This window comes from Lytechinus pictus, chromosome 7 (genome assembly GCF_037042905.1).
Source record: "Lytechinus pictus isolate F3 Inbred chromosome 7, Lp3.0, whole genome shotgun sequence".
In the NCBI taxonomy this organism is placed as follows: Eukaryota; Metazoa; Echinodermata; class Echinoidea; order Temnopleuroida; family Toxopneustidae; genus Lytechinus; species Lytechinus pictus.
Window position 1 is genome coordinate 48755265 of NC_087251.1, and position 58767 is coordinate 48814031.

The window sequence follows — 58767 nt, forward strand, 5'->3', positions numbered from 1 at the left end:
AAAAAATAATCTTGCATGTCTTTACCCAGGGATGAATATTCGTGCAACTTTTAATTAGTGATATACTTATATTCTCTCCATGAATTCCAACAAACACTCCTTATAAAAAAAAAATAGTTTTTTAAACTCAAATGTCATAACTTTTCATCTATAGCTACGAGTTTGCATTATTTTTATACCTTTCTTTTCATTAATTCTTGCAAACAGTTCGAAAATATAATTTTCTGGTTTGTCAAAGCTTCTCACCACGCTCTGATTTTGATGAGGGAGATAAAAACTCTCCATTAGACATTTTTAGGTGAGGATATACAAAATATCATCTCGCGCTTCGCGCTCACATTAGGGCCTACCCCGATGAGATACGTATCCTTTTCATGAATTCCTACAAAAAGCCCCTAAAATTATCCATGCTTTGATTTCCTCCCGATTAGATTTTTCAAACTCATTGTTCTTTAACCTCCCACAAAAAGATTGGACAAAACTTCAACGTCTACAAAACTCTGCTGCCCGTCTCCTAACATACACTAAAAAGTATGACTCCATCTCGCCAATCCTCCAGTCCTTACATTGGCTGCCTGTTGATAAAAGAATCTCCTTCAAAATTATTTTACTATTATTCAATTTATTCTCTCTTCCCCCACATATCTCCGCAGCTCTATCTCAAAATATCAGCCTTCACGCAGTCTCCGCTCATCATTCTGATGCTCTATTGCTCCAGACACCCAGAACCAAACACAAATGGGGGGATGCATTCTCTGTTATACCCTTTTTACACACGCTAAAATTTCCTTAACCCCGTACTATAGGTGGGGCTAAATTGCCATTTAGCCCCACCTATAGTACGGGGTTAAGCTTAGCCCACTTTCTTTTTACACAGCATTTTTGCAAAGTGGGCTAACCCCACCTTTAGTACGGGATTATTTGGCCCTGCAAAAAAGCAGGGTTATCCCAGCAATTGCGGTGCTAAGAGCGATAGTACGGGGTTAAGATCGCTAGTGTAAAACGAAAGTGGGCTAAGCTTAACCCCGTACTGTAGGTGGGGCTAAATGGCAATTTAGCCCCACCTATATTACGGGGTTAAGGAAATTTTAGCGTGTGTAAAAAGGTACGAGTGAAGTACTTGTACTACGAATGATCGACAAAAACCACTAGTCCGGGGTTAGCGAGTTTCGTGTGTGAAAAGCAAGCATTCCTTATCCGGGGTTAGCGATAACAATTTGGCATGTGTGAAAAGGAAAAAAAAATAGTACGGGGTTAAGGATAGTACGGGGTTAGCGATAGTCCGGGGTTAAGAAAATCCTGTGTAAAAAGGGTATTATAGGACCAAAGCTATGGAATCGATTGCCTATCCAATTACGCCAAATTTTCATCAACAGAAACATTCAAGTCCCAGTGAAAACTAAATTTTGATCTCCCATTAACATTCAGGAGAATTCAAATTCTATTCTTTTTCGTTTTCTATTGTTGTTGGGTGTTGTGTTTATTTTTCTACAAGCGCCATGAGCACCGAAAGGTGGACGCGTGCGCTATATAAGAAGCCACCAATATTATTATTATTATTGTTATTATTATTATTATAATTATTATCATTATCATCATTATTATTAAGATTTCCCCTCAATATTAATTTTTCAGCTCGCCCCTCGTGCTTGCATGAAATGCTTAATTAGATCGGACAAGCATCGATATGTCCCGATTGTAGGTCTCAATATCAATAATTTTCGGCTCGCGCTTCGCGAATGCGTTCATTGTCTGGATATGCATCATGTTAATTATTACAAAAAGTGCTTAGAATATTCCTTTTTAAGATCTTAATACTGAAAATAATAGGCACGTGCTTAGCGCTCGCATACGTTGTTTTCGTTAGATACGCATCATTTTCATGATAAAAAAACCCCGGACTAGAATATTATGTTTTATTTTGACTGGTCGAGTGCAGAGTATATACACAATAGACCTATATTTTGAAAGGGGTGCGATTTTAGCACTTGCCCGGGCCTCGTTTGTTCTAGATACGCCACTGTGGACATGGTGGACATTAAATTAAACAATGCGAGCGAATAGCGCGAGCTGAATATTATTATGGCCCGACAACTGGACATTCTAAGCAGGTTTTTTTAATGTAAATATCAAATTATATGTACCTCAGTAAACAATAATTGCAAGCGCGAAGCACAATAAGCTATTTTTTACATGTAGACATAAAAACTAGACATTCCTTTTGCACTTCTTGTAATAATGAATACGAAGGGTATATCATGCTCAACAATATATTTTTTTTTAATATATAATTGATCATGACTGGACGTTGTAAAACAATAAAGAACAAGCTGTTTGTAGCGCGAACTAAATTTACTGACATAAAAGTGAATATTTTAAAAGTGCTGCCCAACACGTAAGAAACTTGTGAAGATGATAATGGAACAGTCTGAATGATGCGAGCGCGAAGCGCGAGCTAACAATAATATTTTGGCGACTGGGACATATGGCCGGGCAATTTTAATCACTGTACGTAAAAAATAATGGGCTTGATTGTAAGGCGATTTAGACCTAAAACCTATATACATTCAAATCTCTCTCGGAACATGAAGCAATTAATTAGAACCGCCCTGTGTGACAGTATATTCTAATCACTGTCGGTATAGCATATATATACACGGAGTAATGGAACATTCCTTCGTGACCCAACAGTTATATCATTTTTCCGGTAGGCGTCAGTCCGACAGCCTCTTTTCTTTTCATTTTTTTTCTTTCCTTCTTCCACTTTTCTTCTTTCTCTTCTTCCCCATCCTCACTTCTATTTTCCCCCTCTCCCCCTTACCCCGACATGGGAAGGGGGGGGGTCATACCCTGTTAGAGACGGCCTTTCAATATCGACGGAAATACAATTATGCTCATTCACAAGAATTTGTTTTACAATACACGAATTTAAGTGTATTGTTATGTGATAGTTGTGGTGATGATGTATGACTAATTGTTCCATGGAATTTGAATGTTTCAGTGATTGGATCGAGCAGAAAAGGGAACTTTTGTGATTGATAACGTTTGACTAATTACACTATTTCATTTTTCATTATTTTCCCCAAATGAATGATATCATGAGGATATATTATTTTACATTTGTTTTATATTGATTTGTTATACTCGTATTTATTAGAAATTTTCATATTGTAATGCTAATTTAATTAATTTATTTTTAGGGACCCCGGGGAAGAACAGGTTGGCTATTAATAGCCAATATGAAACGGGTCTATCCCTACGATTCTGTATTACATGCATTGTAAGCTTCATTACTGTTATATTGTTAATTTGTTATATTGTTTTTTTTTTATTATTTGATTATGTAATGTTATTTTGTTTATATTTATGCATTTTTTTTATCGTGAATAAAACCATGCAACCAACCAACCAATATAAACAATACCAGATCGAAGGTAAAGGATGCTTCATATACGCTGAGGTTTCATATAAATTGTATGAAGAAAATCAATAACCAATTTACAGGTTTTCAGGTAAACGAGCTAGAAAAGAACACAAAACACTATTTTCACGTAAGGTTCATATAGTAATCAGGGATGTGTAAAAAAAATCAGACTTCTTTTTTACTGTAAAGAATTTACGGAAGGAGGATCGAGAGAGGGGAAGCAGAAGAAAAGAAAAGAGCGGCCGAAAGAAATGGAAAATGTAAAAGAAAAGTGATATGATTTGAAAGATGTCATGAGCGGATTATATGGCGGAGAAACTGAAAGAATTATTGACCCCAATCATGGATAAAATTAAATACGATTCCTACCCCTTACAAAAAAACCATTCAAAAAAAAAAAAAAAAAAAAAAAAAGTTTATGGATAATAATTTGTAGGTCTAATAGTCATTATAGTCCGGGGTCTAGGAGTTGAGATGTCTTGGGTTTGCAACTACCCTATCTACCACGTTCCATATAGTTTCTCCCCCGGAGTTTCTCATAAGCATCTTACGTGAAGATAGGCCTACCGAAGATTTTGATGGGATGGGAAATCCGGGATGGGAATATCTTTGTTTGGGGGAGCTCGTGGAGAACGTAAAAAAAAAAACACACACACACACAAAAAAAAAAAAAAAAACACGATGGTGGATGTTTCCATGCCAGGGGGGGGGGGGGAAGGAGAGGTCACTGCCTTTATTCCGAGTTCCTATCCAGCTATGCCCCGTGCATGTAAACATGCACATGATGACACACGAAGGCCTGTGACTACGTGGACGTAACATGACCAGAGTGGAGTTCGGATACATATTACAGCTCCATGATATTGCATTACATGGAGCTATATTGCATTCTCTTCTCGAACCAGTCGACGGACGTTTGCTATATCGTGACCAGGTAAAAGAGAATTATCAACAACCACAAGGATATCTTGTAGTGCATGCAAAGGTAAACTAAAGAAAAGAACAGAGGGGATTTTTTTTTTTGGGGGGGGGCACAATATAGCTTCTGGAAAATCACGCTCCATCCCCGGCCCCCATGATCCACAAAAAAAAACTACTACTACTCTACACTGTAGATCCGAGATTGTATTTGTAGCCCCGGTTTGTCGCGTTCTTTTCTGTTGTTGTCGTTTTATTTGCTACTAATTTACGTCGCCAAAATATAAATTCATCAAAATCCCATGGTCTGTAACTAGTCTACAAAGTTCATTATGAGGCATACATGTAGCATATTCAAATGTACAGACCACAGACGGAATGGACATTCACGAGTTCGACACAGTTTGACAGTATGATCATGGACCTATGATATTCCCCCAATCGACACACACAGCTACACCCTTTCACACAGGCAATAAGCAACGCACATGCATCGATCGCTTATCGCACACACCGAGCGGAGACATAGAAAAAAACCCAAAACAAACTAACTTCGCCCACAGATCACGCAAGAAGCGAAATTCCCCGTGGTAAGCTCCGCCTACTTTCTTGCATACATCACAAGGTGGCGCTATATAATATCGATTTAAATTGGAAACGGAATCCTGAATCAACCGTCGAGAAGTGCATTTTTCTCTTCAAACATTGCCTCAGATTTTCAGTTTTTAAAAACACTTCCCGAACATGTTATGATCCCAAACTTTCACATGGGTATTTTTGAGCTGTTAGTCAAATGTTCATACCATTTTCAAAAAGCAATATGATAATTTTTTAAATTGCTCACAAAGTGAAACAATCCCTTTAATAGTTTCACTGTGGGTACCATGATTTTTTTTACCCGTTTTGAGAGTTTCTTTACTCTCCTGTCGCATTTCGTTCGCCCGCAGCTTTGTAGAAATTATGCCCTATAGGGCCTATAGGCCTATATGCCATATCTGGTCCCCTAAAACTTGTTGACTCGTTGTGCTACTGGCATGATGACATCACTTAAAATAAGTTTGCTTAATGTTTAAAACGTTTGTAGTTCGATTTAAATCGTGTTTCGGTTTTTTTTTAATGTAGGCCCCTAAGCATTTCTATTGAATTTTACAGAATGTTGCACTTTATTCAATGCAGTGGCCGCGGAATCAGGAGAGGAAGTTTTTAGCCGCCGCACTTTTCAATAAACAAATGCAGAAATGTAAAAAATTAGAGTGGGCTACGTAACGCAAAGATTAGCGATCAATCGCTAAATGAACTGACCAATCAATATCAATGTTACAAAAGTACTGGCCAGGAACCAATCAGTGCGGTTCTTTTATATTTGCATTCCATCGCAAACCTTTGTGTTACGGAGCCCTGATTGTGATTTTCTGAATTGTCAGCAGCCCCTCCCATTTTTCAAAACCGTCGACGGCGCAATGACCTTTTATTCAACAAGTGTTAAAACTTGGGTGTTAAAACCGACATCAGTTTGCTTCCCTATAGAGAACCCTGATTGAGGTGTTGAAATTACACTCTACATTGCGTATCAAAAAAGTTTACACTTCGAAAAAGCCCTGGAATTAAAAAATATACAACATGTGGGTAATTTGTCCACATACAGTGCGTCCCAGAAAACGAAACCGAGATTAAGCAATGATTTATCATAACTTAATCACAAATACAATAGACAAATGACCTACCAAAAAAGTACCAATGTAAAGCTTAGAATCTCTTCTTTCATTTGATATTACTTAGATTATTCCTCATTCACGCATGAGTGAGCAAAAACAATTTGAAGAAAGGATACCAAAAACTCATTTGGCGGGGGTATATGAATTTCAAAAAGAAAATCACATGCCTAAAAAGTTCAATATCTGCTCTTTTATTTGATACCTTAATCACAAAAATGGTCAAGAAGTAAAAAAGTTATATTCCCTCGAAACAATGCTTGTATTTCCATAATTTCATTAAATAAACGTGTTTTCACCGGTTTCTCACAGAAGCTATCGCATGGTAAACAAAAGGCTTAATGCATGGCTGATTGTCAACAAAACGGAGTGTCGAGTGAGTTTGAACCCTAGCCTGTAAAACCTCTTCATTTTATGAAATTATTGAAATTCAAGCCTTATTTCAAATAACCAGAACTTTGCTATTTCGTGACCAATTTCTGTAATTGAGGTATCAAATTAAAGAGCAGATATTGAACTTTTTAAAAATGTGGTTTTCTTTTTGAAACCCAGATACAGCTCGCCAAATGACTTTTTGGTATCTTCAAATTGTTTTTGCTCACTCATGCGTGAATGAAAAATAATCTAAGTAATTTCAGATGAAAGAGGAGATTCTAAGCTTTACAATGGTAGGTCATTTGTCTATTGTATTTATGATAAATCTCGGTTTCGCTTTTTGTGGGACGCACTGTATAATCTTAGGTTTGGGTCTCATCTATCCAATGAAAGTAAAAGTTTTGACACTTGAGTGAGCACTGTCCATTTTTGTAAAGCTCGCAGAAATCTGTTTGCGCAGAAATGCTCGTTTTCACGCTGTGTCGAGGGGAAAGGGCGAAATCAAATTTACACTTCGAAACATTTCTCATTCCTTTCCCTTGCACTTTTAGTCAATTGACATAAAACAGATACATTCAAGCATTTTGTAACAATACACTTAGTAAGCACAACCTTTACCCTTTTTGTGCCAGCTGGATCTGAGGACATAACTAAATCTGAACAAAAGTTTATATCAGACATCTCCAGCATATTTTCATTTCTTTATCATTTAAAGTGGGTTTACATTTCATTTTTTATTTAATACTTGTTTCTCCACACCTTTTCCAAGCTTGACAATGATTAACAAAATGAAAATCAAGCCTAAGCCATTTCATGTAAATCACAGCTCAGTGTAAAGCAAATATCGTCACAGCACCCCCAGTAACAATAGATAATCCTCCGTGGCCAGGTCCATGCCTATCTGGTGTAATAGTCCAAAATCAAACTGGTGTTGTTTAACACTTCTTTGATATGGACTAATAGATTCTGGGCTGGTGTGGTAAATCAAGTTTTTGCAGTGTGCATCGCTGTACATTTAACACCGATGTAAAATGAGTGTGTGTGTGTGTGTATTATCAATCAGATATGATTATTTACGTCTGGGACCGATCTTTAACGTCGCCATCCGAAAGACGTGACCAGGGCTCGAACCTCGAACCTCTGCATCAATAATACCTTGATCCCCACATAGCTTGGATTACAGGCACACCTGTTTTTGCTATGAAGATAGCAGTCACAACTTTTTTTATCATTAATTTCGGTGCTTACATTTGTTCACCCATTATGTCACATGTGTCTAGCGTCAATTATCCAATGATGACTCTATTAGTGATGAAGACTGTGAATCGGGAGGACTGAACACATAAACGCCATATTGTGATTGATGGCAAAATACACAATTGATTCACTTGTTTCTAATTGTACGTCAAGGTTGTTGAAAATTTTGTGGAAAATTGAAAAAAAGATGAAATAAAAATATGCTGGTATGATTTGTTTACCATATCAGGGGGCCGTTCCATAAAGCTGTTCGTAAGTTAAGAGCGACTTAAAGAGCGACTGGTGAACATTTCTTACGCGCTTAACCATCGTCAATGAATATACCATTTCCCCCCGCATTTTCCACAAGACAGGAAAACCAGTCGTTCTTAAAGTCGCTCTTAACTTACGAACAGCTTTATGAAACACCCATCTGACAGCGTACAGTTTAGATAACTGTCCTATAGTAAGTGTGTGGGCTGCAAAATATAAAGAGGGAAGCGACAAGTTTTACCTAGTACTGCATCTTTCCTACTGGAAAGAACACAGTGTCTCACGTTATGTCTACAGTGTGGATAAGTGTGAACTAGTGTGTCATCATTCACAGTGTGGAGCCTAATGTGAAATAACCTTTACAATACTCAATTTATAGCTTTTCTTCACAATGTTAAATTTGCGCAATTTGCACATTGTCTCACATTGAGTTTACGTAACATTGATTTTGTGTGAGATTGAGTTTGGGTGACATTGAGTTTGTGTGCTGTTGGATTTGGTCAACATTGAGTTTGTGTGACATTGAGTTTGTGTGACATTTGATTTGGGTGACACTGAGTTTGTGTGACATTGAGTTTGTGTGACATTGAGTGTGTGTGACATTGAGTTTGTGTGACATTGGGTTTGTGTGACATTGAGTTTGGGTGACATTGAGTTTGTGTGACATTGAGTTTGTGTGACATTGAGTTGTGTGACATTGGGTTTGGGTGACATTGAGTTTGTGTGACATTGAGTTTGGGTGACATTGAGTTTGTGTGACAATGGGTTTGGGTGACATTGAGTTTGTGTGATATTGAGTTTGGGTGACATTGAGTTTGTGTGACATTGAGTTTGGGTGGTCCTTTTCAGGACCAACAATTGCCCACAAAGGCTGCATAGACCGTGAAACCCACATTTTCTTCGCTATTCAGAAGTTACAACATTGTGTGACACTTCAGTCTTTCCAACAGGATCGCTCTTCGTTCGTTTCTTTTTTTTTGTTGGTGTAAGGTTGATGTAAGCGAAAGCATCATAATTGATATATTTCAAAGCGATGGTATATTTTTCAGGAATAAAAGAGGAAATATTATTCCGAAAAAATTTCTTCCTAAGAAAACATACAATTATATATTGATGGAATTCGGAGGGCATTTGGTATTTATATAACTCAAATTAAATAATAGTATTCTCTTTTGGTGTATGTTCTTTTTACAAAAAAAAATGGGCTGAAAAATATCCCAAAATGCACCTCCTGCTATTTGTAACCAGGAATAAATTATAATTACCATTACAGTTTATACTACGTTTTGTATACACCACCAGCAATAATTACATCATCCCTTTAGCAGATTATATTTAGAAGATTGAATTTTCCATTATAAGCACAGGAGCACAGAAACGGCGCAATATATTAAGTAGTAACGATAATGATATGGCCTTGCAGAAAAGCAGCATCGATATTTTTACGTGTAATAACCACGATGAATGAAGTGCATTTATTATCATTATAATTACCATATTTACGTACCCTGCAATTTCATGAACTGTCCGGTTTTTAACATTTTACTTTTTTTTCAATTTTAGTCTTTTGTTTGAACATTTTTTTTTGTATAAGTCTATCAAAGGAGAATGAAACCCTTGAAACCAGCTGAATCCATATCAAAGAGAAAAATCAACGAAACATATTGTTGAAAGTTTGAGGAAGATTGAATGAATAATAAGAAAGTTATGAGCATTTGAATATTGAGATCACTAATGCCATGTAGTTCCTCCCATTGGCAATGCGACCAAGATATGTGATGTCACACACGTACAACTCCCTCATTACTTTAGTACTTATTTCACTTATATTCTCACTTTTATAGAGTCTATCACAAGGTGAGGTGTTCTCTTTATGAGAGGACAAGTACAGAGGTTTCACAACATTATATCATTGATTAATCGTATGTCATATGATTAGAATGAGCAAAAAGAGATGTTTTGGGGTATATTTTCAGTGTCCAAAAGGGGATAGTTGTTCATCTGTGACATCATAGCACTGATAGATCTTGGTCGCATTGCCAATGGGAGGATCTCCATAGCATTAGTGATCTCGACATTCAAATGCTCATAACTCTTCTATTGCTAGTCCTATTTTACTCAAACTTTTGTTGATCTTATTCTTTGATTTTTCTGCTTTTACAAAAGCTAACTTGCTCCAAGAGTTTCATTCTCCTTTAACTATTGCTCATCGCGTTTGGTTGCTTCGTAATAAAAGTGGAAATAAGAACAAATTGAAATAAATCCGTCTGGCACTCGGACTCGGCGTGCTTGAAAAGGCTTTGAACTGAGGCCACTGCACTTTTGCGTCTTATCTTTTATTTTCAATGCCATTCGACAAAGTGACACAAAGTCCAACAGGTAGAAAAACAAACATTACACATGCTCAGTATCATAAGGAATTATTACAACATGATTAAACATGTTAAAGCTTTATCAATAGATTGATCGAACAGTAATTGATCATGAAAGCAAGCCGTGAGAGATAATTTTATTTACATAACTGAAATATTTTTCAGGGTTATGGGACTCTAATTATATATAAGCGAAATTTATTCGCAATCATTGAGGATTGAATATTAAAGTTGATTTCAAGCTGTCAAAGACATTTGATATTGTTTTGCCATTTTTAAAAGTTTGACGAATAGCCATTAAAGAATAGAAAGATGTATTATTTATTTGAATTCATGAAATCTGTTGTCCATAATTATAGCATAATATGATTGCCTAGATTTCCATTTGTTTTAAAGGTTCATGACGACTGAAACTGTGTTCTTATAGAATAAGGATATGAATAGATATATCTGATGATATAACAAATAATACATTAATACATTTTCTGGAATTTATATATCACATGACACTACAGTGCGTATAAAAAAAACGGGACAGATTTGAAAAGTCTATAACATTTTTGTTTCAAATTATGATGTCTATATTTTGGTATTAATAGGTGTCCTAAGGTCTTATCTTTCAAATGTCTGGGGTTAAAAAGGAGGCTTGCGCCAAAATGGCATAAAATTATAAATATGATTAGACTTCTTGCTAATTAGCAGACTTCCTCTTAACCTTTTCATTATCTTTGCCATAATTTTCAAATGATGCGGTCAAAATTTATTTTCAGATCTATTTATTTGCTTGAATTGTTATGTTGTTTATTTTTAATATGCTCTCTGTTAGCTTTGCATATTCCTTCTTCAAGCTAAAACAATTTTGTTTCAACCGAAGTATGGGAGAGCGTGGATTTTTTTTCAAATCCTTTCATTGTGTGCTACAAAGGTTATGGTGCCTTTTGAACAGTGCCACACATATTGGTGGGGGCTCGGGATGCCCCCTCCCCCTCAATTAAAAAAAATAATGACCAAGAAAAAAAAGTGGACAGGAAATAAAAGGAAAGATAGAAAGTAAAATATGATATTATTTTCTGAATATCATGTCAAAATCTATCACAAAATTTGATATTGTAATAAAAAAGTGGGAATATTTGCGTGCTCACTTCGCTCGCTCACAACTTTTTAATACATTTTACCCGATCTGCCATATCTAACTCCTTCAAAATTGACTCAATACACCATTGTCATTGAAAGACATGAATCCCTTCCTGTTTGTCCTGTTAAGCATATGATTAAACTTGGTCAAGGAATCAATGACCCCTTGAAAAATAGATGCATGTCTTTTAAAGGTACATAACATAATTTGTTTCACATAATAAAAGGATTTGAATAATCACAAGTTTTCCCACTTAATAATGCAAATCTTTTTGCTTGGGTTGACAAAAAATCTTCTTTTCTCAGTTACTTATGAAGGAAAATTAAAAGGTAAAAGAAGTTTAAATGAAAAAACAAAATGATTCAAGTAAATAAATAAATTTGTGAATAAACTTTGACAGCATAATTCGAAAATTGTGGCACAGATAATGAAAAGGTCAAGAGGTAGTCTCCTGATTAGCGAGTAGTCTGATCATCATATTACTCATATTCTGCAATTCTGGCGCAAGCCTCTTTTTAAACCCCCAACAAAAACGTCCCGTGTTCGCTCAAGAATGAACAAAATTTATTTTTTTAATTGCATTTCAAAGATAAGACCTCAGAGCACCTATTAACACCAAAATATAGACATCATAATTTGAAACAAAAATTTAATAGACTATTCAAATCTGTCCCGTTTTTTTATACGCACTGTATAGGTGGGCTGCTTGTATGTTCCCTCATAAAGTTAAAACTTTAAAAAAAATCCATAAATCCGTTAACATGTGCGATGGATTTTCGCCACATCTTTAGCAAAATCTTTTTTATATAGTTTTATTGGATTTTATCAAAATTATCAACATCGATCTGAGTGAACTTCATTTCCCATTTAAAGTTACATTATCAATATTCACCCCCCCCCCCCCCCGGTATTATAGGCTACGACATCCATGATGGCCTCTTTCAAATATGTGAAATACAAATGTAATTACATCAGCATTGCAATGCAGGGTCAAATCTTACTTTTCAAAATAATTTTTGTTCTAGACATGTTCACTTCTTCAACTTAATCTGTAATTCAATTTTTCATTGTTTAACTTCATCATGTATGTTTTATTATGAATTGTAAAAGAAAACAAAAGCGGAGAAAATAAATTCAAATCAAATGAAATCATTTTTATTCATATAATATAAAATCAATATGATATAATTTAATATGACCTGCGCTATGTACAGATGTATTTATGTTCGTTTCCGAGTTTCCGCCACCTCAACGCATGACGGATTCAAGAACACATTAAATGTATTGAAAATGTCCGTCAAATGACGAAGAACGACTCGGAGGTCTTTGTCGAAAATTCGTGAACCGGAACAGAATTTTTGTCCTACGTTTCGGAGCTGACGAAAAATTGCAGATATGTCGTTTGTCCAGAGTCAAGGATGAAACTGCTTTTCTATGTTCTTGAATCCGTTGTGTGATGTGGAGCGAAAATTCCTAAATTGATGATGATACTCATAACATTCGATTTCCATGTGTTTATCCGTATTGCTAGGATGTTCTCGGGATATTTTTTGCCTTCAGTGTTTTTTTTTTTTTAGGTTTGCATTTTAATTTAGAAGAACAAAATTTGATTTAACCCGGTTAAGCATAACAATTTTAAACCTGGAATGATACAGGCAATTCACTTTTGGTGAAATAGAAATCAAGAAATATTCATGTAATCATTTTATTCAAGTTCCTAAATACGTCATTGGAATAATTACTTGATATTAATTTCTTAGAGGAAACGTATATTTGATATGAAATGCACGCAACAATAACTATATAATCTTCTTTAAAAAAAATACACTTTACATCATTTGTACAGGCTTTACTTGGATAGTCAGAATGGTTAATTCTCTTAATCGAGTCCCGTTTATTTCAAGATTATCAATTTGATCTATATTGCTATTATTTGTATCATCAATGAATCGTATAATTTGTATACATTGAATAAAAATGAAACGAAATCAAACATTTTTTACATATCTTAACACGATATGCCAATAATGTAACGTAATACAAAATCATATTTGATAAAGTTTACTTTTATGCCAATTCGTTCGTAGGGGTAAAGTGATGTATTAGATATATCAAATTGAATACTAAATAGTGATATATTAAATATATTACGCTAGACAGCAATATTATCAAATCTGTGTCAATCCACACATGAGTCCAAATCCTGCCAGAAGACATAAGTATTTCAGAAGCCTATCATTTTTCCCTGCAAGTTCCACCGGGAGAAGTTCCACAAACGTCACAAACATGAATGTCCCGGTGGCCAAACCCTGGAGAATTCCATTGACCAGTAGAGCATCAGCGTTGACCGACGGATCAGCGAGTGGAATGCCGATAGCGATCCCGAGTGGAGAAGCAAGAGAAAAGATCACGAGACTGCTCCACTTGAGAACAGTCCTCCCGGGTAACTGGGCGAACCGAAGCAGGACAGTGAAACTCTCGATGCCTTTATGTATGGAGATGGCAATCAGTAAGTCTACCGTGTCACTTTTATCAAGCTGAAGGCCGAGAGCTAGTCCTTCGAAGATACTGTGTAAGGTAAGTGAGACAAGGAGGATGATAGCTCGGAAAGAAGAGATTGGTTGGAGGTCGTCAAGGCCTTGTCGAATCGTAATCGAGGATGTGACGGAAGCTGCTTCTGAGGCTTCGCTCTTGCAATCCGAAGGTGATCGTTGACGGAGCGTCCCGTAGTCGCTGTGAACACCAGTGTCCGAATCGCTGGCCGTAGACTTCACCAAGTTAGTTCGGTCAATCGAGGTGTTGTCAGAGTCAGATGCCTCTGAACGCTCAAGACACAACATCATCACCTGCTCCACGAAGACAACAAGCAGGAAGCCCATACCAGCGGTGAATCCCGCCCAGTCGAAACCATGGCTATGTCCATGTCCCCCTTCATCGTGGTCATGATCATGATGAGTAATGTTCAGCGACGTGTCGAAGATTATTCGAACCTCTGGGAGCAGATGAACAAGAGCGATGCTCAGGAATATTCCCGCTGCGGCAGAGTTCAGGAGACTAACAACACGTCTTGTAATGGCGCTTCCAGCCACCCCGTGCGAATGGGATCCGATACATAACAGGGGTATCAATCCTCCTACAAATGACAAGGCAAATAGCAATCCAATGCCAAGACCTTTCAAAGCAACGGTTTCCATCCTAATCCTATTTTATATAATATTGCTCAGTTTCTAATAGAATTATTTCCAGGACCTCGCCAGGTTACACTTTAGGGGGCTTCAGCTTCTAGCAATCATATACACTGCATTGTCCTACACGAAGCGTTAGGTCCAGAGCGAGTGGAACCTCGTTACGGTTAAAGTTGACGCTTGTGAGCTCGACGAGAGAATATTCCAAAGAATGAAATAATACTGTAGTTCTTATTTTATAATACAGCTATGCTCCAGGGCCATGGTCGATTTCCAGATTGCGGGTCGATATACGCAACACAACACAGTTTAGCCGTGTGATTTTACAACATGTGGTAATTTTTTGTTGTTCTCGAATCTAGTAGACAGAGAGCAGGCAGAAATAATAGGAAAAGCACTAGAGCATGTTTGTCGGATCCCAAACACGAATGTTGGTAACTCGGCTTTGAAGGCATAAGCATGATAAGTGTACCAAAGGTATTAAACTACAACATGTACAATAGCTTTTAACAATATAGCAACGTAGGCCTAGTCTGCAGACTCAGACCCTGACGGTTTCCACTGTAGGGCCTTCAGTATACACAAGTCATCGTAGGCTGCGTATATATTCAGACGCCATAAATCGAGTTAAGGGTTTGCACAATAGACTAACGTAGGCCTATAGGTTCCCTTCGATATCATGAGAGTGAAATGATTGATAGGTCAGTGAACAAATACACATGACGGTGTGACCAAAGTCCACTTAATGTACAAAAGGTTTTGCCGTCCCATCCAGGGACATGTACGACGCATTGTTTGTTTTTCATCATAGGACACAATACAGGGAACGGGGTCTGGTAGTGCATTCTGTTTAAAGTAACGTGTGCAAAAACGTGAATGGGCATTAAGTTATATGCATGTAGGTCTATTTGTCGCATGTTCATCCATTCTTCTTTGGGTGACTAGCCCCGCATCTGGTTAGTAATTTCAAATATGTTTACATTAATCTGATTTCCACCTTTTCACTCTTTCTCTTTTTTTTTCTTTCCTGTATGATTAAGTCGACAATTTACTATTTTTTTTCATTTCCAATTAGGGAATACACACTTTACAAGCATTGTTTTTAAGGGACCCCCCCCCCCCCCATTTCCAATTATGCTCAATTTTATATTGTCTTTTTTATGAGGTAAGAACGTTAATCTGTAAAATTTTATCCGATTTATATTACTTTGTATTATGTTTTACTTTGAATGGAAATGAAAGAATTGAATTGAATTCCATTTTGGGCCGACCCCCCTCCCCCCCCCCCCCCCCCCGAAAAAAATCCCCATGTTTCCATGCCCTGTGATTGTGAGTTGGGATATCAGGGCTGTTGACAGGGAGGGTGTAAGGAAAGAAATTTAAAGTAGAAAACTCCTTCATTCTCTCTATTATGAGACATCTGTTTTCTTTATATGAAATGTTATTCTTAAATTTCACCTTAAAAAGTGATGACTTATTTCGGAAAAAGATAGACTGCTTTTCAATGAGGATAGCAATGTTTGAAAGTTGCAAAACATATTTTGCATGTGTGAAGTGGGCTTTGTTGTTCGCGCGGTTGAATAATTGTATGCTCGTGGAGATACGATTTCTAGTGCGGTGGTTGCATGGGTGTCGATCACGGGGGGATGGGGGGGATATATCCCCCCCAATATTTCAAGTGGGGGGGATGGCCTGTATTATCATCCCCCCCAATAATTTAGGGTAGAAAAATTATAATAATGATGATAAAAAAATGAAAAGTTTGATCATGATGATTATAGTGATGATTATAGTATGCCATCAATCAGTTTGTTTCCCTCGCAATTTGTGTATATTGTTATTAAATAAAAACATTCTTTTTCAGGACTATTAAACAGATGGGTGGAGGTTCAAGATGAAAAAGAATGAAATGTTTATGTATATGATATTTTTTAGCACATAACATAAAGGGACCCCAACGAAAAAATACTTTTGGTGTTCCATCCCACCTATGGTGAATAAATTAATTTTAATAAATCAATTAATTCAAAAGGGTGGAAAAATAAACGAGAGTGAAAGGGTGGCAAGATAAATCGTCTAAGGAATGACCATATAGCTATTACAGTAATAGCTCTATGGAATGACGGTAAGCCCGATGGCGCACGAGAAGCCACAAAGTTTGTAATTTGTGCTAGTCTTAATTGGTCCGAATCTGCATGTTATCATCATGCATTAAGAAAAAAGATATTGCCAGTCGGGTTAGATTTAAGAGAGAAGTTGTATACACAGAGGCGTCGATCCGGGGGGGGGGCACGGGGGCGATCGCCCCACCAATGAAAATATTTGGGGGGAGGATTATCGTTTTGCGCCCTCCCAATAATTCCGCATGTGCAATTAAAAAATAAAATAAGATTGTAATGCTACACTGAAACCAGCAAGCGAGATTGAGATACCAACTCGATTTTGATTTAAAATCGTGCTCAAAATGTCTGCTTTTCAGATTGGAATATAAAAATTTTCAGCTCGCGCTTCGCGCTCGCATCATTTCTGTACCAAAACCCCATACTTTTCATGATTAAATATAGGTGAATAGAATGTCCCGTTTTCAGTTCTATACCTCAAAAGAACTCCCGCTTCGATTTGCAATAATCTTTAGTTGGATATATATCTTGTTCTTTATTAAAAGCGTCCATTAAACTGTCTTTTTTTTCCAGATCGAAATATCAAAATTTTCAGCTCGCGCTTTGCGCTCGCATCTATTGTTCTTCTAGATACCCATCTTAATCATTGGTACCAAAAATGCTTAGAATATCAAGCTTTCACGTCAGAATATAAAGAAATTTTAGCTCGCTCTCGAGTGAGATACATGTATCTATGCTCCTCATGAGTTACTACAAACAAACCTTAACAGGTACATTTTTCCTGTTTTCATGTCATACTAAAAAATTTCAGCTCGCGCTTCGCGCTCGCATTGTTGGTGAGGGTGAGATATGTGTCTCTTTCTCATGAGTCATATATATATATATATATATATATATATATATATATATATAGGGGTGTATGGGTGAGTTTTTTCGTTTTGTATGATCGAGCGCCTTTGGAACGTTGATTCATGATTTTGCCCCCCCCCCCCCCTATCTGAAAAATGGATCGACGCCCATGTGTATACATCATGCTCAATAAAACAGATCACTATGGTCCAGACAACTTTTTTTCATTTTTTCTTTCGTATGAGTTTAGAATAGGCTTACTTGTAACACAAATTGAATTTTCAAAAAAAAAAATTATATAAGTACACTACACTACAACAATGAAGGAATTTCCAAGAACACCATGCATATCAATCACTCCCAAATGTCTTAACTTGTGATTTTAGTGGGGGTAATGTTGAAAGATCCCCATCCACAAGAACTTTTGTGTCAATCATCCCCCCCAACCAGGAATACCGATCGACACCCATGGGTGGTTGTACTATAGGGTTCGGCATTTGGTTGCTTGGTTAAAGCTATTGTTGCTTTGTTTTTGCGGACGCCTTTCACAATTCAATTCTGGTTGTTAGGATTTGGAATTTAGTCAATATGGCTAGTATAGAGAGAATGAAGGAGTTTTCTACTTTAGGTAGAGAGATGGGACTTAGTGGAGGCAAGTGGAATGGAGATAATGCATTTTTATAGTGATTGATTCTCCTCGCTTAAAATATAAATAATGAATAAAACCCCTTGGTTTAATGTCTTAGGTAGTCTATTGCTGTTAGACAAATTTGCTTAAATGAAAGATACATGATACAGATTAATATTGTTCTATTATTTGAACTTTGGATTTCTGATCGAATATTTATATCGCATGTGCTTTAATTGGAGAAGTTGTTCGCATGGTTTGTGTATGCTCGCTAGGAGATACACGTTAGGGTGCTCACTGGGAGGCTCTAGGTTTGACATTGGATGTCAGGTTTTATGTGAAGGCTTATAATTAAGCGGTTTATGGATACTAAATTATATTGCATTAAATTGGTGGTGTTCCGCATGTTTGGATATGGCTCTCAGCTAAGCGCAAGAAACGTTAGACTGAAGGCCCTGGATCGCCATGTGGAAAGGATTTTGCCAAATTTTTATTGCAATCAGAAATTCAAAATAACAAATTAAGAGGAAATTGTCCTTTTAAAGAGGCAATATTGCATTTGATAGGCTTTAGATATTGCGTATAGTGGATAGGTGTTTCGCATGGTTGAATTTGTACGCTCATTGGGAGGTACGTTCTAGTGTGCTTACTGGAAGGTACAAGGGGTTCTGGCATTTGTTGCCAGGTTTTTGCGAAAACTGAAAGCCAAGAATTAATATTTAAATTTTGTCAGATTTTAATGTTTACTCATTATATAATTCATTGTAGCAGATTAAAGGTTTATCAACTCTTGGTGAGGAGATATGTTTTTGTGGATGGAACTTATTTAGTTTTGTCTCACTGGCGCTGTCAGGTGACAAAATGCGAGAGAGCGCGAATTCCAAAAAAAAATGTAATGAAGAATGAGCGTACACGCTCGGACTTCTATTGGAGCAAATCCAATTGTTCGAATTTACCACAGTAAATTGCCATTTAGGTTGCACAACCCATAACATAATAATACATTTTTGGTCACATGCTCAAGGCGCTTAGAAAAGATCATCATAGGGTTTAATGAATTAAATAAACACGTAGTTAAGATTAACAAAAACATTTCAAATTACATTCAAATATGAATTATTTCATTTATATGATTATTACATGACATATACTTCATGAAGGTTTTCTCATTTCTTTCAGGAATTCTGGAACCAGCACACAGCGTTCACGCTTTAACGGGCTCTTTGCTGTTCTGTAACTTTAGGTTAACTTAAGGAAACTGTGTTTGGTAGGGCTTAGTTATACATAGTATAGGTTAGTTTAGGGCCGATAGGTTTTAGTTAAGTTGATTTAACATTGTAATCGTAGTTATAAGAAAACCGTAAATCTTGTTATTCTTGCAAAATTAAAATAAGCCATTTTTTTATTACTAAAAAAAAAACATTTTTTAGTCATTATAATGACACTATTGGGAAATGTTTGGTCTAAATATATATAAATCACTAATAAAAGGAAATACTTCTTAAAGTCTAATTCTTTGTCGATTTCCAAATCATGTTGAATATAATCGACAATTATTGAAATGATACACTGCTTTCTAGCAAGTTCAGAAGTGTTCTAAATTATACACTGCATTTTGGCAGGTTCAGAATTGTTCTGAAACATAGATTGCATTTTAACACGGTTAGGAATGAAATGAAGACAAAAAAATTACTGACTAGTCAGGATTTGAAAAAGGAATCATGTTATATCTTATTATACATAAACCTATATCATGTATATCGTCTCTCAAATTATGGGACACCTTGTATGTTTTCATGCAATGTCGTTATGTCAATTGTCAATTTTCATTAAAAAAAAGATTACTTGATTCGGAAAAGATGGAATGATTTTCGATTAGGGTATAGCAGTGTTTAAAGTTGTAAGATATTTGAAGTTTGCAAATGCAGGATGTATAATTTTTAAACCATAATAGCAATGGTAAAAATCACTTTACAGTTTTGAGATAAGTTTACTGATTTTTGGTTTAAAAGCTATGCAGTTTTGAAGCACCGTACTTAAAAAAAATGTATTTCAAGAAGTTTGCTGAATTTGATAATTCTCTCTATTGATCTTTTACAAAACAAAACAAACAGGATTTTCATAGATTGTAGAAATCAATTCAAAACAGTTTTGCTAAACACATTGATATTTGGACATTTTTATCTTTGAAAAACGATATGTTTAAAAATATTGTTTAAACAAAGATGGCTTATTGGAAATAAGCTCTTGTATATTTCTATACATGTTATGTCTTTATATGTATCACTGAATATTAGATAAAATATTCGTTCTATGATATGGATAATTAACATTTTCATGAAACATTATGATATAAATTTGATTAATATCTTGTTAAAAGAGACTCTGTTATAAATTTCTTTAACGGATATAATTCAAGTTCCCTTAATTTCATCTTAAGGTGGGGGATATTGTCAGGAAAGAAATTTAGATTTTGAACATGTGTTAAACATATTTACTTGGTCCAGGTTAGGATAGGCTTATAGACAAGCATGTACATATGTTTTTAATATTTCAAAAGCAAGCGTTGGAAACGTTTGATACGTACCCCCCCCCCCCTTAAAGTACAAGTGTACCAGGTTGATGTCATATTTTGTACAGGTGTTAGAAATATTCTTAATAGGTGAAGCATTTTCATACAGGTGTCATAAATAGCCAATACAGTGCTCTAGCATTGATGAGTGTAGATGTACAGATACACAGGAAGTGTCTTTTATTAATAAGAATGTGTTGCTTTATGCACTCATCTGTCATTGAAATTCTTTGAATTACTTTATAGAAATTTTACAGTTAGTCCTAGAAACGGTAGGGTATATTAGAAGGTTAATTTCAGTAATTCAGGGATAACCACCTAAGCTAGAATAGACCACATATGTTAGAATAGGCAGTCGAAGTTAAAACGGAGGGACAACGTCGGTGACAACGATCCCAGCTGCCGCCGGTTCTCCACCGACATAATTGGTCAAATTCATGTCATCATTGGGGGCTCGATCTCGTCCACTAATTTGTCGAAGCTACATCTCTCCGATCTGGGGGCTACTCATCAAGGGGCAACACTGTCTGCGGAGGCCGAGGCCGAGTGGAAGAGACATCGCAAGCTGCGGAGGCCAAGAACTGGACCGACCACCAGGGCCGAGTGGGGCATGTCAGGCCAGAAGAGATGATGGGGGCTCGAGTCAACTATTATTATTAAGTTAAGTTATATTTTGTTATCAATATTCATGTATATTTTCATGTACAATTACTGTAAAACAAATCAAAAGGAAACAACATAATGATTTAAGAGATTTGATTAAATCTTTTAATAACTATTTATCAGTTTTACGTATTCCATATTTGGTGTCAAGCAGCAGTAAGTAAATAATAAAAAAAAGTCACTCCCACGTGACAGAGGGGTGATTTTTATTTTCAGATATTAAGAGCTTGATTCCAAAAGGAGCTAAATCCACTTTTGACCAAAATTGATCTTTGACGTGGGAATCAAATGCAACATATCGTATTTGAATTTTTTTGGGAAAGGTTGGTAAAAATTGATTGCAAATTTTAGTTTTGTTCCAAAAGGAGCTAAATCCAAAAAAGTTGTGTTCCAAAAGGAGCTAAATCCAATCTGTTATTCAAAAATTGTTATTTTCCTATTTTACATAGAGTTATGCATTTATATTTTTAGGTACATTTGTGGATACAAGTTTACACCATCAGTGCAAATTTTGCTGAAAATAACAGAATTTTACAATTTTTATCAATATTTTTGGATTTAGCTCCTTTTGGAATTAGATATCGAAAAGTCGCCGTCCTTAGAAAAGATGACAAAATATTGTTTTTCTTTTTGTAATTTTCAATGGATATACGTCAGAAAAGATGTGAAATGTATTCTGCTAGTCATATGTATGTGTTTCGTGTTCAATTTCCAATATCAAACATGTTTAAATTGGCAGAAATTTTACAAGGGTTTTGTTCCGAAAGGAGCTAAATCCATGAAAATACAATTTCAACATTTGTTAAAAAATTTATAATGAATGCTAGATTTTAGAAATCATGATTTAATTAATCTAAAGGCCACCGCACACCTTACGACTGTTCGCGATCCGATTTTGGAACAAATCGAATTTTGCTCATTTTCTGAAAATGTGAATGGAACATATCATTTTATTTGAGGTTAAAATTAATTGAAAGAATACTAATCTAACCATTTTGAAAGATTGCAAGCCTTTCTTTTGGAGTAAAGGCCAAATAAATTTCAAATCGTAGCCAATCGTACGACTGCTATGACGTCATTACGACTAGATATTAAATTTGCTTTTATTCTAAGAAGGATGATAGCATAGTCACATATTTGAACATATGTATTCGTACGATGATTTCGAACATTACACAGTAAGATATTCCAAGTCTCAATATTAGCATCAACTTCTATACGTTTTATTCCAAAATTGAGTCGCAGACCAGTCGTAAGGTGTGCGGTGGCCTTAAGATGATAGTACTGTCATATATGTCAAAATAAAACAGCAGTGGTTATAGAAAAGTAGTGAATTAAAAAACCTTGATTTACAGGAAAATACCAAAAGTGGATTTAGCTTCTTTTGGAACAATAATTTTTCAGGAAAAAAAGTGACACCCCCATAAAAATTTGCGGTTTTTTAAAATAGTTTATCATTCAAAGCATTCATCCTGTTCAGAGCAGAAGGTATTGTTAGATATTTTCCTATTAAATCAGTTGTTACCTGTTGTTTTTGCCCCCCCCCCCCTCCCCCGTCATCATTCATCTTTAAAAAGTGCAAAGATGAGTTCATTTAATTCTATCATACTCAAGAAAAGACTACACCAGACTATACATTTCTCTATTTTGCCCACTCTTTCCAGTAAAAAAAAATCTTCGCTGGTTTTACGTTGAAGGCATTCGTTGTTTTCATAAACATCAACTGAATAATTCCGGAGACGAAAGGACGTCTGCTAGGATGGCGCTGACGAGTTATCGATTTTTATCATTCTACAGTTTCTACTCATCTGCAGTAAAACATTTGATTTTTAGGGAATAAACATTGACATGCCTTAATACTTTCCTCCTACAAAATTACTGTGTGTTTTAAACTCTCGTGTCAGTCAAGATAAGATAATTCACAATAAATCGCCAACCATTTTTTGGCAAGCCTATTACGTTTCAATTAGTATTCTTGCGGGTTTGTTTATATCGCATAGGCCACTGGCGTACTGATGGTGTTTTGGGGCTTCTAGGGCTCTGACTCGCCTTACCCCAAAAAAGTTCTACTAACAAGAAAAAAATAAGGAAGAATAGGAAGGCGGAAAATGCAGGGTAATGTTAACAATGATAATTTTTTAAAGAATATTTTTCAAACTTGTATCCACGTTGGAGTTTTATTATTTTAACTGCAAACATTAAGAACCAGGCACATTACATGCTTGAGTATAACAAGGAAATCCACATTTTTACTATGATGATATGTCTTGTATTTTACCATTATGTAGTGTCTTCTCGTCGTTTTCTTTTTTCTTTCTATTCAGTTCTCTCCCTCCCCCTCCCCCTCTCTCTCTATCTTTCTTTCTCCCTCGCTCTTAGTTCTCCTACTGTATTTTAAATTGATGCTTCCATCATTATTAGCTTTAACCAAGCCATTGTATAATTATGTATTTTGCTCCCTTTTCATATTTGGACATAGTTCTCAAGCTTATGAAGATACTCTCATGCATATGTATACAATACCTTAATGATTATACCAATGACAAATGTTATGTAATGCTGATAACGATGTTTATAGGCTTATATGAATACAAATCAAAACCAAAGCAATTAATGATAATAATGATAATGATAAGGACAACAAAACCGAGAATGACAACAATTACGATAACTATTAGGCTTATTATGATAATAATTATGATAAATTTTGCCTTATATACATGTACACCTCGCAGAAAAATATACAATACACTTGCCAACAGATTTTGACAAAATTATCTGCAGTTTTCAATTAAAGTTAAAGTTTAGGATAAAATGGAGAAAGCTTTATAAACTGCTAATAGACTACACGTATTCAAATCGGAATGTTCAGATTAAGTTAACCATTTAATTACACGGAGCTTGCTTCTGATACATCGTTTTATGGTATTAAATGTATATTGTGTTTTATTCTATATTTCACACAAAAAGCAGTGAATTTATTGCGTAGCACACTGACTAATTTATTGCGTATTCTGCAAACATAATTATGGTAGCCATATGGTTATTTAAGAGCGGATAACCATTATTATGACTAAATCATTAAACTATTAGTATATGCCATGAGATTTATTTTTAAAATGGGAGGTAAATTTATAAATGTCGTCTTCAGCCGTTGCCATGTCAACGGATTAATTTCGAAGAAAATAAGAGACATTCCCCTGTGGATGGTTAAGAATGGTATGAATTACCCGGTAGAAAAATTTCAAGATTCCAATTACATATGAATGAAATTAACAAATGTTTAGGATCATCCAAATAGTTCCAATTTGGCCTGTTGCCATGGTAACGGCTTATTTTCCCCCAGAAAAGTACAATTTTTCAGGAAAATTGCAGAATCTGATTAAAATTTCATTTCATCTAATTTTAGGGTGCTAACAGAGATACGTTGGTTGCTGAATGTATTAATAACATCTTAAGCCATTGTCATGGCAACCAAATAACATGTGATTTGCAAAAAAAAAATGGACAGGTGGAAAATACTTAAAAATTCATAATGAAAAATTAACTTAATGCATAAGGATTGACCCATTCTACTTAATTTTGAAAAAAAAAATACAGTACGTGTTCTGCATGAGATCATTAGAATGATAAAATTTATGTTGCCTTTTGTTTGAATTTAGTGATAAATATCAATGTCACAAATGGCCCATAGCCATGGCAATGGCTAATTTTCCTTTCAGAAAACTACCCAAAAAAATATAATCCTATTTTTCTTTCATTTCTCATAATTATCTAGAGTCTATGCTAAACGTTGATATGCTGTTGGTTAATGTGTAAATAACATCGTTTGCCATCGCCAAGGCAATCGAATAACATATAATATATCAGTTCCTAATCATCGTGCATTGCCCTTAAAGGTCAAGTTCACCCCCAAAAAAAATAATGGTGATTTGAATCTATTGAGAAAAATTCAAAGCATAACTCCGAAAATTTCATCAAAATCGAATGTAAAATAAGAAATTTATGACATGTCAAAATTTCGCTCATTTTTCACAAAGCTATGCACAAGCTTTGTCCCTCACTTACTATTCTTATTTTTCATCTTTTGAATTATACAATATTTCATTTTTCACAGATTTGACAATAAGAAACAACTAGACTGAACCATATTAAGACAATGGTAATCCCACACGTTAAGGGAAGAATAAAACTTTTGTTTCACAAGACAATGAAAAGAAAATTAGAATATTTCATATTTAAACAAAATGCTAAAGAAATAGTGAGCGGGTGACATCACCAGTTCCCTCATTTGCATACCGATCAGAGTCCCGTAGCATTAACGTTAGCGATTAAACACACGCTTGACTTTTACGATTAATTGTACATTGTAGTCAATGCAATCAATGATTTGCTGAGCTTTGTGTTACGGGCCCCAGGATGTGCATATAATTGCTTTGTGAAATAAAGCGAAACTAAAAAAAATGCCATAGCTTTCTTATTATACATTAATTTTTTGATGAAATTTTCAGTGTTATGCTTGTTGGATTTTCCTCTTTTTATTCGAATCAACTTTTTGCTGCGGTGGACTTGCCCAATAAGGATCTTTTGATTGAAATAGTACGCCCAATGGTAAACTTGCGTGACGTTGGTCCAAATGATCAGTTACGTCTGCATAACAGAATGTTCAATATGGTTGATCTGAACAACGGCTGCGACACGGCATACGATACTGGATTGAGTAGGCTGTTAAGATACGTCATCCACCCGAAGAATAGTCGACCGGGTCGTGGTAGTCCTGGCACGACGAGCACGGGTTCGATGGAGTAGATGAGCATGATGATGCTCTGGGGAAGCCACGATACGACGAAAGCAACGACGATGAAGAGGAGCGTCCTTGTGGCCTTGTGCATTTCGTTTGCGGATTCACGCTTAATCTGTTTCAGAGACATAATGTGTTATTATACAGTGCGTCCCACAAAAAACAAAACCGAGATTTATCGATGATTTATCATAACTTAATCACAAATACAATAGATACATGACATACCATTGTAAAGCTTAGAATCTCGTCTTTCTTCTGAAATTACTTAGATTATTCCTCATTCACGCATGAGTGAGCAAAAACAATTTGAAGAAAGGATACCAAAAAAATCATTTGGCGGGGGGTATCTGAATTTCAAAAAGAAAATCACATGCCTAAAAAGTTCAATATCTGCTCTTTTATTTTATACTTTAATCACAGAAAATGGTCAAGAAGTAAAAAAGTTCGGTTCCCTCGAAACAATGCTTGTATTTCCATAATTTCATTAAATGAATGTGTTTTCGCCGGTTTCCCACAGAAGCTATCGCACGGTTAACAAAAGATTTAATGCATGGCTGGTCGTCAACAAAACGGAGTGTCGAGTGACTCGGAACGCTAGCCTATAAAACCTCTTCATTTTATGAAATTATTGAAATTCAAGCTTTATTTCAAATAACCAGAACTTCGTTATTTCTTGGCCATTTTCTGTAATTTAGGTATCAAATTAAAGAGCAGATATTGAACTTTATAAAAATGTGGTTTTCGATTTGAAACCCAGATACAGGCCGCCAAGTGACTTTTTGGTATCCCCTCTTCTAATTGTTTTTGCTCACTCATGCGTGAATGAAAAATAATTTTAGTAATTTCAGATGAAAGAGGGGATTCTATAAGCTTTAAAATGGTAGGTCACTTGTTTATTGTATTTGTGATTAAGTTATGAAAAATCATCGATAAATCTCGGTTTCGTTTTTTTCTGGGACGCACTGTATTTAGTCCGAGGGGTTAAAATAAATAAATTATTCAATGCAATTAAAGTAATTGTGATATACCTACGATATAGTTATTAATCATTTCATATGCACAAAAAACTTATCCAGGGGTTACTAAATGGAATGACCGGTGGAGTGGATAATGCCTTCATTCTCATCCAAAGGCCAAAGAGAATAAAAATACTATAGAATGGAGGAAAATATACAAATCCGTAAAATGAAAAAAATATATACTCCAAAAAGTCGAGTGAATAATTCACTCATCGGAGGGAGTGAACTAAAGTTCACTGATTAGAATTAGAGTGACTTCCACTTGTTGTTGAGTGAATTTCATTCTTTTAAAAGTAAAATTTGTATTAAATATTAGTTCGTTCACTCTAAATTCACTACAAATTGAGTGACTGCTGACGTCACTACCAAGGGGGGAGGAACAGCGAGTGAAAATTTCACTATTTTTACTATAAATGTGACAGATTACACTTTAAATGCTACATTAAGTCTTCCTAAAAAGTTTTTTTACTATTCTGTCGAAGAGTTTTTAATGAATATAACTTAGGCCTTTTCTAGTTCGTGGGACTTTCCGAGAAGAATAAAATGGTTTCATAGATTTCCAAAGTAAATGTTGGAAGCATTGAAAACAGTGGGACTATACTTACTGTCGCTTTCTTTGGTTTGTTGACAGCATTTCCGTTGTCCATCTTTGGTTCCTGACCAAGATTATCGGACGAGAGGTCTACATTTATGGTGACAGTACTGACTGCGGACGTCATGTCATCGTGGGGTAAGTCCACCTTGATCTTTTCCTTGCTTACATCCTTCATGGCAAACTTTCTTTGGACATTCTTTGATCCAAGAGTGGTTTGAATTTTGGCGACGATTCTGAAATAGAGTACAGCGATGATGGTGAATGGTAGGTAAAAGAGCGTGATGGACGGGATGATGGCAAGGAGGGGTGTTAAGGTGTACCAGCGAAGGCAGTGGCGACCGTTATCGAACCCGAGGATGTACTCCGGGGTGGTGATGTAGAGGAACCAAAATATGAATGACACAATCCAAGGGATGGTGTTTTTGATCACGGCCGTTTGTTTACTTCTCGACATGAAATGGTTGATGGGGTCGTAGGTGGCCCGATGTCGATCAGCGCAGATCACGACCACGGCGAGGTTCGAGGCGTTGAGAATGCCCGACCGGATAGCCGAAGTCACCTTGCAGATATCATGAGAGAACGGGTAGTAACCGATGTGTGTGTGGACAACAGTTGGGATGAGAAACACACCGGTTATAAGGTCGAGGATGGTTAAGTTAATGATGAAGTAGTTGTTGTATGTTCGGAGTCGTTTCTCGAGGCAGAAGGCTAAGAAACTTAAAGAGTTTGCGAAGATGATGAGAACTGTAAAGAGGATAGGCCATAGGATCCCGTGGATGTTCACTGAGCGAGATCTAAGCTCAGGAATTGTGGCCTCAAATGTCATCTCTGTTGAGTTTTCGTAATAATCTTGAATTTGCATTGTCGAATAAATTGTCGGTTCTGAAGCATTTCGGGTATTAAGACCCTCCATATCAATTTTGGGCAATCGACACTGAAATATAACATGAATCGAACAAATCCTTACGTCTTTGAGATGACGTGATTGAGAATAATCCCAGATGCTGACTATCCAAGTGATTATATAGATGCAAATCTCTCTCACACACACATACAGGCACACCCCACATACTCACACACACAGCTTTTCGCACAAGCACACTTTATTTTCTCCGATCAACTTAGAAGAACACTGGGAAAGAAAATATACTAGATCTGTTGAGACAATGTGATGAAGCAAATTGCGTAACCGATATCTGGGGCACTAGATCTATAAAATATCTTTTAAAAAAAATTATTGTGATTTTCTAGTCTCTTAGCAATCAAAATTTCACGAGACAGTCTACATGACGTCGCTATAGATTTCATAAAAGTACTTCCAAGGTTCTAGTTGTAAGCTAGGTAAAAAGGCTCCAATGTTATGTGGGTATATATCGTTTAAGTGCCTCACATGAAAAGCATGGGCACGAACAATAGCTAAATGAAACGAAGTGCTCTACATGCACGCATTATGGAGAAAAGTTTGAAAGCCTTCAAGATAATGTGTTTTGAACTGCATTCTATCAAATTATGTCATTGTTTCGAGCAATGCGCGTTCTACCGTCTTTTCTAGGGGTCCTTACTATTCAACATGTTGGGTATACTTAATGAAAAAAATCTGTATTTGATACTGACTTTATACACCCACACTCTAAATTCCAAGGATTTAAGATCGGCTGTGAATAGTGACCAGCCGAACATAAGGTTTAGTTTTAAACCTTATAGATTTAAATATAATTTAAAAGATTTGAATTTAAATCTTTTGAGATTTGAAAGATAATTTAAAACATATCCAACATTCGGATGGTCAGTATCCACAGCCGATTTGGATTTATTTTAATTCCTTTGAATTAAGAGTGTAATATACTTGTAATCCATTGTGTCATTGCGTCGGCCGTCGGGTCGGTAACACAACGTAACCCGATTTTTCGTAAAAAGAGCACCCTAAATTCTGAATAGAAGGGTTTGACATTTGGAAAATATACCCTCTTGATAATTAAATATAAGAATGGTCGGGTCGGCTTCGGCCAATGTTGCTGGAAAATTCGTCATATTGATTTTTTTTTTCTCACAAAACATAAACACAAAGCATAAAATCGTAAGTCTTAGGACAAGTACCACCGTCTGATTTACCTGATAATTCTGAAACTTGAGCCCGGAGCACACTTAACGATCCGAATTCGACGCGATTTTCAAACAAATCGCACTTTGTATCAAATTTGAAAGATTCAAGAAGTAAAACCATTTTATTTGAAGTTCGACATAATGCCAGGAATGCTAAAATCATAAATTTGCTTTGCTGCAATGCTACGGCCATGTGGTCAGAGTTAAGTCCAAGCCTCAGCCAATGATGACGCAATTACGATTTGTAGTTGAATTTGCTTAGAACTATTCATACAGGGTTGCTCGAAATAGACTGGAATTTCGATTTTGATATTCATCCCATCGTCCGGAACTTTGTAGTTCAGGTTTTATAGGATGAAATTTTTATTGCAAAATTAAAATTTCTTTAAAAAGCAGTTAAGTCGGGTGACGCAATTCCCCGATCTGACGCTCTACTCGATGATCCGAAGTAGGCCAACTCCCTATCTAACTTGAATGCATCACATTATTCAATAGATATCCAATCGTTAATGTCAAAAAATTAAAAAATTAAATAAAATTTTATGTTGCATAACAGTTATAATTAAATTATAATACAGTTCTACGTCAAAAATTCTAGTACTATAAAGGCATAAATCATTTATTCAGACCCAAATTCTACTTTACTATCACGGTTTGCTCAAGTAATTACTGATCATTAGTCAACTTAGGGTATAGATATTAAGATGATAAAAACGAACATACACACCCACAAAAACAAGTAATTACATTCACGTGAATTCGAATATTAATATATGCATATTTATTGATAAATTTATTCAAATCATGAACCAACTTTTCAGATTATAAGAAATAGACAATACATATTTGAGTAAATGAATAAAAATATCGAATATAGAATACATTCATAAGACAGGACAAAACAGGATTTCACAAAATGGTTTATGAAGACGAAGTCGTTATTCACACAATTCATCATATTTGGATCGTCTCGAGAGTTTATCATTTGGTCGTGGACAACTCTGATTATTCATGTTATCATAAGGTATTTTAGAGTCAAGGGTCAATAATTATAACATTGACTAGCATTGAGGGAGATACCCCATTGCCCCGAGTAGAGACGAGGGCAAGATGAATCAACTTGTGGAAAAATACGGAAACGTCTGCGCTGTTTATTATATCATTTATCAGTTGTATGATATTGTGTTATGAATTATTTAATTCTACTTAGCTGTCTGAAATTGTCAACCGTCAAGCAATAATATCGACATTGGAATGATTAACATACTTCGAATGTATCGTCTTTACTGGAGTAAAATAGCTACAAATATAAACTACTAAGCAGTCTTCACAACGTTTAGAGGAAAATTAGAGATATATACACTAAGAATCATGATGCTTATGAATAGTCAAACTATATTTTGTTTATGTATTTACATTGATCTTTTCCACACAAAATAAAAAATCATTAATCAGCTTTGATTCATACAAATATATATATATATAAAATATTCATGTACATTAATTATTTAATTGTCTACTCTCGATTTTTATCCATTTCAATTTCATTGCCTCTTCACACAAGCTACCATACTATTCAAGATCAATAATAATTTTGTGGGTATTCTACCACTGCGCGATATCACAATCAAATGGATGCTCCAGGCTGAAACTATTTATTTCAGTAGTAAAATTCACAGAGTAAAATGCTTAAAATCAAAATATGATAAAAAATAGCGAAAATTTTTAATTGTGAAAACAGTTATTATGCACGTCGCATGAATATTCATTACATGGACTGATGATGTCACATCCCCTCTTTCCTTTTTTATTTTTAAAAATTGTTTCATTTTTTCATACATGTGTGAATGATATTTATTTATTTATTAAAACATCTTTCAACAGGATAAAACATTAATCAGCTCGCAGGCTGTTTCACATAATGGTCCTGCATAAAGAGAAAAGTACACATATTAAAAGGAAAGATTACAAATAATTAGGAATACATGACAACTAAAATGCAAATAATGCTAAAAGTGAAACATCAGAAAGAAAAAGACCAAATAGCCAGATTTATCTCATAGGAAGATAAAGAAAGGAAGGAAAAAGAAAGATATGTCTCCCTTGTAATGAAATAAGTTGCAGCAATGAATATGTAATGCACTTAACCAGTTTTTATTCCAATATTTTTGGTTCTTGAAGGAAAAAAAATGAATAAACCTAATTTGATATAATATTTTTGGTTCTTGAAGGGAAAAAAAATGAATAAACCTAATTTGATATAATATTTTTGGTTCTTGAAGGAAAAAAAATGAATAAACCTAATTTGATATATTATTTTTGGTTATTGAAGGAAAAAAAATGAATAAACCTAATTTGATATAATAAAATACAAAAAAAACAAGTGGGGATATGGCATTAGCAGTTTGCTCATTGAATATTTATTGAAGACATGCCCCCCCCCCAAAAAAAAAAAAAAAAAAAAAAAAAAAAAAAAAGTTTCACCGGAATAATGCAAATCTTTAAAATGCCATAACTTTGTTATTCCTCGTCCGATTTTAATCAAATTTTTAGTGTTGTTTTTTCTGAGTTTTCTTAATCTGTTCATATCATATTATTAGTACCCATTTAACTTCTTAGTCTCCTGTCATTTTGTAGACGGGCTCACCCCCCCCCCCCCCACAAACAGACCCGTGAACCGTTCTGCTTCCATCGACAAAACGAGTCTGTGAGAGATCGTAGCTCGCAACACGCCTTCCTTTACAACTTTCCGGCAGACAGAAGCAGCCATCTGTCATGCGTGTTGTTCTTTGGCTATTATGAATCAAACAGCCATGATCTAACTTGCGCATTTTCACGCCGGAAATCTAGAATCTTCTACGAAAATTGGCTGAAAATGAAACAAAAACTACTTCATGACTTGTATATAATGCGAATTTCCACAATAATTCAAGATATTTCACGGTGTCTTTCGAAATGATGCCAAAGTGGCCAAAACTATGTACAGTATAAACAGAATGAGCGCGGTAGCAACTCCATTGATCTGTCAAAGAACTCTAGCGCGAGCTTGCCAATTTAACAAACAGTAAAGGTATTCTAGAATGTTTTTGCGAATTCAAAGTTGACCCGTCCAAAATAATCAGATAGACAATTAAGTGGAGGCCGTTGAGTAATTTCTGTCGTCTATAAGGTTAGCCACTATGAACTAAAATTGCACAAAAATGTCTCCTTGGTTATCGGTTATACCATCTTCGCGTTATGTGACAGAAGGCTGCGGTGCAACGAAGACAGAAGTGACATTATTTTTACCAGGGTCTTGCTCGGATAGCTTTGTTCGAATAGCAAATCAACGGATCTAACCGTGATATGAACCGACTGTGGAATTGTGGACAGGTGAGCCTTCTCATCATATCTTAAGAGATAAATGGATTTAGAATCATATTTGAAGTAACTAGGATTAAGAGTCCGCCCCAAAAAAATCACATTCTACACAGATTCCCGAATCAGTTTTCATTTTGGTAAAGAAATGAATGAATTTAACATTATTTATGAACTAACTAGGATTGAGAGCCATCCGCTCTCATTTTGGTTCTATAAGAACAGCAAAGAATATGCACAATCATAAAGAAAACTACGAAAAATTAACAAAATGTACATTATGACCTCCTAAATTGCTGTCTAGAATAGCCTTGAGTACTTAAGAAGTATTATTATTATTATTTCGGTCATACTATAACGTTGTGTACCAAGAATGAAGGGGGTGACTGAATTATTTTAATATTGTTTGAGTCATTCATCCATTAAAAGTCAAAGGAACGGCATTGAATTTTGCCTAACTCGTAGGTTTCAAAACCATATTACTACTACTACTACTACTACTACTACTACTAATAATAATAATAATACAACGGCATATTTACCCAGGGTAGCCACTTCAGTTCCGAAAACTGTTCTCCCAGCGGGCCCGGCTCTTATTATTACCCCGGCTTTATCACGGCTACCTAGATCGGGCGCTCGAGCATTCGAGGAATTTCTTCCTAACGGGTACCCATTCACCTCACCTGGGTCGAGTGCGGCACAATGTGGATAAATTTCTTGCCGAAGGAAATTACGCCATGGCTGGGATTCGAACCCACGACCCTCTGTTTCAAAGTCCGAAGACTAATCCACTGGGCCACAACGCTCCATTACTTTCGCCTCCGTTACTTTCGCCTCAACAAGAACATCTTCATTATGGTCGATTTGAACAGCGGCTGCGACACGGCATACGATATAGGGTTGAGAAGGCTGTTGAGATACGTCATCCATCCGAAGAACAGCCGGACTGATCTTGGTAGGCCGTGAATCACAAGCACGGGTTCGACAGAGTAAATGAGGATCATGATACTCTGTGGCAGCCATGACACCACAAATGCGATCACAATCAATAGAAGTGTTTTGGTTGCCTTGCTCGTCTCGGTGGCCGCCTCACGCTGATTCTGAAATCGGGTTTAAAAAGGGAAATGCAAAGATCAGTACCAAATATGACTCTATATGTATATATATATATATATCTCCGAAGAGTGCTTTAGAGAAGTAATTGGTTGCTGGCAGGCCAAGTACAGAAACCTAGTGTTGTGCTACTGTAGATAGAGGTTAGAAAGGAGATCGAAATTTGTGCCCTCGGCATCGTCCTTGGGTTTGGTTCTAGACAAGGCCAGGAAATACTTCAGAAAATTGAAAGTAAGGCCTATTGGCTTTGGCCTCGTCGTAGTACCCGGCCTTGAGCATAACAATGGAGTGACATACACATGGAACTGACAGTAAAGAGTGAGGGGGCTCAATAAGGTTGAAGGCACGTTCCTCCAAACTCTCTTCTGCCTTCTAATATTTCACTACGGTGAAGGTCCTTGCGCTTCTGGTATGAAGTGGAATGGCCAATCGATGGAATATTTCTTTACACTACCGTCAAGCAAATGACAAGAAGATTCACCAGACCAGAGAGGTTGGTGAAGGAAAAGATTGAGAAAACCATATATACTGGTGAAGTTGAAGATATTAAGAGATAAGAGTTCAATAAGCTGCTGGATAGACCAGTCTCACAGGATTTACCTGATATTTGATCACTTGAAAACGACCTGTCGATCTGGGCCAACCAATTATCTACAAACGAAGAGGATCGTAATACCATCATTCAAAAAAGGAATAGACATGTCAGCAGATGCCGACGACAACCCAGCATATATACAATACGTCTACTGACATCGATCGCGACTCTAGAGATACAGACGGATGACACTGTTGTCCATTAGAGGGAAAAGGTTTCTAACACAACAACAGACGGATGACACTGTTGTCCACAAGAGGGAAAATGTTTCTGCGAGTTCTGCTCAACAAAGGGACAACGAGAAACTGCTAACATCGTTGACTTACAACCCCGAGGCCAGCAGGCTGACTTTAAAAAAAACAAGTCCTCCACTTACCAGACCGAAACTATATACAATCTTACTTGATGCTTGAACAATGAAATAATCTCGCAAATATGTTCAATTTTGTCAACTATGAAAACAGGAAATTCAACAACAGATTCTGTTGCGATTGATGAGAAACTATTTCAGAATTCAATCAAGGACGTGTTACAATATTGGTGTGAACAAAGGACTTCCATTATGACCACGCGTCAATTTTAAGAACCAATTTTTTTACATGTCATAGTCTCAAACGGACAATCTTGTCGAGGTTGGATGGTTATATCAGAGTAATTAAAAAATATTTATATAATGCTTTATTTCACGAATTCAATAGACACGACATAGAATGTTAGATTATAAAATTATGGTGCTATACGGAAGGATAAGAACTGTTTTCTGTAAGTTATAGTTTTAAAGATTTAGACTTTAGAAGGTTGAACCGTTATCATTTTACTACAAACAAGTGTGGATTCATTAAAAGAAGAGATTCTCACATTTTTTGAATTCACTGGGATGTCATTGATATCCTTCCTCTTCAACTCATTACCAGGGCTCTCCGATGATGACGAGTTTGTGTTGGTGGTGAATGTGCTGCATGATGATGATGCCATCTCATTTCGAGGTGATGGGGTGCTTCCTTCCTTCCGTCTTGTCATCGCAAACTGTTTCGAAATCTCCTTGCCCGCGAACGAAGACCGGATCTTCAAGACGATTCTGATGTAGAGCACGACGATCAAACAGAATGGTAGATAGAAGTAAACGATGAACGTCACTGTGGTGGCGAACGGCCTGGCACGAAACCAGTGGGTGCAATGGCGGTCATTGTCAAAGTTGATGATGAATTCAGGTGTGGTGATGTAGAGGAGCCAGAACCCTAGGGACACCACCCACGGGATAAGATTCTTCATGACAGCCATTCGCTTGCTTCGTGATATGAAATGGTTGATGGGATCGTAGGTAGCACGATGTCGGTCGGCGCAGATCACGACCACGGCGAGGTTCGAAGCGGTCAGAAACCCAGCCTGCACTGCTGACATCACCCTGCACACCTTATGTGAGAAAGGGTAGTATCCGACGTGGGTATGAACTACCTGTGGAATCAGAAACAACCCGTCGAAGAAGTCCAGAATGGCCAGGTTTATGATAAAGTAGTTGTTGTAGGTGCGAAGTCTTTTCTCAATGCTGAATGCTATAAGACTAAGAGAGTTCGCCACAATGATCATAGCGGTGAACAGGATTGGCCACAGTATTCCGTTGATATTCTTCACCGTCGAAGAACTATCTACAACATCAGTAGGATTAATAGAAATGTTTGTGAAGGAGGCTGGATAATCTGTGAAGAAAACGGTTGAAAAGAGTGGTGATTCGGAAACATTCTGCACATCGAAATTTGCCATTCTCAGTATGACACGACTGAATAATTACCGAATAACTATTTTCTTTATTCAGACTTATGGTTTGGAAGCATTTGTTACGTTTTGTGGCTGTCTTGGTCGACTCGACAGCACAACAAAAATCGGGTAGACTAATTTCCGCGAGGTTTATGCGAAGGATTTTTATACATTATCCCCCAATCATATTGTGCTTCTGTAAACATTGATTGTATTATGCGGCGTAATCAAATCCATCGCAAAGAAGACATTATTTGAATAATGCGTAAGGATTTGCTTGGGCCGTTGGGTCTTTTGAATATTTAATACAATAGTAAAAAGGAAATGAAAATTGATGTTGAACGTACATGTATTCTATATGACGATAATCTGAAGTAGTGTAATACAGACAAGATTTTTCCACTTCCTAATTATGCATGCGGGGATGCATGTTTTCTTTATTCTTAAACAAACATCCCCTAATTCTGAAGATGGTTTCAAATATCTTGGGAAGTTGTATTTCTGCAAAAGAAGAAAAGGGGAGTTGAACTTTTGAAAGTGAAAAATAATAATTTTTTCTAACATGGGCGTCACTTAGGGCCTGGGGGCACGATAAATAGTCGCCTATCCAGCTACTTTATACCACACTCTTTTGCTATACCCCTCCCGTGTCCCTCTTTATACCTCGGTCACATTTGCTCTACGGAGCCGTACGGCGAGTCGAAAACAGCCGTTTTGTTCATTTTTATTCAAACCACCTAAATGTAGCTGGTACAGAAAAATGTTAAAACGGCTGTTTTCGACTCGCCGTACGGCCGCCGTCGAGTAAATGTGACCAAGGTATTAGTTATGCTCTTTTTGCATTGTTTAGTGGCATTCACTGGCGTAAATCCTTGCGTCACACCTGTTGTTCAGGGGGGATGGAACAATAGGTCATCCCCCCTGAACAACAGGTGTGACGCAAGGATTTACGCCAGTGGTGTCATTGGTGGCATGGCAGTTTCATAGGTAAATTGCCAATTCGTCCACTGCCAACTCGTCCACTCACCACATGGTCTACCTTCATTTAGTCTAATGCCCTTCCATCCATCAACATTTCGTCTAACAACCATCTGGTCCAATCATCAATTCGTCTAATCCCCATTTCGTCTATTACTATTTCGCCTAATAACCAGTTGGTATAATACCCATTTTCTTTTCATTCATTATGTGGTGAGTGGACGAACTGATGGTAGACCAAATGATAGCAGATGACAGTGGCGAATCCAGGGGGTGGCGCAGGGGGCGCGCCCCCCCCCCCCTAATATTTGAGCGGCGCCGAAGGCGCCGCTCAATAAAAAATAAAAGAAAAGTAAAAGAAAGAAAAGGCGCTGCTTTAAAAAATTAAAATAAAGGAAAGAAAAGAAAGGCGCCGCTTAAAAAAATTATACACTGATATAATATTAGCAACAGTAAAGGAAAGACTATCCCCCAGCAAAGCACACTCATATCATCTTCCTTATCTTTTCTTTTAACTACCCTTTTCCCAACAACTTCGCCTGTTAAAAATAATCAGCAGTGCGCTGCCTGCATATAACTGGCGCCAATCAAGAATATCTTTGGTTATAAATCGGCGCCAGTCAAGAAAAATCGACGCTGCCTGAGTTCTTAAAGGACAAGTCCACCCCAACAAAAACTCGATTTGAATAAAAAGATAAAAATCAACAAGCATAACACTGAAAATTTAATCAAAATCGGATGTAAAATAAGAAAGTTATGACATCTTAAAGTTTCGCTTAATTTCACAAAACAGCTTTATATGCACATCCTGGTTGGTATGCAAAGGAGGAGACTGATGACGTCATCCACTCACTATTTCTTTTATATTTTATTATATGAAATATTAAATATTCTAATTTTCTCCTCATTGTCAAGTGAAACAGTGATTAATTCCTCCCTGAACATGTGGAATTAGCATTTTTTAATACTATATGATTCAGTCAAGTCGGTCCCTATTGTCAAATCTGTAAAAAATGAAATATCGTATAATTCAAACAATAAAAAACAAAAGAAATAGTGAGTGATGGACATCATCGACTGACTCATTTGCATGTCACTGAGTTGTGCATATCACTGTTTTGTGAAAAATAAGTGAAACTTTAAAATGCCATAACTTTCTTATTTTACATCCGATTTTGATGAAATTTTCAGTGTTATGCTAGTTTGATTTTTCTCTATTTATTCAAATCAACATTTTGCTGGGGTGGACTTGACCTTTAACCTAAATCTAAATCGGGGCCGGACAAGAATAATCAGCTCCACCTAAATCTAAATAGGCGCCGGGCAACAATAATCGGCGCCATTTGGTCAAATCGGCGCCGGTAAAGAAAAATCGGCGCTGCCTGAGTTCGTAACCGGCGCCGATCAAGGATAATCAGCGCCACCTATATCTAAATCGGGGCTGGTCAAGAATAATCAGCGCCATGTGGTTATAAATTGGCGCTGCCTGAGTCTAAACCGGCGCCGATCAAGAATAATCAGCTCCACCTAAATCTAAATCGGCGCCGGACAAGAATAATCCAGCGCCATTTGGTTATAAATCGGCGCCAGTCAAGAAAAATCGACGCTGCCTGAGTTCTTAACCTAAATCTAAATCGGGGCCGGACAAGAATAATCAGCGCCATCTGGTTATAAATCGGCGCTGTCAGAGTCTTAACCGGCGCCGATCAAGAATAATCAGCTCCACCTAAATCTAAATCGGCGCCGGACAAGAATAATCCAGCGCCATTTGGTTATAAATCGGCGCCAGCCAAGAAAAATCGACGCTGCCTGAGATCTTAACCTAAATCTAAATCGGGGCCGGACAAGAATAATCAGCGCCATCTGGTTATAAATCGGCGTTGCCAGAGTCTTAACCGGCGCCGATCAAGAATAATCAGCTCCACCTTAATCTAAATAGGCGCCGGGCAAGAATAATCGGCGCCATCTGGTCAAATCGGCGCCGGTAAAGAAAAATCGGCGCTGCCTGAGTTCGTAACCGGCGCCGATCAAGGATAATCAGCGCCACCTATATCTAAATCGGGGCTGGTCAAGAATAATCAGCGCCATGTGGTTATAAATCGGTGCTGCCTTAGTCTAAACCGGCGCCGATCAAGAATAATCAGCTCCACCTAAATCTAAATCGGCGTCGGACAAGAATAATCAGCACCACCTGGTTAAAAATCGGCGCCAGTCAAGAATAATCGGCGCCTCCTGGTTCTAAATCGGCGCCAGTCGATTGTGAATTGCCGCTGCCGGAATCTTACGTGACGTCGGTAAAAATAATCAGCACTACTTATTCTAAATCGGCGCCGGTCAAGAATAATCAGCGTCCCCTGGTTCCAATAAATAGGCGCCGGTAGAATAATGAAGAAGGGCCTATTGCCAACCAAATCTAGATCGGCGCCGGTCAAGAATGATCAGCGGCACCTGGTTATACATGTTATTGTTGAATGGTCATAACAAAGCTCATCGCATGCCCTTACAGAGTGGACTGGGGCGGGGCAGTTGCCCACAGATGTCATGCAATCTTTAACGTATTAAAAAAATCCCAGAATCATACAAAAGCGTAGAGCAAATCCTTTAATTTTGATCTTATTTTCCAATGCTTTAATAAAAAAAAGATCAGTCACTTTTCTTCTTTACACATTCCACATTGTGCCACCTCTATGGCCTTTAGTGTAAGACAGCTACTATATTGTTTTATGAAGATGATTCGATATTTTAGTCAAAAACTTTGCTAAAACCCGTTGCTAGTACCGGGAGTGTATAATTACGCAACCAGACGTATATTCGTTAGACCTTAAACCACTAAATATCATTTTCAATGTATAAATACAGTTTGTCAGTAACTTTGTTTTAACGTTTAAATGTTTACGCCACAAAATTTGATTTATTTTCATCTTCCATTAAGTTAAATATTATTCATCTGATCACTCAGGAAGAAGTTAAAAACAAAGCTAACGATACCTGTAAAACTGGAGAACTATTTCCAAAGCTCTTTCTGAATTCAGGTCATAAGCATCATATTCAGTTTCATCAAAGTAGTTAGATAAAAATTACTCATCATTACAAATTGCATCACAATATATACCAAATTCTGTATAGGCCTATACATCATGTACATGAAAATTGAATGATAATTATATAAACCTGGATTGGTGATGTATTCCGAATGATTCATGATGGAGTATCATTGTATATACAGAGGCGTCGATCCTGGGGGGGGGGGCGATCGCCCCACCAATGAAAATATTTTGGGGGCAAACATATCGTTTTGCCCCCCCCCCCAATAATTCCGCATGTGCAAAAATAAAATAAGATGGTAATTATACACATAAATCAGCAAGCGAGATTGAGCTACACCACTCGTTCTTCATTTAAAATCGTGCTCAAATTGTCCGCTTCTCAGATTGGAATATAAAGATTTTCAGCTAGCGCTTCGCGCTCGCATCATTTCTGTAGCAAAACCCCATACTTTTCATGATTAAATAGGTGAATAGAATGTCCCGTTTTCAGTTCTAAACGTCAAAAGAACTCCCGCTTCGATTTGCAATAATCTTTTGTTGGATATAATCTTGTTCTTTATTACAAACGTCCATTAAACTGTCATTTTATTTCAGATCGAAATATCAAAATTTTAAGCTCGCGCTTCGCGCTCGCATCTATTGGTTTTTTTAGATACCCATCTTAATCATTGGTACCAAAAATGCATAGAATATCAAGCTTTCTGGTCAAAATATAAAGAAATTTCAGCTCGCCCTCGGCACTCGCATTATCTGTGTAGTGAGATATGTATCCTCTTAATGAGTTACTACAAATAGTCCTAAACAGGCACCTTTTTCCTGTTTTCAGGTCAGTATACTTAAAAATTTCAGCTCGCGCTTCGCGCTCGCATTAATTTGTTGGTGAGATATGTGTCTCTATCTCATGAGTCATATGAATATATATATATATATATATATGCATATGTGTGTTTGTGTGTGTGAGTTTGTTTGTTTTGTGTGATATCGAGCGCCTTTGGAAAGTTGATTCATGATTTTGCCCCCCAAATCTGAAAAAAAGGATCGACGCCCCTGTGTATATATATATATACATATAGTAAAAAAAAACTTGTATCTCTATTGGCTTCATCGCAATAAAAGGGTTGATACACGAGATTTTGAAATCGCACATAACATGCATAATTTGTGTTACTTTTTGCTTGTTTCTTTCTTTAATAAGTTTTTCAATCTCTCTCTATTTATGTTTTAGAAAGATTATATGTTTAAATTGATATATATTTTCTGTTATAATGAGATATGTTTAAGTGGACTTCAGGGAATGGTCGTACGCAGCAAGGGGGAAGGGGGGCAAATTCGCGATCAGCTGTTGTGAAAAAAAAATTCCTTAACATTTCATGAAAACTATGAAAAATGTGCAAATGTGAGATGTGCACCAAATAATTTTATTACACTTGTAAAAAAAAAATAATCGCCCCATTGAGCAGCTCGGTCTGTTTACTCTATCGTTTTTATTTTTTTTCCAAAAATTTGTTCGAGTCTTGCCCCCCCCCCCGGAAATATTATCTGCGTGTGGTCATGCAAAATGGCATGACTGGAAATCCTACATTTTGAAAAGAGCATTTGACAGGGTCAGACTTTACCCCTATTTCAACGTTTTCTTTTATGGCGCCGGTGAAGTGCAAAAATATGTGCGCCGCTCGGCAGTGCGCCCCCCCCCCTTTCGCCAAAAGCTGGATCCGCCTATGGATGAGTTGACAATTGGACGAATTGGCATTAGACGAATTATAAATAAACCGTTTCATATAACAGGCGCGTGATCAACCCTAAAAATGGAAGGGGCCGACATGGTGCATAGGCCAGAATATGAAAAAAGGTGTGAGGGGGCGAAGGGGGGGAGCAAATATTCTGACATTTTTTATTCGAAAAATTAATTTTGTGATTGCTTTTGACAATATAAATTTAGAATTTTGGGGCCATAGTTCGAAGCCCACACCTCATATTTACGCCAGTAATCAATACGTTTGATTAAGTCTGAGTAACACGCTACCATATGATTTTTCCCTTCAAGTACCTTTTTTATTGAGAAAGTGTGATAATAATATAAAGTACAAACAATTACAGTTTTACTGTAGTCTTTTTTCCTCACCCCATTTAAAGATAGCGCTATTTTGTAGTTTGTTCAATAACGATGCGAATATGCAGTGTAGATGAATTTTTTTAATAAATAGAAGTATATATAAACAGAAAAATAAATCATAAGGCCTAAGTGAAAAATGCGAGCGCGCAGCGCGAGCTGAAATTTTTACTTCACTTACAGAAAAAGGGAACATTTTAACAGCTGTTGGTATGAATTCATTAAGAGTATACATGTCTCACCAATCAAATGAAGCGTGGAATAGTCTTCTTTTTCTTCTTGTTATTGTGTGAGTAGATGTGGGGTATTCATCATTTATAAAGTACTGAGTATTATCTATTGTTAACAAATCAGATTATAAATTTAATCCTGTTATTTTAAAAAAAAGCAGAGTCATTTCGATATTCATTCAGTTCCTTCATTCCAGTTCCTGCTGCCTCAGCCACACTAGCTTAACCGACTCCAGACCGATCAAAGCTATTACATCATGTCCAAGGACATTTCCATCGATTGTTATTGAGTGGGTTCCGTTGGTGGGACTGTGGCACCAATGTATGCCACTGTAACTTTCTGCTTACACAACACTTTTCGCAAACTTTCAAATGTCAGCCTTTTTTCAACTAAAAGCATCCATACTTCATGTGGAATATTGATTTCTAAGACAGCAATCGGTCTTTTGACATTCACGCTCTATAACATAATGCAAAATTCTGCCAATTCATATTGTAAATTATCGAAATGAACAGCAGGCCTGCCATTTCTATGGCTTCCATGCCATCAAAGTTCGCCTCTGATAAAAATTTTGTTGAATGTAGCCTCCTTTATTTGTTCGATCTCAACCTTTTTCTCGTCATTTTGAGTTGCTACATAACATCTTTGTACTCTTTTGCACGTCTATATTCCGATGATTGCCTTCCCCGGACTGTAAAACATTCGCCTGGTCGAATGAAGAAATGGGTTTGATTGGCCTTTGGTTGGGGTCCATGGTTGTAAAGATTATATTTTCTATCAAACTACCTGGAAGTAGGGCGGCTGATCTTTATTCATATGATTTGATTAGGGCAATCGATTGAAAGAAATCCCACTCTCTCATTCAGCGACTTTGATTTGATTGTATTATTGTATTATACATTTTCCTTATCAGTACGACTTGTATGGGTATTTTTGCCTCGATTCCACAAAAAGGTTTAGTAATTCCACCCTGAAAATCTCAAAGTCAGAGAAAATGTAATATATATAAAATTAGAACTGATTTAAACTTAAGACTTTGAAAACACAGGATGCAGTAAAGCAATACGACAAGACTTTCCCCTATTTTCTGTTTATCTATCACACTTTAATAATGTTATATCATATTGATCATTGTCGAAAATGCTACTTATGCAACCAAATTTCAACCTCGTGTCGATGCTTTCATAACAAATCTGGTTGAAAAAATAAAAAGTATTGGTTATACAACATGGAGAGTTATAAAAATACTCTAAAAAATACATAACACTTGAAAAAAACACACACAATCTACTTAAGCATGCAACAGAAACATAACCAAAAGAACACAGTTCTGTAATCACAAACATAAATAAAAAATCAAAGGAAACGGTAATTTCAGCTAAAAAAAAAAAAAAAACATGTATAACGGAAAGTGAAAAGTTACCAGTGCCGTAACTACGGGAGGGGGCAAAAAACAAAAAACAAAAAACGTAAGGAAAAAGAGAAAAGGAAACGAAGTGGGGGAGAATAAATTATTTTTTATTATATTATGCTATATATGTTATATTACATGAGAAATATTTCGTCATAACTTTATGAAACATTATTTGCTAAGGGCATATGTGTTCATCATCCCTGGTGCTCGCATTGTCTGTTTAATGATAACATTCCGTTTTCAAGTCAATATACACCAAATATATTTCTTCGCACTTCGAGCTATCATTGTTTTATGGAGTGACATATGCTTCTTTTCCATGGTTATTTAAAGTGATTGCCCCCTTTTAATGTCTGAATATAAAATATTTCCAGTCCGTGCTTACGTTCGCATTAGTGGATTGGTGAGATGACAATGGTGAGATATGCATGCTCTTCATGAATTAAAAAAAAATACTATTATTATTGTTGTTGTTATTATTATTTTTATAATTGGTATCATTATTATTGTCATTATCATTATTATTATTGTTATTATTATTATTTTTATTATTATTATGGCTTTAGGGAGACTAGTCTTCTCATTCATAACGCGTATTTTTCTCATTTGAGAAAGGTGATGTTTTAAGGCATGTGCGGATGTGACATTCAGTTCATCCTGCGTCGCCCATCATTTCACAACCGTTCTCGGATAATTTTTACGTTTTGTTCAAGTTTGCGACGCAGCAAGATTGATTGCGCTATTTTGCTTTTAGTGCTTTGCAGCCTCCGTCGCGTCGCAACGTCAGCTTTTTAAAGTAGTATGTGTTGGACTTCTTCAGAATGGTTTTTTTATTTTTCTGTAGTTTTTCAAATCAACTTGTTTTCGGGGTTAGATTATATCAGTGGAGTTGTTCGAAATAAATTTACTAGAAGGGAGTGGAAATTGTTTGATGCATCGAGAACAACATATTTTGATGCATTTTTCTCAGACTATACCTTACAAAACATTACAAAATATGATGTATTCCTACGGAAAAGTTGGTTTGGTGTGGTTTACTTTTATTCACGATTAACAAAACATGAATTATAAACAAAATATACATTACATGATCAAATATTTAACAATATATAAACGTAACAATATATATAAATCTTATCGTAGGGAAATTAAAAATTACATGAGGTTAAAAAATCTTTTAATACTTGCTTGAAACAACAACCGCTTGATTAAAAAGGACGTTTATTATTTGGCAGAACAAATAAATTGAAAATATGAAAAACTATAAGAGTTCTTTCTCAGCCTTAAGATATCAATTTTCATAGGATTTTTATTCCCCCATAAATGTATTCGTATCCTGTCAATTTTGTCTATTTTAACTGAGATCGATAAATACCGCGCCTTTTGTTGAGAGGAAATCAATAAAAAAGTACAGATAACTATTTTACGTACCTGAAGTCTTTTGACTAATTGTTCTCAGATTAACTACTGTGTATATTCATTTAGTGTCTGCGAAATGATTATTCGCACAATGTGATAGCTCCCAACTTATTTATATTACAGTGTTCTTCCATTCATTCGACTTTGAACAGGATTATATCCTCCATCTGATATCATATTCTAAAAAGAATATGAACATGAAAAATCATATGTACACCCTCCGATTGGTAAATTATTCACACGACTTTTTTTGTTTAAGAGTATTCAAAAAAAATTATTTAGTAGTAGTAGAAGTAGTATAGTAGTAGTAGTAGTAGTAGTAGTAGCATTAGTAGTAGCCGTAGTAGTAGTAGTAGTAGTAGTAGTAGTAGTAGTAGTAGAAGTAGTAGTAGTAGTAGTAGTAGTAGTAGTAGTAGTAGTAGTAGTAGTAGTAGTAGTAGTAGAAGTAGTAGTAGTAGTAGTAGTAGTAGTAGTAGTAGTAGTAGTAGTAGTAGTAGTAGTTGTAGTATAGTAGTAGTAGTAGTAGTAGTAGTAGAAGTAGTAGTAGTAGTAGTAGTAGTAGTAGTAGTAGTAGTAGTAGTAGTAGTAGTTGTTGTAGTATAGTAGTAGTAGTAGCAGTAGTAGTAGTAGCAGAAGTAGTAGCCATAGTAGTAGTAGTAGTAGTAGTAGTAGTAGTAGTAGTAGTAGTAGTAGTAGTTGTAGTATAGTAGTAGTAGTAGTAGTAGTAGTAGTAGTATAGTAGTAGTAGTAGTTGTAGTAGCAGTAGTAGTAGTAGCAGTAGTAGTAGTAGCAGAAGTAGTAGCCATAGTAGTAGTAGTAGTAGTAGTAGTAGTAGTAGTAGTAGTAGTAGTAGTAGTAGTAGTAGTAGTAGGCCTAAAAGTAGTTGATTTATCTTTCACTCCCGGCACCCTCGACTGGACATCACAAACGAAATTGCTGTTCCGGATCACCAATTTTCGACAAAGGCCTCGCAGCTGTTCTTTGTCATTTTGGCATTTTCATTTCATTTACCATGTTTAATGTTTGATGTGAAAACTGCCTATTATAAATCGACTAAAAACAGTACCTCCGACATATACACTCACAAGCATATACTCTCCGATATCCGCCATAATTCGAGTCATCACATCATGTCATCTTCAATTAGTGTTAAACCGATACAGATACTTGACATCGAGGGGGGAAAGTCCTTCCATGCCCCCATTAACGCTGTAAATTTTTATTTTCATTCCTCCAATCATTACTACCATCTTAACATCAGGTGAACATGCAGCATGCAATAATATTCTCATATTTTGTAAAAATAATAATTATTAAACAGTTTATTGCCTTGTTTAATTTTACCATATTACCAATGCGCACTGACCGCTTCCTGGCATTTACACAAGACACCCCTTACCTACTTTTTCATACAGAACCAGGTTAAGAGCGTGAACTCGACATAAGGCAGCAGCAAGGTTTGATCGGAAATGAGTTAGAAGAGTCAGGGGCACGGGACCGCGAGACCTAGTCACGAGGTTGCTATCCTCAGATTTGTTGCACGGCGGAATTTAAGAGAAGCCGGCTGCTGGACCAGAATAGGAAAAAAAAACCCATCACCATGATCACTTTATCGTGCTCCAGGATCGTACTTCTGAGGATAAGGTCAAGGATGAAATGGACACCGACATAGTCCTTAAACGAAGACTCACTTGATCCAGTGGCCTAACAACGATAGAGTTGACTGTGATGCGACTTCGATTCAAACTTTGGATGGATTTTGTGCCATTCTTCATTTTGTTTAGCAGCGGCGACGCTATGTAACAGGGTGATTGAAAGTTGATCCCATAATCAGAATGTTTTGAACGAATTAAAGATGCTAAAACGATCTGATGATGGTGAATGACTCTAACTTGAGTTTGTTATGGATCAATTTAAGCGGTAAGTTGAAACACTATACTCTACGTTTAACGAAGCGATGTATCTAATTCCTGATTGATTTTGCCTTCTTTAAGATCTTTAATTTCTCCCCATTTTCTAGTCAAAAAGTACACTGACACTGTATTAAGTCTTCATCATTTTTGGGCTATTTTGTTTTGCTGCAATCCCTTTTCGCTCGTGGTTCGGTAATTCTATCTTCTTTTTTTTTACATTTCTAACCTAAACTCCGATGCACTTTCCCTTCTTAGAAAGGTTTGTAATAGATAAATCAGAGATAATTCATTTTTAGAAAATGCAAGTCTATACCAAGTAAATATTTTAAGAGCGTGTGTTAATTGAAACCTTTTTACATGTTGACTGCCCCCTCCCCCCAAAAAAAATCAAAATCTGCAGTTATTGCAACTTAGAAGAAAAAAATTCAATCAAAATATGTATCAGATGTTTCTGTATGGTTTTAAAAGTATTAAAAACGCCATTGGTATCAGCTCGGTCGTTTTTCTCCATTATATTCAATTTATCTATGTATTTACAGCTGACGTATTCTCCCTATCTCCCCTCCGGATGTATTGAAAAAAAATTGTACGAACAGCCATGTTGAGGGACACGGCCTAATGATAGTGAGAAGCGTGACTAATGATTTAATAATAGGGCTGATATTGTTACGTTTTCAAAATCTCCCCTGTTAGTATGCCAATTATCAAGTCTACCAAACATTAATGAGTTAGCACTCAGGCATCCATGGTGTTAATATGAGAGTGCTATTAGTATCACCCATCGGTTTTTTTCCTTGAGGAATATGGTTTGTTTTCAATAAGTGAGGTGTTATTTTGAAACCTTTTCAAAACCATTTCAAATATCCATTGACGCGTAGGAAGTGCATTTTTGTTCCCTAAAATAACATAACATAGCTCAGCATAGAATTCATCTAGGGAATAAGCTCTAGGTGCACATCTTATTTTTTTATTTCAGTTTTATTTACGCAGGGCAGCCCTTTCAGTTATAGAACTGATTTACAAAGAGGCCCTTTCTTAAGAATCGAAACTTATGTTTGGCAAGATAAAAGACCTTTTCAAAAACTAAGACATGACATGAATATATTGTTTAGGTCATAAATAGGCAGATGACTACGTCACTTCTTTATTCATAATGAGGATATATCAGACTCATATCACGTAATCTTAGGATTAAGAAAGTGCTGATTGGAGCATTAATTTGCCCGCGTTTGGAACCACTCAAGGTTCTTCAAATAAGCAGAAAATGATTCTAAGTAGTCCGTAAGAACAATTGTTTTTGTTTTTACTTTTGTTCTATAAGGAACCCTTTAATGTTATATAACAGCCTATGTGGTTCTATCACATATTAGGCGTGGTTGTTTTATCACACCATCACGAACCCCATATGTTGTATAAAGAAAGAAAAGGCTCCTTATAGAACTAAAAATAGTTCTAAAAGGTTTGTTTCGAACCATATTCTGCTTCTTTGAAGAGCTTTTAAAGGTTCCACATACGGAACAAAGAAAGATAATTTTCTAAGAGTGTGTGTTTTTGTTTTACAGACGAAAGATACTATGAACATATAAATGTATCAACATAATCTTCACGATTAATTCCAATCCATAATATCTGTAGGAATCTATATTAGACTCGTATCAAAAGAATTTTTTTCTGTTATTGCAGATTTGCTGTCAACACATTAACACCTCCGCCCGGATGTTCTAAGCGTCATTAACGGCTAGACAATGACATCGCACATGGGATCTTCCTAAAAAGTGTAGCAATTTCCTGGCCAAATTCCAACTATTGAGAAGGGGTTTTGGATTTCCGCTCCCGCCTATAGCTGAAACGAATCCCTCGAGTGTGGCACTGTCAGATTGCCGAATAATTCATGCAACCCAACCATATTTAGCAAGGACGGGACTAACAGGAGACATGATTAAAAACGTCATCTTTGTCAATTTTGTAACGTTCGTTTTCTAGTAAACATGTAAAGGGTATAATTATTATGGCGAAATTCAACCCATTTTAGATAATCGGCCGCGACAAATTTGTTTGCACCATTTTGTCGACAAGGTCGAAATTTTTGCTCAAGAAACAAATCAAGAACCTACAAGCCAACGTGAAAATCACGGCAACATTGAACCGTGCTTCTGGCTTACCGATGAAAGCATGATGGTGACAACGAAATAGTATATCCGAGAGTACATCAACTCAGATGTAGGTTTCTGGACCAATCACAATGAGATTGTGGTTGAAATTAAGAATATGGCGATCAGCATTTGGACGATATATCTACCTTGGATTACTAGGATTTATCATTATGTTTGGCATGAGGAGGACTGGTGGAGATCGAAACCAGAGGAGACCATGGAGATCAATTACTCCTGTTGGAGAAGATTCAGGACTATTCATGAAAATGGCGTCAGTTAATGCCATCATAGTCGAAAGAGAGAATCGCAGACAAAGACCCTTTGTACATCATAAAGTTGAGGACAGTGATCATACAGGATTGCTACGTGATGCAGCAAGTATGCCTAGATTAATTAGAGGCCGGGAAGATTTGAAAAGGGACAAAACTCCTTTTGATGATGCATACAACAAGGGTACATACTTGTTGGAACCAACCGATTCTCATACCTACACCCAGTTGAACACCCCGCGTAATATTTGCTTTGACCATCGGGGAATGCCCCGACGGGTGCCCATGATTATATTTGTGACATCTGCTCTGGGTAATCTGAAAAGAAGAGACCACGTCCGTGTGACGTACGGCAACAGCCAAGCCTGGGAAGTATCAGATGAACCCCTCGTCAGGACAGTGTTCATGTTGGGAGCAACTGCCGATCCGGTCCTGCAAGCCAAGATCAGCGCCGAGGCTCGTATCTATGGCGATATTGTCCAAGAAGATTTCATTGATAGCTACTTAAACCTGACAAGGAAGACTGTCATGGGTTTGAAATGGGTGACGGAGCATTGTCGACACGCCAAGTTTGCCATGAAAATCGACGACGATACGATGCTCAACAAGGCTCGTATCCTGGCGTTCATCCTTAGGGCGCCCTCTCATGGAGTCGTCATCGGGAACCTGAACCTTGACATGCCGGTTGTCCGAAGTAGGGTCGGGGACTGGGGGAAGTACCACATCTCTGAGGATTTTTACCCTGCTTCGACGTACCCACCGTACCTCTCGGGTACAGCGTTCATCATGTCCACAGACCTGGTGGAGGCGACGTTTCGTACCGCTTTGTCCACACCCCTGTTCCCCTGGGAGGACGTCTTCATGGGCATGTGTTGGAAAAAGATTGGGGTCAGTCTCATGCACGATTACCATTTTATGTGTACTTCGAACACGGAGGAGTGTTACGGTGACAAGGAGTGGCCCAAGTATACCGTCTTTGTTAATTTACCTGCAGAGTATATGGTCCGGGTCTGGGTCGAAAGTACTGTCTACGCCGAAAAGCAGCTGCCAGACATTCGGAAATAATATTTATTACTTTATGTTGCCATATACACGCTAAATTCCAAGGATTTAATATAAATCCAGATCGGCTGTGAATAGTGACCAGCCGAATATTAGATTTAGATTTAAACAATAAATTCAAAATTCGGCTGGTCACTATTCACAGCCGATTCCAAAGTCCTTGGAATTTAAAGTGTACTAAATGTCATACGAAATGCTGGAAGTATTTGTATTGCTGATGACCTAAATTCTATATGAAATACATAGAGCATGCATTCCTATTGATGAAAAAAGACACGTATTTGAATAAATTTTTCAATCACTGGAATATTTTGTATATGACTATCAATAAGTCACTGACCACCTGTTGAAAAGCACATCGTATTTTGTGAAAAAACTAAGTCGTTTGTTTTATTTTTATGTGGAATACTAAATGAATCCATCGAGGATCAAGTTTATGCGATATTACTGAAATAAATGTATGAAACGAATTATAAACTCATACGAATATGAATATTTGAAATAAAATATTATTTTCTGCTTCAACTCATAACCGTAATCACTGCAATGAATACTTAATTGTAGCAATTTTTAAGATTCATTCAGTCTAATGCAAATCACAAGATTTTATCCAGATTCTAACCTGTTTAAAATAAAGAGTCTGTCTCCAGTAATTTTACACGATGAAGTGTTGCGAATATACGTGGGATTTGTTCTTAAAATGAATAAGTGATATATTTTTTTCACTTTACTATTGTTCAGTGGCGTAATGAGCCAAACATTTATAGGGGGATCGATATGGCGTATCGCATAAAACTAATAAAAAGTTGCGAGCGATCGAAGCGAGCGAGCAAAAATTTTGAATTTTTATTACAAAAATCTAAGTTTGTGATAGATTTTGACATTATGTTCAGAAAATAGTATCATATTTCACCATTATCCCTTTCCATTTCTGTCCTTTTTTCTTTTGTTTTTCTTAGTCGTGAAAAATCTGGGGGCTGGGGGGCAAGAGCCTCCAAGCCCCCCCCCCCCCCCATCAGTACGCTAGTGCTACTGTTATCTTCTACTGTAAAGTAAATCTCTATGGATAAATCTCTAATGTTAGGATATGACATACTATTTTCAGGAAATGATTTTAGATTGCCAGAAGAAAATTATTTTGCGGAAATTCATGACGAAACAAAAAAGAACATTCCCATTAGGGGGTGTAAATTGAAAGAAGGATTTTTTCTTCGACGCATTGCTATCGTAGTATGATAATCAAGTCCTATCAGATTCAGTATAATATGCATCGTTTTTTACTCAACTTATATTATGTCTACCTGAGACTCTTCCAAAAGAAAATATTTTGAATAAATTTACGACATTGGTACGATTAACATTCAAACGAATACAGGTATTGTTTTCACATATTTAGTGGTCGTATTTCATGTATATTTCATGTAATATTCATTTATTTGTTAATATTTTTATTCATATTTATACACATGCAGGATAAACAAGGTCAGCATATTTATGTTTATCCATGTTCCTATTACAACAGGCTAAAATGATTTTTTAATGGCATATGCAACTGTTAACAAAAATAGATAAGCACGTTTTTTAAGCTCGTCACTCTAACCAGATGTTGTTTAAACTGTTTAAAAATTGTATTAATTTGTTTAAATCGTTTAAGAATTTTTGAACAACTTGTTTGAAATTTTAAACTATAGTTAGAGTGACGAGCGCTTTTACAGTGGGCTATAAGCAATTCTATATGAAAAAAAGAAAACATCGCACATAATATATTGATAACATAATAATTTAAGATTACATTCAATGATATAAGAAAAAAATCAATGAAATAGTAGTCATATGGTGCCCTTGAGACACATTATGTAGCACTTAATTCCCTGCGGTTGTGGGATCATGTTCCGCAGTTGCTTAGTGCCACTGATTGGGGGTATTGCACGTGACACGAAGTGTATTTATAGCTACAGTAATTTATAGCTATGTAATCATATCCTCCCACACGTAATCCTCAATTCGGCAACAAAAAAGGTCACACAGAGAGCACGAGGTTAATTAGCAAATTGCAGAATGATCGCCGTGACTCAACTCACGTAAATTTCATGTTTTATTTGTTAAGTTTTTAATTCTTTCTCCATGGTCTATGATAATTAAGAGGTTTAATTGATGTTACAAGCCGGAAGCAAGAATTGTTGTGAGGTAGCTAAGGTAACTCAAAATATCCGGCACGATATAGCATATGCCCTACCAAATAGATTAAAATAAAGTCACAAACGATTGTTTACTGCATGATTGTACCTAAAAACATAATGAATTAAAAATGAAAATTATAAAAAAAAAATAGAAGGTTCTTCACATTTTTGGCAGTTACTCTGCATGGACCAATTTATGTATTGATAAGTGGATACATCTGTTTGTTGAAGCTTGACAATTATGAATTGTACTTAATTACTCTAATGCAAGCGAGACTGTCACAAGCGTTCCACTTACAAGTGTCTTAGATGAAATAAGAGAGCAAGATCAATTGAAATTGTGGTTTCAAAATGGCACTTTTTTGTTCTTTATCATTTGTACTTTGAGTTTTAAAACAATTAATGGTACACTCCTGTGTGATTAGGTTCAGGAAGTGCATGTATTTTTTTTTTATAGCTCCTTATTCTCTAAATAATATTTTTGATATGGTAAACAACTTGTCTTGCGTGTCGATATACAGGGAACATAGGAGGGTACTTTGGAGAGGATGATTAATTGATTTACTTCATGTTGTTGCGCTGATATTGAAATGGAATGTTTTTTATTGATTTTTATGCTCCTTGTTGTTTCCTTTTTGTGAATAAAGTTGAGTGATATATACGTATGAGAATGAGATAATATTCGATCATGTTTGTAAACAATCAACCTGTCTTTGTCTTTCCGTTGATGCCCACAATCAAAGTGTTGATTATTTTGGCAAAGTTCATTGTAAAAAAATTGAACAATGTCTCGTATTGTTGCGATGTAAAGGGCTCCCTCAAATAGATTTTTTTTAATCGTGATTTAATTTTGTTGTTGGTGTAGACTAAAATTTAGGACATGATATAGGTTGAAATAAAACGATAGAAAAGGGAATGGTATCGTACTTCATTGTAAAAAAATACTTTCTGAATATACATTTTGCAAAGTTACTCAAACAATTTCTAACCGAAATCTTATCGACATTTATATCTAGCTTTTCTGACATTATTTATTATTACACCCTAAAAATTAAATCTTAAATCAACAATTGGAGGAGTGACAATCTTTTCTAAATGTTGTATTAACCACCTTAAATTGTTCGACACAACGCTTAAACTGTTGGATTTAGCTTTATGCAAGGTTGGATATTACATATGGAAGTGGTTGTCACTCCTTTAACCTCTAAAAATTAATGTTTATTTAAAATTTCATTTTTTAGAGTGTACCTTTAAGGCAACACGCGACCTTTGAAAATAACGAAGAGGGGAAAAACAAATAAATACAATGAAAAGTTGATTAAACTGTTAAATCAAATGAAATATAATTAGCTTGCATGTTTTTAGTTCTAAAAATATCTGTGGATATGTGTCTCTTCTGGAAAATTTTATATCCAATAGGAAAATTGGGATGTATATATTTCGGTGACAAGACATTTGCTCCTGCGACAATTTCTCCTGGCTTGATTAATGGAAACGTAATTATATTAATAGCACGTAGACGGAAACTGAAAAAAAAAATAGAAAAGAAAGGGTTGAAGTTTTCTGTATGGAAAAAAAGATGACTAAAGGAGGGAGTTGAACTTTTATTCAGGAAGAGCTGCCAAACAGCATATCCGCCATCGCATACGACAAGGTATCCCTGATGCAAACCCCAAAAAGTGAATTCGTATAGCCCTTCTATTAATAATGATTTTTTTTTCATAACTTTGTGCATGCATCCCTAGCTACGGGCACATTTTTTTTATATTTAATTGGGTGTGGGTTGAAGGTGTTTGATAAAAATATAAATGCGTCAAAGATTCCCCCTTTTCTCAAAATATGATGAAGCTTTATAGAAAGGAGATCCCTTGCCTCTTTCATGTTGGAAACAAGCATAATGGGAGAGGAAATTGTTTCTTAAAGATATCCCTTTATCTGTTTAGAGAAATACTCTCTATAGATTAAATTCGTGCCAATATTGACATTAATAGTAACACCTATCGAGGCATAGAATAAGGAAGGGCAAAATTAGCAATTTCCATTGCTCAAACCATCTGACGATGACAATGATAAGGTAAAGTGATGAACCCCCTCCCCCGGGGTCCATAAACAAAGAAAGAACTTATAATTGTGGTAAATGTTCTACCATGAACATTTGATTTGGGTTAGCACTTTATTTATTTATTTTTTTTTTTTTTTTGAGGGGGCCGGGGTCTTCACTTTTTTATATTCTTGCTTAGACATCATGAACGACACTCTGAAGAACACTGGATATTTGCAAATACCCTTGAGGAACAGCTAAAAAGTCTTTAGTTTGCCTTATTCTTCATTTCTTTGCTTCTATCTACGGGGCTGAGCATCCAGACAAAGGATAGTAAAAGAGTTGCATTTCCATCCAAATCAGATAACCAAAAAGTTTTGCAGCTATGTTGCCATCGTGACAAGTTCCATAGTTACAAGATACAAAACAAACTTCGTTTTTACTCCCGCTTATGATATAGCTTTATAGTTACGTCAGTAGAGTCGTGAGGAAAATGAGAGCAAAAATATCAAATTGCATATGGGTTTACATGTTAATCATTGTATTTATAAACGAGAATGTATAATTAGAAGTAGAATAATTGACTTTTTATGCTTATGTCCTTAATAATTAACATGACTGATTAAAAAAAGTTTGTAATGAAGTAAAATGGAGGACCATGAGACGAGTGAAGTGACTAAGAATCGAAAAATCGAGGGAAAAGTAGTTCACTCTTAATGCCACCCCCTGCGATTTGACATAATTACTTCCCATGGTGACTCTTCTTAAAGAGCAGACGATATTAACATAGGAAATGCTCCTCATTTAGGCGGAAAAGAAGTTCCCTTGCTATACCTGTCTTGTTAATAGTGACGTCCCGACCGCTGTCTATGATATTTCGAGGCAAATTTAGGGTCTAATGTTCGCGCGCGAACAGATTCTTGCATTTCGCTATTCGGCTGATGTTGCCGCTATGCTATACCCCTTTCGACACACTTTTAGTGTCATCGCACCTGATGATTTTTTTTATCTCCTTAAGTAAACCGAATCTTTGTCGATGCCATTAGATTATACCGCTTCTGAAACATTTTTTTAAATAATTTCCAACTGGAAATTTGTCTTCACACGCCCACAAGTAAACATTTGCATATTTCACACTCCCTTCCTTCTACTGTCTCATTTTGCAATCTGTTTGTCATCTGGGCCCCGTCTTACAAAGAGTTACGATTGATCCGATCAACCTCAACTATTATGGAAATTTATCAATGTCACAATTTTTTCTACAGGAAATTTGCACTATGTCTTTTGTAAACAAAGAAAAAAGCACACCGATTTTTCAAGAAAACAATGGTACAGGAATGTACATCACATTGATAAAATATTTTGAAACAAACATACACTTTAGATATTGATGTTTCTGGCTTTCCATAGTTGTGGTCGATTGGATCAATCGCAACTTTTTGTAAGACCGCGACCCAGGAGTTTTCGCACTGCGGCACAGAATCAATCCTAGTACGCAGCAAATGCATTGCAAATACAATTCAAATCACAATGAAAACATGGGAGGTCTTTGTCAAAAGTTGGTAAATAGGAACAGCATTTTCGTCCGACGTTTCGGAGCTGACGAAAATTGTAAATATGTCATTTGTCCAGAGTCACGGACGAAGACTGATGTTCAGACTCATCGACCCTCGACAAAGGCTTCATTGTCATGAAGGGATTTTGACAATAGATTCTTTACGTTCTAGAAAGCGTCCGCGTAGCTGTTGCAAAAACTCTCTATTATGAGGAGACTATATTTAACAACTCTCGCTCTATTCTGCGTCCATCCATTTCCATGATTAATTATTCATGCGTTAATGACATTCATGAGTTTTGTGTGAAAAGGGGCATATTTTGATCCGTGATATCTCTATTATTCCTTGAATTCGGAAAGGGTCTTTTTAAAGAAATTTATGGGTTTGTATATTTTAAGTTATACTTTCGAATTAGAACGTTTCATGCTATATATAACTAATGTAATATTCCATTCTCATGACGTTCCAAACTGTTTGACCCTTGTAATGTTTGTCGCATTTTATTATTCAAGATAAGTAATAACAGTGAGATAATAGCAATTAATGGAGGGAGATGGCGCCATGTGACCCCTTTCTGATCCCATACTAAACATGTAAAACGAGACGACTCCCGAATGGTTTTTAGGATAATGATCTTTTAAATAAATCATTGTGTGAATGGAAGGGGGGCTTTCCGCTTTGGATAGATTTCCCAAATTTGTATGAAAATTGTGTATGTTCCTGATCGTTGGCATTCTCTTATGACGACTGCATAAAACAATCCAATCTGAATTTGACTTTATGACTCAGAGCAAATATCATAATACTTGGCAACGAATTGAACTGCGGCTTAACAAAAAAATAGCGATTTGGGGAAATATTTTTCCATCAGAGTTCAATTAAAATAATATATAATAAAACTCATAGATCCGCTTTCCTCTAAGACAATTTGTGGATTTTGATAGCAGTGATGGGGTCCTGGAAGTAATCGAATTGTTTTGCACTTGAATTTTGGCAACTAGGAATGACATTTAAATCCTGTTTTTAAAGGCTAGATCACATTCATTCTAGAATGGGTTATACACTTTGATGCAATGATAAATTACTATTGTGGTTGAGGAATCAATGGTTATTGCATTGTCAATTTAGAAGTAGTGACAAATTAAACAGCAGCACATATATTACATTGTCAACGGCAACGATGGTATTGGAAATTATAATAATGATGGTTATACTATTTACCATAATTTATCATTACCATATAATGTTAATTTACATGAACAATAATTTATGATAATGATGATAATGGTGAAAGTAATGCATCACATGGGAAGCGGGGATGCTGCGCATAGAATTCACCATACTAGGTAGCATCCCCTTGAAATCTGGAAGGTATGCTAAATTTTCAGAAATTTGACCATAGCACCTCCATTTTGTGCCCCCCCCCTTTTTTTTTTTTTTGCTTGTCAAATTTAAACAGCACCCCTTGAAAAAAAAATCTTCCCAGGACCCTGTAGCAATCGCAACACCACCACCACCAACAATAATAATAATGATAATAATGATAATAATGATAATAATAATAATAATGATAATAATAATAATAATAATA

At 36.2% G+C, this 58767-nt stretch overlaps 4 protein-coding genes across 4 annotated transcripts; 1 reads left to right on the forward strand and 3 right to left on the reverse strand.

The window, feature by feature from the left end:
- Window positions 1–12578: 12578 nt before the first annotated feature.
- On the reverse strand, window positions 12579–15421 carry LOC129264275 (zinc transporter ZIP1-like). The gene has a single exon (XM_054902124.2). It carries the CDS (start codon window positions 14637–14639, stop codon window positions 13614–13616), a length of 1026 nt encoding a protein of 341 aa, XP_054758099.2. The 5' UTR covers window positions 14640–15421; the 3' UTR covers window positions 12579–13613.
- Window positions 15422–24018: 8597 nt separating this feature from the next.
- Window positions 24019–28872, reverse strand: LOC129265648 (muscarinic acetylcholine receptor M2-like). Its single transcript, XM_054903619.2, has 2 exons — window positions 27891–28872; window positions 24019–26378 (listed from the first exon to the last, which is right to left on the reverse strand). The coding sequence occupies exons 1-2, from the start codon at window positions 28791–28793 to the stop codon at window positions 26103–26105; spliced, it is 1179 nt and encodes a 392-aa protein (XP_054759594.2). The 5' UTR covers window positions 28794–28872; the 3' UTR covers window positions 24019–26102.
- Window positions 28873–33711: 4839 nt separating this feature from the next.
- LOC129264093 (muscarinic acetylcholine receptor M3-like) lies at window positions 33712–36809 on the reverse strand. The gene is made up of 2 exons (XM_054901959.2): window positions 35907–36809; window positions 33712–34440 (listed from the first exon to the last, which is right to left on the reverse strand). Exons 1-2 carry the CDS (start codon window positions 36807–36809, stop codon window positions 34165–34167), a joined length of 1179 nt encoding a protein of 392 aa, XP_054757934.2. The 3' UTR covers window positions 33712–34164.
- Window positions 36810–47416: 10607 nt separating this feature from the next.
- On the forward strand, window positions 47417–51704 carry LOC129265647 (beta-1,3-galactosyltransferase 1-like). The gene is made up of 2 exons (XM_054903618.2): window positions 47417–47922; window positions 49599–51704. Exon 2 carries the CDS (start codon window positions 50158–50160, stop codon window positions 51400–51402), a length of 1245 nt encoding a protein of 414 aa, XP_054759593.2. The 5' UTR covers window positions 47417–47922; window positions 49599–50157; the 3' UTR covers window positions 51403–51704.
- Window positions 51705–58767: the final 7063 nt, after the last annotated feature.

What these genes read in the sequence shown, in the direction of transcription:
- LOC129265647 (XM_054903618.2), top strand. Translation starts at nt 50,158, where the DNA reads ATGAGATTGTGGTTGAAATTAAGAATATGGCGATCAGCATTTGGACGA.
- LOC129264093 (XM_054901959.2), bottom strand. Translation starts at nt 36,809, where the DNA reads ATGGCAAATTTCGATGTGCAGAATGTTTCCGAATCACCACTCTTTTCA. An exon ending in TCCCAGTGAATTCAAAAAAT is followed by an intron (nt 34,441 to 35,906) that starts GTGAGAATCTCT and finishes ACCCGATTTCAG; the next exon opens with AATCAGCGTGAGGCGGCCAC.
- LOC129265648 (XM_054903619.2), bottom strand. Translation starts at nt 28,793, where the DNA reads ATGGAGGGTCTTAATACCCGAAATGCTTCAGAACCGACAATTTATTCG. An exon ending in ACAAACCAAAGAAAGCGACA is followed by an intron (nt 26,379 to 27,890) that starts GTAAGTATAGTC and finishes TCTCTGAAACAG; the next exon opens with ATTAAGCGTGAATCCGCAAA.
- LOC129264275 (XM_054902124.2), bottom strand. Translation starts at nt 14,639, where the DNA reads ATGGAAACCGTTGCTTTGAAAGGTCTTGGCATTGGATTGCTATTTGCC.